General features: G+C 41.3%; 1 protein-coding gene across 1 annotated transcript; it reads left to right on the forward strand.

The window, feature by feature from the left end:
- Nucleotides 1-14,124: 14,124 nt before the first annotated feature.
- Nucleotides 14,125-58,651, forward strand: LOC118811474 (cAMP-dependent protein kinase catalytic subunit PRKX-like). The gene is made up of 8 exons (XM_036575706.1): nucleotides 14,125-14,465; nucleotides 17,221-17,389; nucleotides 24,926-25,189; nucleotides 29,903-30,022; nucleotides 41,951-42,046; nucleotides 44,997-45,054; nucleotides 57,165-57,242; nucleotides 58,131-58,651. The coding sequence occupies exons 1-8, from the start codon at nucleotides 14,225-14,227 to the stop codon at nucleotides 58,254-58,256; spliced, it is 1,152 nt and encodes a 383-aa protein (XP_036431599.1). The 5' UTR covers nucleotides 14,125-14,224; the 3' UTR covers nucleotides 58,257-58,651.
- The last annotated feature ends 13,438 nt before the right edge of the window (nucleotides 58,652-72,089 follow it).

Below are 72,089 nucleotides of genomic sequence, written 5' to 3' on the forward strand. Positions count from 1 at the left end.
GCCTGCAGAACTGGCAGATTTTGGTTGGATTTGGCGGGAAAAGAGCTTTGGCAGGTGAACAAAGTCTGGGCTGGTTTGTCTTTATTTTGGTGGGTTTTAAAAAAAACAGAAAATTAATAAACTGCATTACTTTATAATACAGCTGCAATGTGAGTAGCCCTAACTCCTCACCACCATCAGTCAGTTAACAAAACTTTGACTGACACACGTTTTAGTCACTCATGTTGTGAGGAGGCCGTTGCCCCGCCCATCTATATCACCGCAGTCGACATCAGCGTTACCACACCCAGTTTATTACTGATGTAATTGATGTGCGTATGCGACAAACATGGCACAGGTTATCCAATTCACATGGCACCACTGACTGTATAGAGCTCTGCTATAGCTGGAAATCTGTTCAGCAGAGTCTATAAAGGTGAATAAGTTTTTAAAAGTCTGTAATTAATAGGAAATATGCTTATAGTTTTGTGGCGTCAGGCTCTGTGTTTTGAGAGGAGCTCAAGCTGTGCCCGCTCGCGCCACCCCCTCCATTACCAAGGACATTTATTGTTGTTGTTGTTGTTTATTAGTTTAAAACATGTTTATGTGTTGGCTGTGTTTTATTGTGTTCTGCTGTGGGTTACTTATTGTGCGTTTAGTGTTCATTGGGTGTTGTATGGCTAGAGGTGACCTTCCCCGCATTTCGATAAGGTAGCACAGTTCGTCAGAGCACCGCCACAGCCCGCCTTAGTTTCATGTAGCTTAATGACATCAAATTGATGCGCAGTAGCTTTAGCTCCCATGTAGCAATATTAGCATTATAGCTGTTTAACTATCTCGTAATTCAGAGGATCCAGTGGTATTCGAGAGAAAAATGTACACAGGACAAACGTATCGGATTCTGAACATTTTTATTTAACACAGGGGGCGATAGAGGCGATTTTTCGAAAACCCTATTCATTCTGGCCATAGAGAAATGGAGCTCAGACCCAGAGTTCCTAATACGGGCATAACGAGGACTACAGAATGACGCATGACTACAGTGGTCTATGAGACACTGAAGGAAATGGCTGATTCTCTGGGCGGTACCAGAGGCTTGGCCAATCAAATCAGACCTAGTTAGTTGTAAGCCAATCATAACTGAGCTTAACATCAGCAAAGCTTTTACTAAACTGCTTTTCCACTGCATGGTACCAGCTTGGCTCGGCTCAACTCGGCTCGCTCTTTATGGTTTTCCACTAGGCAATTCTTGTACCAGGTACTATTTTTGGTACCACCTCCTTTGAGGTTCCAAGTGAGCTGAGTTGATTCCAGAAGGTGACATAAAACATTACAGACTACTGATTGGTCGGAGAGAACTGCTAAACACATTTGCTAACGTTATCTACCAGGATAGCGTAGCCTTATGCGTCGCCTTTGAGTAGCCAGAATCGCCTCGTCGTCTGAATTCTGATAGTTTTTCCCAAACTCTCCTGTTTTTTTCAGCAGTCAGCTATGACGACCAACTTCATGGAGGGGGAGCTATATCTGCAGTGGAAAAGCAGCTCAAGTGTTCTGTCAGTTCTCTTTAATGAAGGCAGCGCCGAGTCAAACTTTACAAAAGTCGCTGGTGTTATAATTCAGTCGTGGGCTGGACGTAAGGGAATCACCCTTGTGACCGGAAGGTTGCTGGTTCAATACCCTCAGCTGACAGTACATGACTGAAGTACCCTTGAGCAAGGCACCTAACCCCCAATTGCTTCCTGGGCGCTGTGGATAAGGCTGCACACCGCTCCCGGCAAGTGTGCTCACTGCCCCCTAGTGTGTGCATTCACTAGTGTGCATGTATGTGGGTGTATAGGTTAAATGCGGAGGTCTAATTCCTCTGTGTGCAAACACAGTAGGCTAATGGTTCTGAATTCTAATTCACTGAAATACTGAGGGTCATAAGCTACAGCCGTTTAGTTCAGCATATACTCGCACTGCAGAGGAGTGTTTGAACTGCTGCTGTAGCTAAACTTAACAGCGTTTGGAGCTGCCGTTAGAGACACTTTTCTGCGTTACTGCCTCTGATACTGCCTGCTACAAGCTGTGAACATGCCTTTTACTGTCTGAGGATTGTGAGATTAAAGTAAATTAACGGGAAAAGAGCACAGATTGGATGTTGCTGGCTTACCGGTTACTTAAATGTGTGCTATTTTGTCCTGCTTCAGCTCATCTTCTGGTGTAAAACGATAAGCTTGCTATCAGATTTGGCATGAATTAACCCACTTTGGCCAGCTAAGTTAAATCTTGGGGATTCATAATTTGACACTGAAGTATTTATGGTGGGCTAAAGTCTGAGAAACAACACAGAGCAAACCATTTCTGTTATTTTACCATTTAAAATAAGATCATACAGGTATGTACCACTCGTTTATCTCTCTTGGGGGTAAACCTGCAGGCCGTCTTTTACAGAAATAAGGGTCAATATTTTTCCAGTCAGCACTGACGCCTTGAAACAGTCGAAAAACACTGCCAAGCTAGTTTGTGTTTAATGTGAGACTAAATATTCTCTATAGGCCCAAATGGACAAAAATGAAATTCCAAACGTATTTATCAGACATATTTCTGCAGTGTCCAAATACATATTTGTTAAACGTCTTTTTAAAATGCATTTATTTGTATTTATTGTATTTGTTCAATCATATGCAGTTTTAATAAAGGTTACAGATATAACTAAATATACATGAGCTGAATGAACGGCACCGACTTTGCTCTGTACTTTACATTAACCTTGTACGTCTGCAGTCAGACTCTCACACACAATGTATTTCACATAAACAAGTTATCAGATCATAACTGCATTTTCACAGAGTATCAATACCCACAACACTCGCTTCTGTCCTGTTAAAGGATCATTTGATCAGATTTAAAATGAAGATACTGGAACACAAATTCATTTCTAAAGGTATCAGACAGTGAAGAGCATCAGACAGGATTCTGGATATTTTCAAATGGATTTGATAAACATTTACATACATTTACATTTGTGTGTAATATTTCCATATTCATTTTAAAGTAAATTTATTTTGATATATATTTAGTTAATATGGTAAAATATTCTGAAATCCATTTTAGTGGAATGTATTTCAGCACGAACTGCAATGTATTTGAAATGTATTTTAAATATATAATAATACATGTCCATATTTAATATTTTTGTCCATATGGGAGTTTTAAATCTAGATTCAGTTATGAGTTGCTCAGGTGAACTGTGGTTAGCCTGGTACTAGCAATGCTATCAGATATTAGCATTATGCTAGCTGTGTTAATTGACTGAGGAAAGGCTTAATTGCATTAAACATTGTTATATGTGACTGATAGGCGGTTGTATCTGGGCTTCTGTGTAAACATAATGGAAATGCTGATAATAAAACTAATATTCCATCCTGAAAACTAATCACAGTGGGTTCCCAGATAGCAGACCGTTTTGGGCCGATTCTAGCGTTTCTACGTGAGTGTTGGTTGACTAGCAGGCAGATGTTAGGCATGCAGGCCAGAATAGGGCCAGATGCCAGACAGCTTCATATGGTTTTGCTTTGTGTCTTGGTTTGTGGGGCAATTCTGGCATAAATGTTGTGGACCAGCAATGTGGTTGGGCCAGATTTGGGCCAAAGTTGGGCCACATACATTAGTTTGACTCACTTTACAGTGTGTTGGGCCAGATCTGGGCCGAGGACCCAGCCACTGGCCCAGAACAATCCCAAGGATGTGGCCCAGAAGTGGCCCAGCCAAATTTTGCTAACTGGGTGAGCTGCCCAGTTGATGTTGAGGACAAGGGTTGGTGACCACTGCTGTAGAGGAGGTGTTAACTTATCTTCACTTCCGAAATCAGCGATGCATGCAATTTGAGCAGGGGTGCCTAAACTTTTGCATGGGTCTGCATTAGTTTGCAGTGTCATATCACTTGACTATTGATATTTTAACTGATTGATTGGTTAATAGATGAGAGTCACCCTGTAACACGTACAGACACAAACCTAAGACGACATCTGATCTAATTATTATCAGACAAAAGAATATAGACAATAATACTGCGCTCTTCAGAATTATTGGCACCCCTGGTGAAGAAAAATGGCTATGAAATGATGTTTTATTGTTTATCAGGTTCTTAAACTAAAAATTACAAAGAAAAATCATGTAAAATTTCCTTTATTGAAGGTGCCAATAATTCTAGAGCAGGGCTGCCCAAAGTTTGGCCCGTGAGGACAGTAGACCCTAACCCCACCCCCTCACCCAATCAGAGAACAAACATGTATTTATATTATATTTAACTTCAACTCTTCTTTCCCTTTTAAAATTGTATTGTATTAAAATTGTATTTTTGAAGCATTTTAGTAACAATATGCATTGTAATGTTATAAAATACATTTTGATAAACTAGCTTTTGTCTTTTTGGCTGTCGGCCCACCACAAATACGGCACTGTAGCCCCCCAAGACAAAAAGTTACAGGTGCTGTAGAACCTGTTAATGGTAAGTACTGCAGTGTCCTGGAATAACAGACACATTTGTATCAGAGCAGATAAGAGGAAATGAAATGAGCTTAATTTGCAGCAAAGTGAATCAGGTTAGACTGAAGTCTGCTCTGTGAGGCATTTGCTGGAAGAACCACAGCGCCACCTACTGGCTCCACACTCTGCTGCAGTACATTCTCAGAACAGTGATCTGAGATAATCAGCATCTCATCAGATTTCTCTCTCTCTCTCTCTCTCTCTCCGTATATATCTACTCTCTCTCTTTTTCTCTCCCTCTACACATACATGCACTGACCAGGCATAACATTATGACCACCTCCTTGTTTCTACACTCATTGTCCATTTTATCAGCTCCACTTACTATATAGGAGCACTTTGTAGTTCTACAGTTACAGACTGTAGTCCATCTGTTTCTCTGATACTTTGTTAGCCCCCTTTTACCCTGTTCTTCAGTGGTCAGGACCCCCATGGACCCTCACAGAGCAGGTACTATTTGGGTGGTGGATCATTCTCAGCACTGCAGTAACACTGACGTGGTGGTGGTGTGTTAGTGTGTGTTGTGCTGGTCTGAGTGGATCAGACACAGCAGTGCTGCTGGAGTTTTTAAACACTGTGTCCACTCACTGTCCACTCTATTAGACACTCCTACCTTGTCAGTCCACCTTGTCGATGTAAAGTCAGAGACGATAGCTGCTCTGCTGCTGCACAGTTTGTGTTGGTCATCCTCTAGTCCTTCATCATCTCCTCTGTCTCCCTATCCATCTATCTATCCATATATACATATATAATGTCTCAACAATGTCTAAAACAATGTCTGAGCCACCAGGCAGTGAAATCATAACCATTTTATGTAATAACTTTGTGGGGGAGCTTTTAGAGGTGGAGGTCTGGTTCCTATCACCACCACTGTGAACATTTCTGACTCTCTAGAATGGAGTGTTTCATACCAAACCACTCTGAATGACTTTGCATACATCTTAACCATCTAATTATGCAGAAAATTGTGAAAAATTGATGGAATTTCTCTTTCATGCCAGTGACAGCTGTGCAGCAACTCATCAGTTCATCAGTTCTTGCATGATTATGAATGTGTAAGTTGAATAAAATTTAAATAACTTTAAAAAATGAACATTTATGTGATTCGGGCAGTGAATATAACTGGCAGTATTAGTGGCCTATTTTCACAAAGGCCCTTTTCTGCTCTCAGCTATTGAAGAGCAAATGTAAAAAGACATGGTCTCAGTGCTCAGGCAGCAAAATTGCACACTGCTGACTAACAGAGCTCTGGAGACGTTTATGTAAGCTAGAAATACTTATTTATTTATCTCTTTAGAACACAGTGAATATTATCACATAACTTTATTAAAGCTTTACAGGGTGACAGGATTGGTTCATTGGGTTTTATGTAATGATTTATCACATGTGCAGTATATATCTCAGCCCACAAGGGGCAGTAGTGAATTATGACAGCACTCAGCTCACAGCAGTTATTGATGTTTATGGATTTTACTCTCATTTTCACTGTCATAAGCTTCTAATCGTATTCATGGGTTTTTATAGATCTATTTGTCATTTGTTACTCTGACAGTCTAACAGTAGTCAGTAACAATAACCGAGACTGTGACACTAACACTGCTACTAGTCAGTGAGTGGTTTTATAGAGCTGTTTCTTAGTTGTTATCCTGATAGGCCTCTAACAGTAGTCAGGAACAGTGACTAACAGTAACACTATCATTCCTATTAGTCAGTAACAGTGTCTGTAACAGTAACATTGTAACACTCTTACTAGTCAGTAACAGTGTCTGTAACAGTAACATTGTAACACTCTTATTAGTCAGTAACAGTGTCTGTAACAGTAACATTGTAACACTCTTATTAGTCAGTAACAGTGTCTGTAACAGTAACACTGTAACACTCTTACTAGTCAGTAACAGTGTCTGTAACAGTAACACTGTAACACTCTTACTAGTCAGTAACTGACTAACAGTAACACTGTAACACTCTTACTAGTCAGTAACTGACTAACAGTAACACTGTAACACTCTTACTAGTCAGTAACTGTGACTGTAACAGTAACATTGTAACACTGTTACTAGTCAGTAACAGTGTCTGTAACAGTAACATTGTAACACTGTTACTAGTCAGTAACAGTGACTAACAGTAACACTCTTACTAGTCAGTAACAGTGTCTGTAACAGTAACACTGTAACACTCTTACTAGTCAGTAACAGTGGCTGTAACAGTAACACTGTAACCCTCTGACTAGTCAGTAACAGTGACTGTAACAGTAACATTGTAACACTGTTACTAGTCAGTAACAGTGACTGTAACAGTAACATTGTAACACTTACTAGTCAGTAACAGTGACTAACAGTAATACTGTAACACTTACTAGTCAGTAACAGTGGCTGTAACAGTAACATTGTAACACTGTTACTAGTCAGTAACAGTGTCTGTAACAGTAACATTGTAACACTTACTAGTCAGTAACAGTGACTAACAGTAATACTGTAACACTTACTAGTCAGTAACAGTGGCTGTAACAGTAACATTGTATCACTCTTATTAGTCAGTAACAGTGACTAACAGTAACACTAACACTCTTACTAGTCAGTAACTGTGACTGTAACAGTAACATTGTAACACTGTTACTAGTCAGTAACTGTGACTAACAGTAACACTAACACTCTTACTAATCAGTAACTGTGACTAACAGTAACACTAACACTCTTACTAGTCAGTAACTGTGTCTGTAACAGTAACATTGTAACACTTACTAGTCAGTAACAGTGACTAACAGTAACACTGTAACACTCTTACTAGTCAGTAACTGTGACTGTAACAGTAACACTGTAACAGTCTTACTAGTCAGTAACTGTGACTGTAACAGTAACATTGTATCACTCTTATTAGTCAGTAACAGTGACTAACAGTAACACTAACACTCTTACTAGTCAGTAACTGTGACTGTAACAGTAACATTGTAACACTGTTACTAGTCAGTAACAGTGACTGTAACAGTAACATTGTATCACTCTTATTAGTCAGTAACAGTGACTAACAGTAACACTAACACTCTTACTAGTCAGTAACTGTGACTGTAACAGTAACATTGTAACACTGTTACTAGTCAGTAACAGTGTCTGTAACAGTAACATTGTAACACTTACTAGTCAGTAACAGTGGCTGTAACAGTAACACTGTAACACTCTTACTAGTCAGTAACAGTGTCTGTAACAGTAACACTGTAACACTTACTAGTCAGTAACAGTGGCTGTAACAGTAACACTGTAACACTCTTACTAGTCAGTAACAGTGGCTGTAACAGTAACACTGTAACACTCTTACTAGTCAGTAACAGTGGCTGTAACAGTAACATTGTAACACTTACTAGTCAGTAACAGTGGCTGTAACAGTAACATTGTAACACTTACTAGTCAGTAACAGTGTCTGTAACGGTAACATTGTAACACTTACTAGTCAGTAACAGTGTCTGTAACGGTAACACTGTAACACTTACTAGTCAGTAACAGTGGCTGTAACAGTAACACTGTAACACTCTTACTAGTCAGTAACAGTGACTGTAACAGTAACATTGTAACACTTACTAGTCAGTAACTGTGACTGTAACAGTAACATTGTAACACTGTTACTAGTCAGTAACAGTGACTGTAACAGTAACATTGTAACACTCTTACTAGTCAGTAAGCGTGGCTGGTTTTCATCACCTATTTATCATGTGTTCCTTTGATAGGCCTCTTACAGTAGCGATTACTGGTGATTACTTTATATTCAGTGTTGTGTATGAATTGTGAAATCTTGTTCTTTATTCATATTGCTCTTGTTGTATTATTGTTTTGCTATCCAGTGTTGACCAGAGGAGGATGGATTCCCCTTTTGAGTCTTGGTTCTTCTCATGGTCTCTTCCTCTTGGGAGTTCTTCCTTGCCACTCTCACCCTTGCTTTGCTTATTGGGGGGGCTTGGACTTGGATTTGGATTCTCTGTAAAGCTGCACTGTGACAGTGTCCCTTTGTACAAAGCACTATATAAATAAATCTTGACTCCTTTCTTGCTCTAATTATCGAAAAATGTTGGTTTAGAGGGAAAATTAATTAAGTTCATTGGATTTCTCCGATTGTCTGACTGCTCACATGCGCTTCTGCTTTCTGTTTAAGATACTCAGCCGGCCACTTTATCAGAAACTCTTGCAGCTGCACCTTGCTGGTGTACAGTTACAGACAGTAGCTCATCTGTTGTGTTAGCCATATGCTAGTCCTACAATCTGCAACTGTACATCTATATAGTGGACTTATAGGTGTTTCTAATAAAGTGGCCGCTGAGTCTAATTCCTTTGACTTTTTCTTCAATGGCAAGTCATCTCACTGCTGGCCATTCTGAAGGCAGTGGGCAGTGAGTGCTGTCCAGTATCAAAGCATTGTAGGTCCAATTACATGGCCTGCAGCAAATATAACATTAATCAAGGTGCTAAGATGTGATCAACAATTGATTAACATAAGTTTTCTTTGGGGACTATTTTGCCTTAGAACACCCTGCATGTATCCCTCCACCAAGAATAAGGCAGCTTCACAGTGACGCTTTCAGTAGAGATATCTGGCATAGATCTGCCACTGCTGACTATGAAAATATGAACATACATCATCTACAAGATGAAGAATATTTAAATCCTTCATTTCGTCAAGCATTTAGTCGGTTTCAAAAGTGTTTTGCTGCATCTCGCGGTGACGCTGCTCGCTTATTTCTGGTACCACCATCTGTTTTGCACAAGCACAGACTGAGAAATCTGAAAGAAATCAGAGTAAGAGTTCACATGCACTGAGAAATCTGATTACTGAGCTAAAATCCAGCCTCTTTATCATTAATCTTCTTAATCAGATTTTTAGACCTTAATCTAAGAAATCAGTGTGCTGTTTACATGACCATTTGAATAATCAGATAACTGCAGAAATCTAATTATGATCGGATTATTAAGCATGTAAACGACTGACTGACATATCTAGACATTCGTGACTAGAGTGACTATTTTTCTCACCAAATTGGTTCCACCGATTGGAAATCATACCGTGATTGACAGATCCCTCTGTCACGAGTCAGAGCTCAGAATTGCGGCATTTTTGATCCCCCTCTATTCGAGCTACAAAGTAGGAAAAAACATGGAGGCCTCCATGATAGCGAGTGCTGTTAGCAACAAGCTAGCCAGCTAATGTTAGTGATATGAGTAATAACTTTAATGTTCATGATGTATTTACCTTCTTAAAATAGTAAACATCATGGTCAGTGTTACAGATGTAAACGACTACTCTGTCTGTATGTTGACTAAAGCAAATCTCATTCTGAAGTAGAGCAGTGCTTCTCTATTACTAGTGACCGAATGAGCCGCCATGTTGATTTGATCCCATACGCTGAGCTCGGAGTTGAGAACACCATCCCGACCTTTCAAGCAGGAACTCTCAGCTGACGTTTTCTTAGATTATTCCAAATAAAAGGAAATTCAGCTTCAGTTGAACTCAGCATTGATCTGACACGTTAGGTCTTCTCTTCAGTTCCTGAAGTTCTAACCAATGGAAGAGCTCGCTTAGCACTCCCATTGGCTAGTTTATGTACTGAGATTTCACAGAGAAAAACAATTTCTGATTGGATAGTTTTCTGTTTTGGCATTTGAAGAATTTAACCTCTTAAAATCCCAGACTTATCATTCAGTAACTATAAGGACTTCAGTGCAAACTGGTTGAGCTAAATGGCCACTTAAGGGGTGAACTGTTTTGTTTCCAAGCAGAACTTAGTAATGAAACAAGAGTAGTACTGTAATGTAATGTAAATACAAGCATAATTCCACTGAATAAAAATTAACAAAAAAATACAGACATTTATTTTTTAGTTCTCAGAAATCATTGTCTTTTTTAAATACCTAGAATGCCCTGAGGGTCCCCTCTGCTATAAACATGAGCTAAATACGGACAAAATCTGGGCATCATGATGGACACTGGTGTTTTTAGCTAGGTCAACTCAGTGATGTCTACTTTTTTGCAGTACTCAGAGGTGGAAAGTAATGAATTACATTAACTCTGTCCGTTTTTTCCTATAATGGTATTTTTTTAATAGAATTCAATCATAGTACTTTTACTTGAGTTATTTCTGAGTACTTTTACTTTACTACTTTCATTTCAAACAGTTGTAGAGTAAAAATAAGTCTGTATTTCAGCTCATAAACCAGTTAGAAAAAAGCCGGTTAAATGCAAAAGATTCTGAAGGCCAATCAAAACAGAGCAGCTCCCTTTAGCTGACTGGCTAAAGATACTGTGTCCTTTTACTATTTTCTTCTCAATATGTTTTGTATGATAAAATAGTAGCTATTAATTAAACTTAAAATCTCTTGTGTATGTTTAATTGCAAGTGCCTGTTAGCCAGCTACTTCGGTTTACTCGTTTACCTGTTCTGACGCCGTTTTCGGGTGTATTTGTAATATATTTGTAATAGATTTGTAATATGAGAAATCTAGTCTAATACAGGTTCCCCAGAACCTGCGTAAGACGGATACATGTGTACCAGCAGGCCATACTGTGATCAGAACTCAAAACCTTTTCTTGTGTAATATTTTAAAAAAAGTAACTCAATTACTTGAGTAGTTTTCCAATACTTCCAAAACTACTTCTTCACTCTGACTTGAGTAATTTCCTTTATTAATACTTTGGTAACACTTTATTTAGATTAACACTGTAGATGTTTTGTAGATGCTCAGTATACTGTTAACTAACATTCGACTAAATATCCACAAAATACAACTGAACTTGATGTTGTGTGTGAAAGATTCTATTAAACCTAACCCTAACCTTAATGTCGTTGAGTATCACCAGAAAGTTTGTTAACAATATCTGTAAATCATCTATAGGGGACCATCCAAATAAAGTGTGACCAATACTTTTACCTGTACTCAAGTAAATCATCATTACGGTAACAGTACTCTTACTTAAGTAGGAATTAGCACCCTTTCCACCGGCAGTATGTCACACAGTGCCCTAGCTGAGTGGTAACGTGAGGTAAAGAGGAAATTAGATAAATTTGATTTTCGCTTTAGGGCAGGCTGCTTATTGACGTGACCATTTTAAATATTAATCGCCCATAATTATAACTTATTTCAAGGCTGGAGTGGACGTTAAATCAGATAAATTATTTAGAGCTTGGACAAAAGGCAGCGGGCAGTAAATCCAATATCCGCTAAGCCCATCACAGTGACCTTCCTAACTGCCCATTTAAGGCTGCAGCTTCCAAAGGAACTACAATCAACAGTCCATCCAGATTTATCATAGCAATACAAACTTTCATCCTTAAGAACTTTGCATCACATTTTTAATAAATAAAAGGAATATTCATGTCAAAAAGCCCAAACAGAAAACGATTCCACACATTGATTTATTTATGAGCCGTAAATGAGGATGCGAAGCTCATGCATCATTCAGGAATTTCAGTAACTGCTGTATGGATAAACTCTGGCATATGCCGGGTTAAACAGCGATTTGAAATATTTAGCTGACGCTGGACTTCCGGAAGTCAGCTGCGGCGGGTTTTAGAGAATAAAAGATGAGGGGGCTCTCTCGGCATGGGCCATTAGTAATGCTTCAGCAGACTAAAAGTCTATAGCAAACCATGCATGCTCCGCGGTCCTGAGGCTGGACCAAGCCGGCCTGGCTCACAATAGGCGTCCCTTACAGGCCTGTGCTGTGACGTTATTGTAGTCTACCCTAAGTTTTGTTAAAAGGAAGTCAAATGTGCACTCCAGTGGCTTTTAAAGTGCAAAACAGGCCAATTACATCACTCAAGGAACAAAGTAAATGGTATTGTGTCAATTGCAATTTTGCTGAGTCAACTTGGTTGCCTCAGTCAAGCAATTAGAAAGTCTCCTTCCTGCTTTTGCAGGTGAATGGGGCATCAGTTAATGCATGAGAGCCTGCGCTCGCTAGCTAAGTTGAACAGACTTCCTCTGTGCAGTGCAGCACAGCCCAATTTAATTCAATAGACTCCTATGAAATAAACTTTTCCTGCAAAATGCAGGACGCTGTAATGTAGCAGACGCACATGTGAGTCAATAGACTCTTGTGCAATGCAGTAAAACTCCCATAGTCTCATGCGATGCAATACACTCCTCTTATATAATAAAACAGACTCCCATGCAACCAATGTTTCCTGTGCGATGCAATTAATTAATGTCTACAGTGCAATGCAACAGACTCCAATCAAATGCAATAAACCCCTCTTGTTCAATTTAAACGGCTCTTGTTCATTGAAGTGCTCTCATTTTCTGCAATGCAATAGACTCCTTGTATAATGCAATAGACCATATTCAGTCCTTTTCAATTAAATAGTTTTATCCTGTGCAATGTAACAGACTCAAATTCATGTGCAATGGAAGTGATTCCCATGCAATGCAACAGACACGTGCTCAATGCAATAGCCTCATCCTGTACAGTGCAACAGACTTTCGTAAAATGCAACAGACTCCACTTATGCAATGCCATAGACTTGTATTTCGTGTGCAGTCCTTTTTAATGAAATAGTTTCGCCTTGTGCAATAAAACCCCTGTACAGTGCGATAAATTCATGTGCAATGCAACTGACAAAAATGCAGTGCAGTAGACTCCCATGCAATGCAATAGACTCCTCTTGTGCAATGCAACAGATTTGTGCTCAATGCAGTAGTCTTATCCTATGCAGTGCCATAGACTTGTCTTTCTTGTGCAGTCCTTTGCAATGAACTAGTTTTTCCCTTTGCAATGTAGCAGCCTCCAGTACAGTGCAGTAAACAGAAAAACATGCAATGCAATAGACTTATGGTCAATAAATGAATGTCATCCTGTGCAGTGCAGTAGACTTCCCTTGTAAAATGCAACAGACTCCACTTATGCAGTGCCATATATCTGTCTTTGTGCAGTCCTTTTCAATGAAATAGTTTTGCCTTGCGCAATGTAACAGACTCTTGTACAGTGCAATAAATGCATGTGCAATGCAACTGGCAAAAATGCAATGCAACAGACTCATGCTCAATGCAATAGTCTCATCCTGTACAGTGCAACAGACTTTTGTAAAATGCAACAGACTCCGCTCATGCAGTGCCACAGACTAGTCCTGTGCAATGCAACAGAATCTTTTTCAGTGAAATAAACTCATGCACAAAGCGAGTTCCATGCAATGCAATAGACTCTACTCATGCAGTGCCACAGTCTTGTCCTTTGGAATGTAACAGACTCCTGTGCAGTGCAATTAACTCATGTGCAACGCGACAGAGTCATGCTCAGTGAAATAGTCTCATCCTGTGCAGTGCAATAGACTCCTCTCGTGCAAAACAACAGACTCAGTCTCGTCCTCCTCAATGCCTCTGACTCCTCCCGTGCAGTGCACCAGACTCCTCCCGTGCTCCCATCCCAGAGGTCCCGAATCCAGACCGGTCCAACGAGAGGAGCGCGCAGACGACGCCTATCACTAAGCACGAGCCATGTCGTTAGAGGTGCTATGTCCGCAGTGCTTAAAGCGTAGCCTAAGCCACGCGTGCATCGGTGTCCTGATGGGCTGCTGAACACCCCCTACTCCTCCCCCTCCCCCTCCCCTTTCCCTTTTGTCCAGCGGACTCGTTTCTTTCTTTCTTTTTTTTTCTTCCGGGAGCTCGTGCGCGAAGAATGCCCGGCGCGGAAGACCTAAAATGAGGTGCAGTGCACGCGAGGTGAGCGGAATTAGAGGATGACGGCAGCCAAAACGTCGCCCGCGCGAGGCACGGCAGCGGCAGGAGCGGCAGGAGCGGCAGCAGCGGCAGCAGGAGGAGGGAGTGGAGGAGGAGGCAGCGGAGGAGGAGGAGAAGCGTCCCGGGACGGAGGCAGCACGAGGAGGGGCGCGCGCTCGCCGGCCGGCGCGCCATGCATGCAGCCCCAGCCCGGCTGCACGGACTTCTCCCCGGGCATCCTGGACTCCGTCGCCACCGTGGGTGCGTGCACAATCATACAAATGCAAGTTTACGCTCGCACACTCAGAGTGGCACGCACGTGCGTGCTCCAGGACAAGGCATCTCGCCTAATGCGTCGCGCTCGATGTTTGCAATCGCAGCATTCATCGGAATAATAATTGCAGCCTGGTTCGCGCGCGCGCGCGCCCTGAGGGGAATATGCATCTTGCTTAAAGTTTGCAGTTGCAGCATTGAGCAGAATCGGTGTTGCTGACGCGTGCACGCTCTGAAATATGATGTGCATTAACGTTAATGCGTCCAGCCTGTATGGTCTTTGATGTCCGAGTATAATCAGGACTGCAGGCACGTGCATGCTCTGAAATGATGCATCTTGCTTAACGTTTGCAATCGCAGTATTGATCAGAAGCACAGCGGGCCTGAAATGGATATGCGTCTTGGTTGATGTTTCCCATTGCAGCAGTGGTCAGAACCAGAGCTCTGAAATAGGATATGCATTCCTGCTTAATGCATCTTGCCTGACGTTTGCATTTGCACTTTCGCTCAGAACTAGAGTTGCAGGCTGGCTTGTGCATGCTCTGAAACGGACAAGCCTCTTGATTACAGTGTGCAGTTGCAGCAGTTGGAGCGTGCATGCTCTGAAATGCAGTTGCAGCACGGGTCACAAACAGAAATGCATGCACATGCATGCTCTTGAATATGGATCTTAATTTTATCTTGATTGCAGTTACTTATTGAATCAGTGCAGTCGTGCTTAAGAATTTGCATTTGCACTATTGCATAGAATTAATGTTGCAGGCTGGCTGGTGCATGTGCTGAAATTATAAGCATGTTGCTTAAACTGCAGTTACTCTAATGATTAGAACCAAAGATGCAGGGAGGAGCGTGCATGCTTTGAAATGCAGTTACAACACGGGTCACAAACAGAAATGCATGCTCTTGAATATGGATCTTAATTTTTATCTTGATTGCAGTTGCTTTATTGACCAGAAACAGTGCATGACGTCAAATATAACATGCAACACGCTTAAGGATTTGCATTTGCACTATTGCTCAGAATTAGAGTTGCAGGCTGGCTGGTGCATGCCTTGAAATTCTATGCATGTCGCTTAAACTGTGCAATTGCACTAATGTTTACAACCAACGTGAAGAAACGTGCATGCTCTTGAATATGGATCTTAATTTGATCTTGATTGCAGTTGCTTATCAATAAGAATCAGTGCAGTCCTGCATGACTTCAAACATAATATGCAACATGCTTAAGGATTTGCACTATTGCTTAGAATTAGTGTTGCAGGCTGGCTGGTGCATGTTCTGAAATTATAAGCATGTTGCTTAAACTGTGCAATTGCTCTAATGATTAGAACCACAGATGCAGGGAGGAGCGTGCTCTGAAATGCAGTTGCAGCCCAGGTCATAAACAGAGATGCATGTGGATCTTTATCTTATATCTTGACTGTAGTTGCTTTATTCCTGAACAAGATTTCAAACATGATATACATTCTGCTTAAAGTGTGCTATTTCAGCATCAATCAGAGTCAGAGTCGCAGTCACGTGCATGCTCCGAAAAGACAATTTTGCCTAAAGTGTGCAGCTGCAGTAGAGGTCAGAATCATAGTGACAGGCTGGTGTGCATGCTCTGAAAGGATATACATCATGCTGCATGCGCGCCTGCAGCGTCCGTGGACCCAGATGCACACTGGAAGCATTGATTCAAGCTTGCAGGTGTTAATCCAGAAATTGCTGTGGTTGCAACTGAGGTGCAGGCTGCAGGTGGAGCCTCATAGTGTGACCCATTTCTATGAAGTACCAGCACTGCTGACTCGAAATGTATATACACCACATTTTCAGCAGCAGACTCGCTCTGCCCACTGCTGCAAAGGAATTAGGACCAACACCAGGCTAAAGAAAAGATCCGTTTGGCATTATGATGACACAGGGAATCTAAGGTGAATTCCCTATTTGCTTGCAAATTAACTTTATAGATTGAAGAGGCGCTCAATTGCAGCATCCAGCTGCGCAAGTGTTGGCTTGATTGCTTGCGTAGCACAAAATACAACAACGATCAAGAAAAATATTTGCACTGATGTGTTGAATTAAGCTGGAAAACTGTAAAAAAATGTTTTAGTTAACGAGTGAGAAATAAATGTGTATATATACACCCATCAGCCATAACATTATGACCTCCTTGTTTCTACGCTCATTGTCCATTTTATCAGCTCCACTTACTATATAGGTGCACTTTGTAGTTCTACAGTTACAGACTGTAGTCCATCTGTTTCTCTGCATACTTTGTTAGCCCCCTTTTACCCTGTTCTTCAGTGGTCAGGACCCCCATGGACCCCCACAGAGCAGGTACTATTTGGGTGGTGGATCATTCTCAGCACTGCAGTAACACTGACGTGGTGGTGGTGTGTTAGTGTGTGTTGTGCTGGTCTGAGTAGATCAGACACAGCAGTGCTGCTTTTACTGCTGGGAAACACTTCTGAAAAAAACTGCTGTTCTAGTCTGATTACACATGTAATTACATTTGTGTTATTACCCTTGTGAGAGAATACGCTGTTACAACTCTTAAGGTACACTCGTGTAATTACATGAGGTGTACTTCTGTAATACATCTGTAACAGCGAGTAAATCATTAGTAGTTACATTGTTGTTGCATATGTTGTTCAGGTGACCACACAGTTATTAGACACTTGATATAAAGTGGGATACATGACAAGAACGAAATCAGTATTGCTGCTTGAAGAGGTGCGGTGGTGGCCTCTTTCCTCTGCAGGCACGGGGACGTTTGGCCGAGTGGTGCTAGTCCAGGACAGGAGGACCAAGGGCTACTTTGCGTTGAAGTCGATGAGAATAGTGGACCTGATCCGGCTGAAGCAGCAGCAGCACGTTCACAATGAGAAGGAGGTGCTCATGGAGGTCAACCATCCTTTCATCGTCAAGCTGTGAGTTAAGCTGGGTTTATTTAATCTATTCTTAAAGAGCAGCGCCAACCAGTTTTAGGGAAACTCAACAAAGACGCATTTTTCTGATCATATAAAAAGGCACCCGTGATCAACGTTCACGGTTTTCATGTTGTTCAGAAGCTAATCTATAAAAACATTTAGGGGTGGTGCTACAATTAAAGCCCCTGTGAACATGGTCTTAAATGTTCAAATCGTTAAACAGAAGATATGCCACTAAATATGCATTTATTAGTGTAATATTCAAGAAATATATATAAATTATTGTAATTTTATAGTGGATAAATCTCTCAAAAAGTCCGAACTGCTGCCTGGTCAGACATATGTGGGCGTGTTAAACATAACCAACCTGACACTAGTAGAGTGACCCTGCTAATCAGTGTGTTCAGCACTACCTGTTTGAGCCCCACTGCAGGAAAATAGACCACTTATCTCAGCTCTCACTGACCTGAGTAGTGAGTTACACATGCAAAACATGGACTCTGTGTCCAGTATTTGAGTGTTTATCACAAATATTAAGTATGTAACCTGTAGCTGGTTACCCTGCTAGAAAAAACAGGATATACCAGCATGGCCATCAGTAAAAACCAACATATGTTGTGTTTTGATGCTGGTATGCTGGCCAACAAGCATGACCATGCTGGGGTGACCAGCTAAACCAGCACCAGACCAGCATAAACCAGCATAGATTGGCTGCAGCATGGGCTGGTTTCTTCAGCAGGGCAGCTGACTGAAGCTGAGGTCACACAAGCTCCCATTAGGAGTCATGTTTGGACACTGAGGAGAAATTTTTTTGTGTGCGTTTACATGCTCTCCATAGTCTGAGGATAATCAGATTTCTGCAGTTATCTGATTATTCATGCAAACAGCACACATAGCATGCAAATATTAGTCATGCAAACAGCACACTCCGATTTCTTAAATCAGAGTCAGGTCTAGAAATCTGATTAATAAATCTGATAAAGAGGCTGGATTTCAGCCCAGTAATCAGATTTCTCAGTGCATGTGAACTCTTACTCTGATTTCTTTCGGATTTCTCAGTCTGAGCCTGTGCGAAAACAGACGGCGGTACCGGAAATAAGCGAGCAGCATCTGATTACTGTCTGACTCATGTAGACCTGGAGTTTCCCCATTATCTGATTACTCAAGTACATGTAAGCTTGTTGATTGTATTACTGACACAGTCTGATTTTCTGCAGTTATCGGATTATTAAGTGCGTGTAAATGCACTCATTATGCGGCAGGCCTGAAAAGTACAATTGCAGGGAAACACTGTGAGCCTTGATGCTGGGTGGGGGGCAGCTAACATAGCCCTAAGCTAATGTATCCTATTTTAAACCTGCAGTTAAGGTGGACTGCTGTCTATCTTGCTTAATAAATGAAGTTAATCGCTTATTACTCTACAAACAACGGTGATATAAACCTTCATAACAAGCACCCTTAAGATGTTTAAAAATGCTTAAATAACTGGGATAGCTGATGTATACATGCTGCTAACTCACTTTAGCAACACCTACACCAAATTTGATCTCAGCTAACTCAAATCAAACAGAAGAAAAAGGCATTTCAGAATCTCTCAACATCATTCTTTCTCTGCCAGTTCTTTGTAAAAACACTGAAATTCTATTTTAGACTTATGTAGCTACCATGTTTTTATCAGGTGATCTTAGCTAGCTTGCTAATGCTGCTTAAAAGCTTTGTTGTTCTAGCAAATAATGAGCTAGCCATCTAACTACCTGTTATTTCTCTTGGTAACACAGCTACTGTAAGTGACACATTTCCAGCTAGTTAATATTCTTTGTCGTAGATGTTGGCAGATTAGCCTGGTTCAGAAACGTCCAGTCGTGCTGCTCTACCTCACTAGCCTAGATAATGTTATGTTGCTTGGACACGGCCTTTGACCTGAGCAGGGGTCGCCAACATGGGGCTCTTTTACTGCCCTGTTGTGGCTCCACAGCTGAATTAGATTAGTAGGTAAAAATAAAATAATCCTCCTTTACAGTAAAATAAAGCTCTGCTGATCGTTCAACACAGTTTAACAATAAATGGTCTTAAACTCTGGAGTTAATGTAGAACTGCTAATTCACCCTTTAACCCTGAAGATCAGCGCAGACTGCTGGTCACCATAGCAACACAGACAACAATCTCACCTAGCTAGTAGCTAACGAAACGGCAAAGAGAGAGATTTAAGACGAACATTGATAATTTGGAGACGAATCGACTTATTTACATTTATAATCACTCCAGCTGGTTTCCTGATACGTTTAATCTGCAACGAGAAACTGACAAACACTAAAAAGTCACAAAGCTGAAGTCAGTTTTTTGTTCACCAGCTTCTTTTTTGAATTTTCCCGTTCCACCTTAAATGGCGCTGCAGTTCTATTCTGGCGCCTCAGGCACCATTTAATTTGGAACGTGAAAATTCAAACAAGAAGCTGGCGAACGAGAAACTGACTTTAGCCTCGTAAGAGCATTTTACAAGAAACTGCTCCACTTTTGCGGAAAAGTTTCCTGCTGGAGATGCGAGAAAAGCGGCTATAGCTGAGTTAAAGCTTAAAGCAGAGCAAAGTAAGTCTGTGTTTTTGTTTATATTGTATTTTTTTATCCTATACTAGCACATCAACACATACTGAGACATATTTACAGCCAAGATGGTAAAATGGACATAAAGTGTTGAGGCTCCCAAAATGGTTTGATTTTTGTTGAAAGGACAAAATGGCTCTTGTTAACATTTGGGTTGCGACCGCTGGACCAGAGACGCTATAAAGGAAGACGTTGCTTTGGCTGACCAAGCTCATTGTTTTTCTCTGCTCTTTATCCAGACAGAGAAACATCAATATTCTTGACCCAGAATGTTCATGCAGACTCTGATGGCGTCGGACAACTGGTTATTCTTTGTTTTTGTGTCTGGGTACAGTTTTGGGTTGAAAATAGCCCAGCGCCCAAAGTGCAGGTTCTCTTCTAAAAGTATCTTTACCCATATCAGGTGAAGCGTATAGAAACCTCTGTAAGGCCGACTCATCTTCCCTGCTGAAGGGGAATTCTACCAATTTGCATATATATGTATATACATTTTTTCCCAACATTTTCAGCATAATTCAGTGTGTGAGATGTAAACAGAGTGATTCAGAGTGGTTTGGTGTGAAATGGCTCAGATGTCTTTACAGTGGTGGTGATAGGAACCAGGGGTCTCCATGACTACAACACAAATATAGACATTTTAACATTTTATTTACTATCAAAACCCACATGTTTAATAAATAAATAAATAAATAACACATCTTATTTAGTTCCACTTTGAATTACAGGCTTTTAACTTCTGATCTCCTCTTCAACATGTAAAACGCATTTAAGTGTCGGGTTTAAATGCTTGACACATCTACCTTATAGCTCTTCTGCGTCAGTGTACAGTTACAGATGGTTCACACACACCAGTATCACTGCTAAGTTGAGAGTGGACCACCACCTAAAAATATCCAGACAGGCTCTGTGGTTACAAACTGACCACTGATGAAGGGCTAGAGGTCAGTCGTATCAACAGGGCTACAGTTTCTAAATGTACACCAGCAAGGTGGAGCTACAAGAGAGGAAGAGAGGGGTTTCTGAGTTCAGTACCAGAAGACCTGAGAGTACAGCTGAATAGTTCAGTGCTGGGCCATGTAGAGCTTTATGTGTTAGTCTAGCAACAGAAATCTGAATATAATATAGAAAAATTTTCTACACTCTACACTTGTTTCTACACTCTGACCATTTTATCAGCTCCACTGACCGTATAGTTTCACTCCATAGTTCTACAGTTACAGACTGTAGTCCATCTGTTTCTCTGCATACTTTGTTATCCTATTCTTCAGTGGTCAGGACCCCCATGGACCCTCACAGAGCAGGTACTATCTGGGTGGTGGATCATGCTCAGCACTGCAGTAACACTGACGTGGTGGTGGTGTGTTAGTGTGTGTTGCGCTGGTCTGAGTGGATCAGACACAGCAGTGCTGCTGGAGTTTTTAAACACCTCAGTGTCACTGCTGGACTGAGAATAGTCCACCAACCAAAAACATCCAGCCAACAGCGTCCTGTGGGCAGCGTCCTGTGACCACTGATGAAGGACTAGAGGATGACCAACACAAACTGTGCAGCAGCAGATGAGCTATCGTCTCTGACTTTACATCTACAAGGTGGACTGACAAGGTAGGAGTGTCTAATAGAGTGGACAGTGAGTGGACACAGTGTTTAAAACTCCAGCAGCACTGCTGTGTCTGATCCACACACTGATACACCACCACCACGTCAGTGTCGTTCACATGGCTGGTCAGTGTATAGGTTTTTTATAAGATAGGAGGAGTTTCTGTATCTGTTGGGACCAGTTTGGGCTGAAGGCTGTGGTCACTGTAAGCGAAAGACTTTAAAGTGTAAATAGTTGAGGTGTGTGGACGTTGGTGGGCAGCTGTCGTTGTTGGAGTGATTGTATTCATTGAGGTTGGGTGTTATGTGTGGGCTGTCCACCCTCCATGTGTGTTGTGTTGGGGTGGGCGCTGGCGGTGGGTCTTCCCTGCTGCATGTTCAACAAAAGAGCACTCATTTGAAGCTCTGGTCCCCACGTCGTCTTCTTCTACGCTGACTCCACAGTATCTTGGAAAGCTGCACATGTCAGACTTTAACAGACGAAACATCGCGTTGCGGATAATATTATGCTAAATGAGCCATTTAGCTCATTAGCTGAAGTGAATAAAAGCTTTACTGGGTAATTAATTGGTGACAGACTGTGACCACAGCAGGCCAGAAGTTCTCCAGCTCCACTCTTAAGAGCTTCCTTAAGCCAGACGTACACTGTGCAATTTTAGCCCGAATTTTTCAGGCTGAATTTCAGCTTCATCGGCAGTCGTTTGCCATGCAGTGTGAGAGAAGAAACGATGCCCGATTAACTGCCCAAACGAGCTCCGATTGAGCAGTCGGACAATCGGATGGTTTTCTGACATGTCCGAAATTTTGGTCGCTTGTCTCACAGTGTGAGCTGCCTCACGAACCGATTCCTCAAAGTCGCACCCAAAACCTCACACAGTCACCACCACCGCTCCGACACGGAGGAAAAAAGTCCAGATTTGCGACACCAGCGCCCGTATATGACGACTTTGCTCCGTGTGACTGAGTTGAATTGTGAGGTATAAACAAATACAGTGATGTTTTGTTGTAGAGCGCTCTGCCTGTGGACCGCCTGCTCTTCAGCTTCAGTGCACAGTGTGGCACAAGTTAGCAAAGCTGCTGTAGCAGTTTGTCAATGGCTGAATCTCAAACAGCCCCCTACTTCCTATGTAGTGCACTAAGTTGTGGCTTCTACACCAAAATAGTGCCCTGTTAGTCCAGTATGGAACGGTGCACACACGGCTGAATCTCAGAAGGCCACTTATTAGACATGTGATGCACTTCATGGGCGCAGGAGCCACTATTTTAGTACAGGGAGATTCACTCAAAAGAGGCCCGGAATATTCTGCTGTAACTCCCGTTAGGATGAAGTATCTGAACCAAAAAAACACGCCACACACCTTGACATGTGTAATCTATTGCATTACATGCGATGCTGGAGGTGAATCTGTTTTCTGCCAGACACATGAAGGGGTATGGGGGTCTGCACCCGGAAACTGCAAGCGGAGGTTAAACGCCGCAACGGCTGTCCGGCACCTACTTCATCGCTGCACGTTATTTCGTTCAGATCGCTTCATCCTAGAGAGAGTTATTACAGAATATTCGGGGCCTCTTTCGAGTGAATCTCCCTGTATGTGGTGCACTATGTAGGGAGCAGGGAGCCATTTGAGATTCAGCCAGTGTTGTGATCAGGACATCGGAGGCGCAGCGTGTTGTTCTGAATTGATCAGCTTTATTGTAGACAGAGCGTCCGTAGGGGCTGCGTTTCACGTGCAGTGTGAGCACCCGTCTCGCGTCAGGTCAGTTGGACCTGAGTCAGTATGAGTCACCAAAGAACAAGATTTGTAAAATTGCAGTGTCTGCCTGGCTTTAGGTACTCTTAACGTCTCCGAATGGAATTCCGTTTCATTGCAGGTTTAAACACTGGATCCTTTGACCTAGAACTGACCGACATGTTCACGACACCATCTTTAAACATGAATAGCTTTCTAATCGTTTGAGATAAACATGCGTCTAACGTTACGGGGAGCTTCCAAACCATTACTCTGCATTAATGTGTGTGGGGTTTCCCTGTGTAATCCCAGTAGAGCCAGTCTGCACTACATTGGCAGGATCTTCTGGACGGCCTACACACATCCACACTTAGCACACTGATTGTGTGTGTGCACAGTCCTGTGCAAAAGTCAGTGACCACCCACCCAGTGAAAATGACCATTAAGTAAAGGTTATTCATTTTCAGGAAATATTTCTTAGGAGATTAGATTAGAAAGCAATCCACTTGGATAAGTAGGGAGAACTTAAAAAAAATAAGTGAAAAAAGTTCAAGAAATACTTAAAAGACAGAGATCACTGAATGTGTTTGACTACTTCAGAAAATGCTAAACCAACTTCTAAGACTGAACTTTGGAGGTGTGGAAAAATATCCCTGCAGATTTCTTTGAAAAACTGAAAGCAAGTCTCCTAAAAAAGAATGGAAGCTTCAATGAAAGCGAAGAGTAGACGCAGTAAACACTGAAAAATGTGATGTTACATTTGGTTGAATTTATTATTTATGTATTTATTTTGTTAGGTATGTTTTCTGCTCTTTTTCTGACACGAAATAATAAATAATAATAAATAGGTTGTACTAAAAGTCCATTTTAAATTAATAAATAAATAAATAAGCCCACTGCTGTATGACTTTTTTATTAAATGCAAAATGTCTCATGGACCTGGCTTGTAACTCACTCACCCATATTTAGCAGGCTCAAGGTTCTCCACAAGGGGGTGCTGTTAGTGTTAAAATAACTTTTGATGGTTTGCTTGATTTTTTTTGGGCTGTAAAAATAATCATTTCCCTTTCTTATTTTTAATTTTTTGTCCGCACAATTTCCATAGTTTACATTGAAAAGTGGCCTTTGTGTTGAATTAGAGGACACAAGTCACTTGATGACAGTGCAATACATGACCAACTTACTGACACTAATATAAATATATGCCCTGGAGGCCATTTATAGGCTTAAGGCTGTGGTTTAAAGGGAAATTCCATTCGTGAATTTATGATGCATGTGTTGCAGTTTGTTATGGTGCATCACAATTTAATAATACATCACGATGATTAACATTTAAAACTAATTCTGCAATAATGGTGCCTATATTTTTGATAAAAACACATATTTACTGAAATGTGAACTGAGCCAGTAACTTAGATACAGAACTGTAAGTAAGCTGAGTATAGAAGCTGCGTAAGTAGCCTTATGAGTTTTACCTGCACTTTGTCACTACTGCCATCTGTAGGTGTTAAACAGGTACTTCATCCACGTTGAACTAAAGCAGTGGGTACCTCGTTTCTTTCAGTCAGTGTAGTTCCTGCTCACTGTATGTGTTCATGCTGACCTGCAGGTTCTGGACGTGGCACGACGAGCGCTGCCTGTTCATGCTGATGGAGTTCGTGCCGGGCGGAGAGCTGTTCACTTACCTGCGGAGCCGTGGCAAGTTCGGAAACGACACGGCCCTGTTCTTCTCAGCCGAAATCATCTGCGCCCTGGAGTACCTCCACGCTAAGGACATCGTCTACAGGGACCTGAAGCCTGAGAACATCCTGCTGGACCGTGAAGGACACATCAAACTCACCGACTTCGGCTTCGCCAAGAAGGTCGTCGACAGGTAGGAGCGGATCTTCCCGTTTTCCATCGGAAGAAAGATGTTTTGCAATATTTTGAGGAAGAGATCAACCAAACTAAAACGTACCCTCCTCACTCCAAATGTAGTCGGTCAGCCAAGACATGTTTAGCAGTAGGAAACCCTCAGGGTTCTTTGAAGGCCTTGATCACTAGTCTCCAGCCCTGGTCCTGGAGAGCTACCTTCCTGCAGAGCATAGTTCCAACCACAGTTTGCCACTCCTGCTCCAGCTACTGAACCTCTTCCCTGATTGGCTGGATCAGATACATTAGGGTTCAGACAGAGCAGCTTATTGGATACAGGTTGGAACTAAACTCTGCAGGAAGGCGTCTCTCCAGGACCAGGGCTGGAGACCACTGGCCTAGATGAATTCTGTGAATGAAAAAGAAACATGTATGTCATTTTTAGTTCATTTTTACTTGACAGAATCATTGTGCTTGTTGGATTTAAGCTCTGCAAATATTGATAAGTTTTGGTTGGAAACAAAAGGGTTAAATTCTTGAAACACCCAATGGAAAATGATCTAATCAGGATTGTTTTCTCTATGGTATCTAGGTAGATACAGCCAAATGAGCTCTACCATTGATTAGGACTTCAGCAGCTGGACTGAAGGTCTTACTTGTTAGATTAACTACCAGCATAACCAATCAGGCTTTGATTTACGATGTCACCAATTTCATGACAGAAATGTCATTGTGGAAGTTCTAGATACGTCACTGACTGTGAATACGGGTCTAATCAGGTCTCAGTCAGTTGTTAGGAATGTAAAACAGTGGCGGCAGCTCTATGTCAGGACTCTTTACTGAAAGACTCACTGTAAAACTGATACATACAAACTCATTAATGTCTTTTACAAGCTTCAAATGTCTGTGTTTAATCTAGAACAGCCATGATAACGTTCATATGAATCATTGCTAGCTTTGTGCTAACATACTACTAAAATCCCATAGGGGCGCTAAATTAACATCACTGTAGAGCAAAGCAATAAGCCACTTGAGGCCGTACGTTACTGTGATTTTATCATGGAGAAGGGGGTTCTTAGTCCCTTCCCTGGGATAAAATCAGAGTAACACACATCCTCAAGTGGCTTATTAATTTTGTAAAACAGCGGCCAATGTAAAATATGATAAAACACACCATTTGTCAGAAAATAATTTAAGCAATTATTAGTAATAATTAACATAAACAAGTATTCCTCCAAGAAATGTAGTTCCTTTAGAGTACGGTATTGTTGCCAAGGAACTATGAACCACTAAATAAGGAAAAGAATGTTCACTTGCCCATCACTGTACACTGTGATCGTTTCATTAACTTTTATTGTATAATAATAATAATAAACATGTCATAATGCAGCACTGTTTAATGCAAAAACCTTCACTTTATAAGTACTTTCAGTCACCAAATTATCACCGTGAGTTTTATTTAGCACCAATCCAACTGCACCTCTCTTCACACGCTGGGGCTGAATCTCAAATAACTGCCTGCTCCCTACAAAGTGCACTACACTGGAGTTTAAATACTGGATCCTGCAGCCCAACAGAGCAAAATACATTTTTAGACATTTTTAGACTTTTGTATTGCAGTTTTACAGTGAATCGTATCATAAGCACTTTAATTCAAGCCTGTTATATTAATGATGGAGTTATTTAGGCTATCTTTCATCCTGTCAGCTAGATGACCAGCCTAGTTCTAGTTAAGAACATAAGTTGTCAGCCCCTCAGTTGAAACAGAACCAGGTTCTTACTTCATCAATACACTCTGAGCTCCATGCGAGTAGCATAAGAGTCAAAGATTATTCATTAACAGCAGAAGGATTTTTCGTGGCGCAGTGATACAGAGTTCAGATGTAGTGAGGCGGTTAGTGTAGTGTATATTGTGTATTTTACAATGGCTTCTAACGCAGCTCAGCCAATCAGATTTTAGGACCGGAACTATCCATTTTATAAGTCTTATTTCCCCATTTTTGACTGAGTTTTTGAAATTTATGGCCCGAACTGAAGGTTTGCATCTAATTCTCACAGTTCCGTAGTGTGATTTACAATTTATAACACTAATAAGAACGTTGTTACATGACCTTAATTGATGCAAAATAGGTGAAAAAGCAAAACATTCAAGTTCAATCTAGTACATCCATCAATCATCTAAACCGCTTATCCGTCGCGGTCGGGTGCTGGAGCCTATCCCAGCTGTCATTGGGCGGAAGGCAGGATACACCCTGGACAGGTCGCCAGTCCATCGCAGGGCAGACAGACATACACATTCACACCTAGGGGCAATTCAGCATGTCCAATTGGCCTGACTGCATGTTTTTGGACTGTGGGAGGAAACCGGAGTACCTGGAGGAAACCCACACAGACTCCACATAGAAATGACCCTGGTCACCTGGCCGGGAATCGAACCCAGGCCATTCTTGCTGTGAGGCGACAGCGCTACCCGCTGCACCACTGTGCCGCCCCTAATCTAGTACAAATCAATCAAAATAGGCCCAGTCGTTTGGTGAGCCCTTCCAGGTTCCACACCAAATTGTAAAACAGCTTTAGAAGAACATGGAAAATATTTAGCTCAGTTCAGTTCAATTCTGTTTTATTTGCATGATGGTTTATACAACAACCATTATCCCAAAACAGCTTTAATCCAGAAATGTGGCTGCGGCCTCCTGATGAGGCAGTATCAGAAAAAAACCTCCTTTAGTGCCACTGAGAGGAACCAAGACTCAAAGGAGAACCATCCTCCTCTGAGCAGCACGGAATAGTGCAGTTAGGATTTTTAGGGAGGAAACAGCAGATTTGAGCACTGCAAAGTGGTGAAATGATGCACCCTGGTGGTCATGATGCGTAGTTCCACTCTGAAGGATGCACCAGTGGTGCATGGGTGGTCGGACTGAATACAGATTAGAGCTTTAGGGAAGCTTCAGTATAGCATCTCAATAGTGTTAGCAGGTCGAGAAAGTGTGTATTACTTGTTGAATTGTGTTACATATTTTGTAATATTTCTATTAATTGGTTTAACCCCAGTAACCAGTACAAGTTTAGTCATTGTTATGGCAAAATAACTCCTAATGACATTTGATTTGACGTAGTGTAACATCAGGAATGTAATAGCTAATATAAAAGGCTTAATCAGATTCGAAACCCAGCTATATGTATCTGTGACTGGGGGGAAATTGACCCCATCTCTGGTTGGTATTTCATCACTGTGATACTGGGAAATGGAGATAAGAATAGCTGTGTATATTTTTATGTATTTTAGTGTTTGGTGTGCCTTTTTTAATGACACAATGTATCTGCAAAGTATTTCCCATTTATAAAAATACATATCCGTGTATGTTTTTGTCTGGATGGGATAGTGCAGAGCCGGCTAGTGGCTAACAGCAAAGTGCTGCGCTATTGTCAATGGGCTTTTGGCTGTGCACAGCGTGTGCCTGCATTTAATGATCTCTCCCGAGGCTTGTGAGAGGACTGTCTGTGAGGCGATCGTTCAGAAGCAGTGGACCCACTCCAGCCTCAAGTTGCTCTCCCACTGGAGAACGAGCTGTTTTTATAATGTGGCCAGAGCCGCTGTGGCACTTCAGAGCGAGAGAGAGGCACTTGTTGTGATATTTGGATTCTCTGTGTGTCACAGCAGAAGAAGCTAATGCTTCAAAGAAACAACACAGATCACATACAGATCAGGCATAACATTCTGACCACCTCCTTGTTTCTACGCTCATTGTCCATTTTATCAGCTCCACTTACTATATAGGTGCACTTTGTAGTTCTACAGTTACAGACTGTAGTCCATCTGTTTCTCTGATACTTTGTTACCCTGTTCTTCAGTGGTCAGGACCCCCATGGACCCTCACAGAGCAGGTACTATTTGGGTGGTGGGTCATTCTCAGCACTGCAGTAACACTGACGTGGTGGTGGTGTGTTAGTGTGTGTTGTGCTGGTCTGAGTGGATCAGACACAGCAGTGCTGCTGGAGTTTTTAAACACCTCAGTGTCACTGCTGGACTGAGAAAAGTCCACCAACCAAAAATATCCAGGCAACAGCGTCCTGTGGGCAGCGTCCTGTGACCACTGATGAAGGACTAGAGGATGACCAACACAAACTGTGCAGCAGCAGATGAGCTATCGTCTCTGACTTTACATCTACAAGGTGGACTGACAAGGTGGGAGTGTCTAATAGAGTGGACAGTGAGTGGACACAGTGTTTAAAAACTCCAGCAGCACTGCTGTGTCTGATCCACTCAGACCAGCACAACACACACTAACACACCACCACCACGTCAGTGTTACTGCAGTGCTGAGAATGACCCACCACCCAAATAGTACCTGCTCTGTGAGGGTCCATGGGGGTCCTGACCACTGAAGAACAGGGTAAAAGGGGGCTAACAAAGTATCAGAGAAACAGATGGACACGAGATGCAGCAAAACGTTTTTGGAGCGACGCTGAAACCGATCACATGCTTGAAAATCTGATTTTCTGCAGTTATCGGATTATTAAGTGTATGTAAACACACTCAGTGTGCTATTGTGTTTAGTTCTGCTTCAGTGCTGTAGCAGGATGGAAGTGTTAGAATGAAGCATGTCAGTCAAGCATGCTCATTAGAATATTAGGCCACACCCAGATACTTCTCAGATAGGCTTTCAAATCGTTTGTTATTACATTTTTATCTTGTTTTTCCTTTTAAAGTGATTTTGAGTGTGTTTTTGTGCAGGACATGTACGTTGTGCGGAACTCCAGAGTACCTGGCCCCCGAGGTCATCCAGGGCAAAGGTCATGGTCTGGCAGTGGACTGGTGGGCCTTGGGCGTGCTCATCTTTGAGATGCTGTCTGGGTGAGTGCAAGTCTTGTATTTACCCTACACTTCCGAGACCAAGAGCTAATTTAGTGCGGTACAAACGTGGCTGTAATGTGGATAAAATCCATTAGCACATCTGATAGTGCTTTGATCTCAACTCCACACTTTTCTTTAGTCTCACTAAACATCCCTAAAAGTGAAAACGCTGATCAATACGCTCCATTTGTACTTGTAGTTAAGCCATTCGGAGCTTTTGTGCCTGAGGCTTGCATTTTATTAGCAGAGGTTATTGTTTTACAGCTTCATTCTTTTTTTATAGCACTTTCTCACTGTAGACGATGCAGCTAGTATGGGTAGTGCATTTAATCTGCTCTCAGAATGTTATTTAAGCAACAGAACACAGAGGGAGTGTATTTTCGCGAAATAACATCACGGCTGTGATTTGGTCGCCGTAGATCATCACAGCCGTGATGTTATTGGCGATAACACACTCCTCGAGTGTTCTATTGCTTTTATACAACAGTTAAATAAATAAAGTAATAAATTAATAAACTGGGCCGTGAACGCGGCGTTTAATATGTTTTAATGTTCGCAGTTCCTTCACCAAATTATAGTTCCTTAACGAGCAACTTGTTGCTACGTCAGAGTAACGAGCTCCGCCCACTCGCTGCACAGCCGGCAGTTCGTTCTCCAGCTCCTTGCACTAAATTCCCAAACTGTCATCACCACTGAGCAGCTTTTCAGTCGCCAGCTGTGACAGAAGAACAGCTAAACAACCTGGAATTAGCCAGAAATGAACCCAACACCATTCGCCAAACGTGTAGTCTGATCTTCAGAGTCTGACCAAATCAGACTGAGCCATAAAACTGCCGCAATACCAAGTTCAGCTCAGTTTTGTCAGTTTTTGCCAGATCAGTATTAATGTTGTTTTGTTCCAGCCAGTCTGTAAAGCATCTTACAGCCCATTTAGTTTGGCGAATGGTGTTGGGTTCATTTCTGGCTGATTCCAGGTTGTTCACCTGTTCTTCTGTCTCAGCTGCCGACTGAAAAGCTGCTCAGTGGTGATGACAGTTTGGGAATTTAGTGTCGTCTCATCTTCAGAGTTTGACCAAATCGGCTGTCAGTCAAATGTGATCTCAAAAGTGTCCATTTTCTGTTTGTGGCAAAGTAAGAAGTAAAAACGTTCAAATGGCCTGAGTGATAGCTCATCTGCTGCTGCACAGTTTGTGTTGGTCATCCTCTAGTCCTTCATCAGTGGTCACAGGACGCTGCCCACAGGACGCTGTTGCCTGGATATTTTTGGTTGGTGGACTTTTCTCAGTCCAGCAGTGACACTGAGGTGTTTAAAAACTCCAGCAGCACTGCTGTGTCTGATCCACTCAGACCAGCACAACACACACTAACACACCACCACCATGTCAGTGTTACTGCAGTGCTGAGAAAGATCCACCACCCAAATAGTACCTGCTCTGTGAGGGTCCATGGGGGTCCTGACCACTGAAGAACAGGGTAAAAGGGGGCTAACAAAGTATCAGAGAAACAGATGGACTACAGTCTGTAACTGTAGAACTACAAAGTGCTCCTATATAGTAAGTGGAGCTGATAAAATGGACAATGAGTGTAGAAACAAGGAGGTGGTCAGAATGTTATGCCTGATCTGTGTATTACAAACGTGACATATTTTGAAAACTATATGTAAGTATATTTTCATTATGTAAGGCTGGGGCAGCTCTAACCATCATATTTAATTACAACAGTTGCAATTTTAAGTACCACCATCTTTTATCAGTTTTAGCTAACAGCTAACTGAACAGTCCAGACACCTCAAATAAGTTGGCCACGTTTGTGTACGTATGTTTTGAAGCTACGTTTCCTATCATTAGCATAGTTTACCATTTGTCAGTGGAAAAACGTGGAACTTTGGTGGTAGATTTCTCACAAACCCAATGAATATGATCACAACAAGTCATCCAAGAGGATTAACCCTTTAAAATCCCAGGCTTATCAAATACTAAGGCTTATTATTCAGTAACTTCAGGGACTTCAATGCAAACTGGCTGAGCTATTCTTAAGATATAGAAGTGTATAATAAAACTTTGGGCCTGCTGGTGGGCCCTGGACATTTGAGGGGTTAAATCACATTTAGAAACCATGTTTTTGAGCGCGGGGGGTCTCTAAATTACATTGTGTCTATATTTTCATGCAATAGAATGTGTAAAATAATAAATTTATATCGAGAATTTGTCGGTGTCAGTTGTGGGCTGGTGAACGATCTTTGTCCAAATTATTACTCCACCACATTGCATTGTTCACAGTGACGGGCATCATTAATCCAAGCTAACTGTCCACACTCAGCGTCCAAAGCAAAGAGCCTGGTGATGTAACCGCCACAACAGTATTGCCTCATTGATATCAGACTTCCAGGCAACAGAGGCTGTCACTCGATACAGCGCCAGTCAGCGCAATGCTATTTACTGGGTCCCACTCGTCTGCAGCTGAACAATACTGACTCCAGACTGCATGTGGGGGACGGTTTTCTAGGTCAGCGTATTATTACAACAGGCGTTTTGAAGGGTTTCCATGAAGTTTTAGTGAAAAAACTGTGCCATTCGCCTGTGAGGGTGGGTGCAGTAGCATGGGCATCCACTAGGGGTCAGCATAGGTCTTAAAAACCTTGAGCATCCTCACTGTTTATTCAGGTACCATCAATAGGATCATTTTTACTGCCTCCAACTTTTTTTTTCAAGGAATGTTCTTATAATGATGCAGTAAGATCAGAAATAGAAGTGAACGCTGCCTAGAGGTGCAGACTGAGTTAGAACACTATGTCCAGTTTTAACCACATCCTGGAACTCCAGGCAGTCAAATTTGATGATGTCTGTGCTGATTAGACTATGACTGAGTCTCTTGTTTAGAAAAGGCTAGTAGAAGTTCAGGTGTTACGCTATTCCCCTTTTATTGGAGGGTGTTTCTGCAACCACAGGTCAACTTTTAGGTCCCGACAGTGGAATTTTACATATTGGGTTCACATTTATATCATGAAGCACAGAAAACAGTTTATTAGTGTCATAACACATTTTTACGCAAAGACTTTGTTAATTGTATTGAGCTAATCGAATTTAATAAGCATGTTGTTGATCAAAACACCAGTTAATTCATGCCCCACACCTTGAACTACATGAAAAGAAGTTAATAAATTACAAAATTCCATATTTAATTTGTCTCGTTTTTTCCATTTTCTTCTTATTCTTCTTATTTTTATTCAACATTTTTGGTACGACTTTCATGGGTCACAAAGGATGTCTCTCACACTGCCACTCATAGAGACAATACATACAGATTCACATACATACAGCACACATATATCGACACATCTGAGCAACCTCATCAGACACCATAGCAAAAGCCTACCAACCGAGGATAACTAGGAACAGCCTAGTAACACCTTAGCAACCACCTGGAACACCATAGCAATGGCCTAGTAACACCTTAGCAGTCGCCTGGGATACCATGGCAATGGCCTAGCAACACGTTAGCAACTACGTAGGATACCATAGCAACGGCATAGCAACACCTTAGCAACCACTTGGAATTCCATATCAGCTGTCAAGACAACTTGGTTCATTCATGAACTTTCACTTTGTAGTTTTAGTAATAGTTTTATTATGTTCAGTGTACCTTAATCAAATCAATAATAACAATGTTGTTAAATATATATATTTATTCAACAACATTGTTATTGTTATTATATATATATATATATATATATATAGTATAAAAACATTTATACAGCCAAATGCAAAATTTTCAACACCCAAATTATGTTTTGTAGAATTTGGAAGTAAAATTAAGAACACATCCTCTACAGAGAACACACTTCTGCACATTTCAGTGCACAGTTTCTGTTTATTATTGGACATATTGGAAAAAAAATTAAACATTAAATGTGGCCTGTAAAAAACTTACGGCACGTTTTACATTTAATGTTTTATTTTTTTCCAATATGTTAAAGTCAGCAGATAAACAGAGGAAGTGCACTGAGAAAATCAACAAAACATATAATTTGACTGGTGTTGTTCAAACGTCTGCTTAGGACTGTACCATGAGACCAAATTATCTCAAATAAAGTTTTTACAAAACCAAACAAAGCTACTTTCAGTGGAAGTGGAAGTTAACCAGAGAGCTCTTAAATATAAAAGTGGACATATTCAGCATTTTCTGCATGTCCTTATCTTACAGCTTATAACTAAAGCCTGTTTTGAATTAGACTTCTTAAAACAGCTTCATATTCATGTAAATTTCAGATATATCAGTGTATAAATAAGCTGCTGGTGCTCCTGTAAAAGGCGATAATACTGAAAAACAGTCAAAGTGTCTTTAAGGCTGTTCGATTCCAGACATCTTGGAGTCGACTCCGATTCCAAGTGACGTAAATCGATGGAGTTTACAGAAAAATCTTGATTCCACACAAATAAAACAGAGAAGGACTTAATAGGAAAATAAATAATACAATATTCATTACATTTGACCTCAACAATGACTTGAGTGCTAACACTAGGTAAACTAACCTGACTAATTGGCTGGTCAAGTTGTACCTGATTTTCCACTGTCAGCTCCTTCAGGTGGGCAGATGTTTTGGCACTGGTGGTGCTACTAGTGTCAGTTTTTCATCACTGATGCTACATTTTATGCTTTGGACCTAATTCCCAATTCCCAAATGGCTGGAATTGAAGAATCTATTCATTTTGCCATTGACCTCCAGCCCCACTTTACTGCAGTGGTGTGTGGTTTTGTGGGAAAGGCCTCAAGTCTTGTTTATCTCATTATTTATATAGACTCTGATACTTAAAATTCATTTTTTCTGAGATTCGTTTTCTAAATATTGGATGGCCAAAAGAGCCAATAGTAGCAGAAACACCCTGAAAGTGTTTGTAATATTTCTAGGCCAGTTTTATAACATCCACAGCTGGACCCACAGGGGGATCAATGGACCCACCTCCACAGTGTTTGTGAAACATTAGCAGAACTGCCTTTGTATGCATTTTTGACCATTGAAGAACATCACTGTAAGGTTCTGATCCTCCTGAGCTGGAGGAACCTTGCTAACTTTCGCTCCGGGTGTAAACTGGGTCCTCGTCCAACCTGCTCTGTCCTCGTGGCCTTCGACCTCCTGTTCCTCTCCACAGCCTGCCGTGTGTTCTTTTCACAGGCGGTGCCTGATCTCCCAGCCTCTCTGCTCCCAATTTGGTGTCAGCTTTGGGATGTGGAGTCCTGTTATGGTTGGCCCGTTCTCTTTCTCTTGGCCAGAGCGTGGAGAAGGAAGGAAGCTGGACTTTCTATCGTTTGCCGTTTCCTAAGAGCAAATAAGATGGCCGTCGGGTCAGCCTGGGAACCGTCTACTTCTCTCCATCCAGGGTTTTCATTTATCACTGTCAGACCCCCTCGTTCAGCCGAAGCATGCTGTGCCGGTAGGCTCCTGAAACCGACGCCACCGGATGATGGATCCTCCTTCAGGAATCACGACTTGCTTTACTGCCTTCTGCTGCGAGACGGCAGGCACCATTCCTGACCTGATTCCGCTTAGCGAAATGCAGTTAACCTCTTTTCCATAGTGGAGAAATTACAGCCCGCCGCGTCTCCAGCGCTATAAATCACAGCAGGCTTTGAAGTCACAGCCCCCTCGAGCGAGAGTCCTTTACCCCCGTCCATTCAGGAGATCCCTGAACCTGTCTGGAGGCCCTTAAAAACGCCTGTTTGCTTGTTTTTAATCCCAGGAGTCATTGATATATTCAAACCCTGCAAGCCAGTCGCAGCAGTAGCCATAATGGCTTTTCAGATCTGCCACATTACATAACTGACTAACATCTGGCCCACCTGTATCCCCTCGATTCACCGTGATATCTTACCCTGTTCCTGTCGAGACTGCAGAAAAGCGAGAGCCTTGAAAAGCAGTTTGTCGCTTAAGCTGATGAATTCAGGGCTCGAGTTTCGAAACCCCTCTCCTGTCAGAATGCGATATTTATTTGTTGATGTTGGAAGGACAGCAGCTCCCGCAGTCTTTTATGAGTTATAATGGACGCACACCTCCTAAAGATCTAACCCTGCGCAGCATTTGGAGGTTAAAGGCAGCAGTACACTCCACATGAAAACACTGGGCCTAAATGTGTTCTTGATAAAGGTCCTAAGAAAAAGTCTACGTCAGATTCATGTACAGTTCTCAAGCGCAGAACTGTTCTCTCCTTTGTGCTCTTGAGTGTGTAGAAGATTCTGTTCTTACCTAAGAACAAATCCCAGATAAGAGAACACTGGTGAATGTCAGAATCTTCGTCAAAACTGCGTAAGTGGGTCTTAAGAATGGTTGGAGAATCAGGCCTGATGTTTTGAAGCCAAAAAAAGGCTTTCTGAAACCTCCCCCTGACTGTGATTGGTCCTAATTGCTGTATTGTTCATCTTGAGACCTCCCCCTGACTGTGATTGGTCCTAATCCTAATTTTGTTTAGGTCAGCGCAGAAAAGAAGCTGTTAATCACGTGTGGCTTTGAAGTCACAGCCCCCTCAGTGCACTAGTTTCAGTTCATACAGTGCAGAGCTTAGTAAACCAAACTCCTTGTTTGTTCTGAGACCGCCTCCTGACTGTGATTGGTCCTAATCACTGTATCGTTCATCTTGAGACCTCCCCCTGACTGTGATTGGTCCTAATCACTGTATCGTTCATCTTGAGACCTCCCCCTGACTGTGATTGGTCCTAATCGCTGTATCATTCATTTTGTGACCTCCCCCTGACTGTGATTGGTCCTAATCACTGTATTGTTCATCTTGAGACCTCCCCCTGACTGTGATTGGTCCTAATCGCTGTATCATTCATTTTATGACCTCCCCCTGACTGTGATTGGTCCTAATCGCTGTATCGTTGAATTTGAGACCTCCCCCTGACTGTGATTGGTCCTAATCGCTGTATCGTTCATCTTGAGACCTCCCCCTGACTGTGATTGGTCCTAATCGCTGTATCGTTCAATTTGAGACCTCCCCCTGACTGTGATTGGTCCTAATCGCTGTATTGTTCATCTTGAGACCTCCCCCTGACTGTGATTGGTCCTAATCGCTGTATCGTTCAATTTGAGACCTCCCCCTGACTGTGATTGGTCCTAATCGCTGTATCGTTCATCTTGAGACCTCCCCCTGACTGTGATTGGTCCTAATCGCTGTATCGTTCATCTTGAGACCTCCCCCTGACTGTGATTGGTCCTAATCGCTGTATCGTTCATCTTGAGACCTCCCCCTGACTGTGATTGGTCCTAATCGCTGTATCGTTCATCTTGAGACCTCCCCCTGACTGTGATTGGTCCTAATCACTGTATTGTTCATCTTGAGACCTCCCCCTGACTGTGATTGGTCCTAATCACTTTATTGTTCATCTTGAGACCTCCCCCTGACTGTGATTGGTCCTAATCGCTGTATCGTTCAATTTGAGACCTCCCCCTGACTGTGATTGGTCCTAATCACTGTATCGTTCATCTTGAGACCTCCCCCTGACTGTGATTGGTCCTAATCGCTGTATCGTTCATCTTGAGACCTCCCCCTGACTGTGATTGGTCCTAATCGCTGTATCGTTCATCTTGAGACTTCCCCCTGACAACGATTGGTCCTAATCGCTGTATCGTTCATCTTGAGACCTCCCCCTGACTGTGATTGGTCCTAATCGCTGTATCGTTCATCTTGAGACCTCCCCCTGACTGTGATTGGTCCTAATCACTTTATCGTTCATTTTGAGACCTCCCCCTGACTGTGATTGGTCCTAATCACTGTATCGTTCATCTTGAGACCTCCCCCTGACTGTGATTGGTCCTAATCGCTGTATCGTTCATTTTGAGACCTCCCCCTGACTGTGATTGGTCCTAATTAGTGCTTCGTTTATTCTGAGATGTCCCTGTTTGTCCTGAGTCTTCCTTTCAATCTGATCGATCAGCACAGAAAACCATTAATGACGTTGGCTACTCGAACACTCCAAGTTAACACTTTCTCCACTTAGAAAGAAAGAAAAAAAGCACTACAGAGAGGCGAGCGCTCAAAAACACGTCTCTCCCATTGAAACAACAATAGAGAAAAGACAAAAACACATACACTGTACCCCCCCCACCCCCCACAAATCAAGCCAGGACGTCACATTATCTGGAGTGAGAAAAACCGACACCAGCCAGTGGTGACCCCTCCCCTAGCCTCCTTGACACATCCTGTGCTCAAGTCCATTTGAGGTCATTAAGGCCATTTGTCACTCACTCAGGTCACTCAGGTCACTTGCTGGCTGTGAGTGCTCTAACAGACTTGTTAAACTCTTCAACGTCTACTGTGTTAGATATGCTAATTATTTATGCTAATTCACTGACTAATCTTAGCAGGCCTCTGTTTTGAAGGAGGATGACATGATTTAGCAGTATGCATATGTTTATACATGCTTTATAGAAAGTATAATGACTGTTCAAATTGCTTCAGTTTGGATGTGAACTGACAAAATAACCATTGATGTAAAACTTGATTCTGCTGGGTTGTTTGGAAAAGATCGTTTCCACTGAACCCTTTTGAAATTTAGCACAAACTGTATTAAAATTTAAGTGTTTGCATAATTAAATGGTTAAGATGTAAACAGAGTCGTTCAGAGTGGTTTGGTGTGAAACGCTCTGTTCTAGAGAAACTTAGAGTCAGAACTGTTCACAGTGGTGGTGATAGGAACCAGACATCCACCTCTAAAAGCTCCCTCATTATTACATGAAACAGTTATGAATTCACTGCCTGATGACTGAGACATCACGATAGTTTGAGAAGGTTTTGACCTAAAATATATATTTTTAAAAACACATTTATGATGAAGAGGCACATGCAGGGTGGACTATTTCCCATCATCAACATTCCATATAAACTCAGAAGACTCGTGTAGGTTCACTGGTGGTTCTGGATAGTAAATAAAATGTCTATATCTGTGTTGTAGTCATGGCGACCCCTGGTTCCTATCACCACCACTGTAAAGACATCTGAGTCTCTACAATCAACAGTTTCATACCAGTCTCAAACCACACTATCAAACCACACTGAATGACTTTACATCTCAACCCCTGAATTATGCAGGAAATTCTGAATGATGGGTGTTGTTCCCCTCAAACTGCTTTTTCTAGCTAACCTAAAATGAATACCAAGTTGGCATAACTACAAACTTTTCAAGTTCTTAGAACAAAAGGCAGTACAGTGGGCCTCATTCACCAACCGTTCTTAAGAAGAAATTTACTCTTAAATTCCACTTACACGGTTTTCGCAAAGGTTCTGACATTCTCCAATGTTCTCTTATGTGGGATTTGTTCTGAGGTAAGAACAGGATCTACACACACTCAAGAGCACAAAGGTGAGAACAGTTCTGCGCTTTAAGAACGCGACATGAATCTGACGTCTTTTTCTTAGGATCTTTCTCAAGAACACATTTAAGAACTTAGGAAATACTGGAGAACGAGGACCAAAAGTCTTATGAGGGTAAAACCAAACGTGTGGGACAGTATCATGGTAACGGTGATGGGCCATCCAGGTGCCTTGGCTGTCGTCTCTGACAGATCACTCAGCTTTATTAGGCCTGTCTCATCTGGATTACTGCACATGATCTCACGTCTCACAGCAGTGGGACAAGGCGAGCGGGTGCAGGCGCCATATGTGGCCTGGTTGAGTTGGGTCAAAGCTGAATACACTCATTTAAGACCTTGTGGGAACTTGGGGCCCTGTCCCAAATCCACAGTTTGTGGTGTTGCTTAGGTGCACACTCACATGACGTATTTGTACATTTAGCAAACATGCGCAAAACCACATCTGAACTTTGGGAGAGGTCGTCAGAGTTGACTGCAATCCCCCTTTTGCTCTCATTAACATACAGTCTCCTCTGAAAGTGCTGGAAGGGCAAAGCCGGTTCTTTTGTTTTTGCTGTACCCTAAAGACATTTGAGCTTGAGATCAGAAGATGAATGAGATGATAGATCAGACTCTTAGATTTTATCTCCTGATCTTTACATCTAACTGCATTAAAAAACTTAGCTTTTGCTTGGATCCATCCAGTTTTCAAGTGAGCAAACATACTGGTACATGTGACTGACAGCTGTTTCTTTGTTGCCCAGGTGTGTCCTGTTAGATCAGTAGCTCTGAATGAACTCTTGGTTTAAGCTCTTTGTTTCACCTTTAAAGACTTTGTTTGTTGTTAAAGAGAATAAATCAACACGAAGACCAGAAGAAGAAAAGGGAAAAAGGCAAGCTGAGAAAAGAGGGAAATTTGATCAGGGCTATTGCACAAGTATTGCGTATAGCCTATACAACAATTTGGAATTTCCCAAAAGAAATAGTGAAGTAGCAACAACTAGACATAGAACAGGTCAGCCAAGGAAGACAACAGCAGTTGATGACAGAAACATTGTGAGGGATGTGAAGAAAAACCCAAAAACAGTAGTCAGTGACATCACAGACAACTTCCACAGGGCTGGAAGTTGGATGGCCAGATTGGAATTTGCAACGAAATACAGAGATGAGCCACAAAAGTTCTGGAACAGAGTTTTATGGACTGATGAGACCAAAATTAACCTCTACCAACGTGAGGGAAAGGCCGAAGAGTGGAGAAAGAAAGGATCTGCTCATGATCATAGCTCAGAGGTTAAGCATGGTGGAGGTAGTGTCATGGCTTGGGCTTGGATGGCTGCTTCTGGACAGGGTTCTCTATTCTTTATTGAAGATGTAACTCATGACGATAGTCGAACACTGGCAGTAGAATGTACTGAAGAGCTCAGTGACTTTAAACACGGCACTGTCATAGGATGCCACCTTTGTCACAAGGCGGCTTGTGAGATTTTTTCTCTGCTAGATCTGCCCTGGTCAACTGTAAGTGCTATTATTGTGAAATGGAAACACGAAGCAACAATAGCTCAGCCACAAAGCGGCAGACAGGCAAACTCACAGAGCAAGACTGCTGTAAATAACGCCTATCCTCTGCTACTCACTACAGAGTTCCAAACCACCTCTGGAAGCTACATAAGCACAAGAACTGTGTGTTGGGAGCTTCGTGAAATGGGTTTGCAGGGCTGAGCAGCTGCACACAATCCTAGGATAACTATGTGCAGTACCAGGCGTCGGCTGGAGTGGTGTAAAGCGCCGCCACTGGACTCTGGAGCAGTGGAAACGTGTTCTCTGGAGTGATGAATCAGCTTCTCTATCTGTCAGTCTGATGATGAATCTGGGTTTGGTGGATGTCAGGAAAACGTTACCTACTGGAACGCAGAGCCAACAGTACAGTTTGGTGGAGGAGGGATGATGGGCTGGGCTGTTTTTCAGGGTTTGGGCTCTCAGTTCCAGTGAAGGGTGATGTTGATGCTGCAGCACAAAGACATTTTACACAGTTATCTGCTTCCAGCTTTGTGTCAGCAGTTTGGGGAAGAGCCTTTCCTGTTCCAGCATGACTGAGCCCCTGTGTACAAAGCAGCTCCATAAAGACATGGTTTGGCCAGTTTGGTGTGGAGGAACTCTAGTGGCCTGCACAGCCTGACCTCAACTCCACTGAACACCTTTGGGATGAACTGGAACATCGATTGCGAGCCAGGCCCTCTCGTCCAACATCAGTTCACTTAACCACCCCCCCACACACTCAAACACACACTCTGCTGCTCCCAGACTGGGCATAGTTAGGCAGGACAATGACATTTCCTGTGGAGCAGTGAAGCTCATATCAAATAAGCCTTGTTGTCCATTTGATCAGATTGCGTGAGACAGATAATACCAGGTCTAAACTCTTAATCTACACTAATTCGCTTATTCACTGTAGCAGGGCTTAAGTTGATGGACTGTGGCAGTTCTAATAATGTTTTCTTTATCGTATGTTTTCCTAACCTAAACACATGCTGTGAGCTAATCCGCAGAAGAGAGAGTAAATTTGTGTTTTTGCTCTTTTGATTAAGGTATCCACCGTTCTTTGATGACAATCCCTTTGGTATCTACCAGAAGGTTCTCGCTGCCAAGCTGAACTTCCCTCGCCATCTGGATTTCTATGTAAAGTAAGTAGACATTAACGACATCAACATCCGTTAAAGGGCCAGTATCCTACTTTTTGCTTGCGTTTTACATGTATTCCTGAGGTCCGCTTATATGTGGCTTTGTGTACAGAAGAAATAAAAATAATAATTACATTTTCTGACCTTTCTTTATCCCTTTGAATCAAACAGGCTGTTTTCGTGACTGTGAAGAAAACTGGGCTGAAACACTACTTACAACTTTAGCATGAATGGACAGAGCTAAACTGCTACAGGCCAAAACAGGCCAATCTGTGTAAATGCAAAGCTTTTAGCAAAATTACAGAAACGGTGAACTTAACTGTTTTCGCAGCTTAGTTTCCATATGTGGACTGGGGAGAGAATGGTCTGTTTTATACACCATAACATTGTTTAGATACCACAGCAAATTCTTTCTTCAGAAACAAAAATAAGAGAAATTAGATTTTCTGCACTGCAAAAAATGGTTTATTGGCAAGTGGAGTGGCAACTTAAATCTAGTTGATATAGCTAATATTCTTCATTTTAACAATGTTGTAAGCTCATAATAAGATTATTTATCTTATTTCCTGACATTTTTAACTTATTTTGAATAATTTGGTTAAGCAAAATCATCTCACTGAATTGGCAGAAATATTATTAAGAAATATGCCAGGAGCCAGCAAACTTATCTGCCAACATAGTGAGAGAATTTAACTTAATAATATTACTTAAAACAAGTAAAAACTGTCTAAAAATGTTTTAGAATCATATAATATTTGTACAAGCATCTCAAAATGAGAAATATTATATATTTAGACTGGATTTAGGCTGATTTCTCTTGTAAAGATCATTTTTGCAGTGTGTGATAATCAGAGTTTTGAGATGTAGCTGCAGCAACTATAAGCTTGGTTTATTGTCATTTTTATTAGCATTAGATTTTTAAAGTGACTAAATAATAATGATCAAACTTATTTGTTCAGTATATTTGAAATTCCCTTGACCGTGAGCAAATTCATGCTGGTGAAAGTCTCTCCCTGGCTGCAGCTTAATTAGCCCAGGTTTGGACCACAGGAGGCCGGCCGTGTATTCAGCTGCTCGAAAGGCTGTTCAGCATTTACACTACGACAAACAACAGGTGGTGAAACGACAGATTATTGACTGGCACATGTAGAAGCATTTTCCAAAGCTGGCCAAAGTTCATGGTCTCATCTACCACGTCATATTTAAATTTTAAAATATTGCCTTAATAGTGACCCTAAATAGGTGAGGATGAAGCTGAGTACATACTGGCTGACTCTCCTGTGAACTTAGGAAAGATAACCTCTTCAAAATATCAAGCAATATTTCAGTAATTCAGTAGGTTTAGTAAATCACTTTTGGACTGATTAGGATGCTCAACGATATCGGAACAAATTTTAATTCAGCAGATAACAGGATAACTGTTAAACCAGAATTCCTGCCTCTGTTAAATTGAATATATTATAACATGATATTTAATGTTTTAGCATTTGAAACGTTCCAAAAGTTTCCACTGTGTTGTATCACATTTCCTTTTAACAGCACTTGGTAAAAGATTGGGGACTGAAGACACCAATCGGTCCAGTTTTGTAAGCAGATATTTTTTTTCCGTTCTTCAGTTATACAAGTCTTCAGCCGCACAACCGTTCATAATCCACCACACGGTTTCAATAGGAGACAGACCCTCTGATTATGCCGCCATGCTATTGTAACAAATGCTGAATGTTTCTTGCCATCATCATGTTGAAATAAACATGGACGTCCCTCAAAAGGTAGGCGTCTAAAAGGCAGCATATGTTGCTTCAAAATGTGTATATATCTCTTAGTGTTAACGGTGCTTTTACAGATGTGCAAGTTACCCACTAATACACTGCTATACCACGTCAGACGCTGGCTTTTGAACTTTACTCTGGTAACAGTCTGCATGGTCCTTTGGCCCAGAGAACACGGCATCTATTATTTCTATAAATAATCTGAAAAGTTGACCGGTTAGACCACAACACGTATTTACACTGTGCACGAGTCCATTTCAAATGAGCTTGAGCCCAGAGAACTCGGCGGCGTTTCTGGACGTTGTTGACATACGACTTTCGCTGTGCATACTACAGTCTTAACCTGCATTTGTGGACGCAATGACGAACAGTGTTTATTGACCTCAGTTTATCAAAGTATTTCTGTGCCAGTGTAGTGATCTTCATGTCCGAAACATGCTGGTTTTTAATGCACTGCCATCTAAAGGGGTCAGAGTTCATGGGCATTTAGTTGTGGTTTTTGGCCTTGCTTTTTACACACCGATTTTTCCAGATTTCCTGGATTTTTTTAAAATATTATGCACTGTAGAAGGAGAGATACTTAAAATCCAAATGCCTATTGGACTATTTGTTGATGTTTTTTTTTTACTGAGCCTCAATTCCTTCTTGCTCATAAAGGGCTACACCTTTTCTGGATGCTCCTCATATACTCAAGCATGATTACGTCACCTCTTTGAAATGTTTTCTGAATGTTCATCATGGTTTTTAGTCTCAAATCACACCTGTCCCAAATTTGTTTAGAATCTGTTGCAGGCATCAATTTCAGAATGAGCGTATGAAGTTGAAGATAAAACATTAAATGTCTTGTCTTTGTACTGCTTTCGTTTCAATACAGGTCAGAGTGGATTTAAAACCGCTTTCTGTTTTTATTTACATTTCATATACTGTCCCAACTTTTTTGGAATTGGGTTTCCATCTGTCCACAGGTTTGTGTCTTGGAGTTTTTGACACTTAGAAACACAGATGACTGTAAAACTGCTTTTATATAACAGATGAAGATCTGGAAGTAGATGTGGAGACTGTTAAGGTTCTCATTAACTGGAGTCACCATATAGTCCCTCATTTTTATAGTCGATTTCTGTTTCTGTTTAAATGTCAAGTGAGAGATTAAATTTTTCATGACTTTCTGCATTTGTTCCTTCCAGAGACCTCATCAAGAAGCTCCTTGTTGTGGACAAAACAAAGAGACTTGGAAACCTGAGGGTAAGCAGATTAAACGTCCACTCCAAAGTCCTTTACACACTGAGTGCAGTTTATTTGTGTGTTTTATTCGGACGTCAGTAAATTAACTTGAACATGCACATAACTGATCATGTCACAAACGTGATGGCGAAAACACATTTTATTCGCTCTCTGCTATGAACTTTCATAGGTGCCATGAACTCACTCCACGATTCACTGTTGTCTTTGCCATTGCCCTAGAAGTGGCCAAGCTGGCGAGTCGTCCGTCACCTCATCTGCAACTTTTTGACAAACGTCAAGAATTAGTTTGTTGCTGCCTCGTCTTTAGTCGAGCTGCATCTCCAAAGTCAGCTCAAACTGATTTACTGAGATCTGAGCTCAGAAAAAGCTTGTCAGAAAATTTTTCATTTTTGTGTTGTGTATTTGTATTTTGTTTGAAGTGTTCAAACAGCCTTAACTTCCACATTAGCTGACAGTAGTTAAGTCACCCTCTGTCAGTATTTATCTGATATTATCATTCTTACCATAATAGCATTCAGCCAGAAGTGGAGCGTGTCTTCTGACAGCTCATTACTCTGAGTGGGTATAGCGTAACCATGGAAATGGGTTTAGAGTACATACATAAATGAGTGTAGCGTAACCATGGAAATTGGTGTAGCGTAACCACAGAAATGAGAGTAGCGTAACCATGGACATGAGTGCAGCGTAACCATGGACATGAGTGTAGCGTAACCATGGACATGAGTGCAGCGTAACCATGGACATGAGTGCAGCGTAACCATGGACATGAGTGCAGCGTAACCATGGACATGAGTGCAGCGTAACCATGGACATGAGTGCAGCGTAACCATGGACATGAGTGTAGCGTAACCATGGACATGAGTGCAGCGTAACCATGGACATGAGTGTAGCGTAACCATGGACATGAGTGTGGCATAACCATGGACATGAGTGTGGTGTAACCATGGAAATGGGTGTTGCGTAACCATGGAAATGGGTGTTGCGTAACCATGGAAATGGATGAAACGGAACTACTGAAATCAGTGTAGCGTAATCACAGAAATGAGTGTAGTGTAACAATGGAAATAGGTGTAGCGTAACCATGGAAATGGATTTAGCGTAACCATGGAAATGAGTGTGTCATAACTCTGGAAATGGGTGTAATGTTACCATGGAAATGGGCGTAACCCACTGATCCACATAATGGTGTAGTTGTACTTCAGATACATTTTTATGATCAGCCTGTGTTATTGTTAATAATAATTCTATCATGTGGATTGTGACCGCTGGGCAGTAAGTGTAGACCTGCACTATTTAGGCAAAAACTGGACCCCCCACCTCCCCTTCCCCCAGTGGAAACTACGCCTATGGACAGCACACTCGGTTGCCAAGGGTAACGTTTGGTTCTCCACTACTGGGGGCTTTAAAACGAGAGGTTTTTACTTCGTAACTGACCTGCAGTCCGTGTTAAATGTATGACCTCTGACCTCTGAGCCGCCTCTGATGTCCCTCTTCGTGCGTTTTAATGAGCCCCACCGTCCCGCAGGCCAGCGCCACTTAACCCTTTACGGCTCTGCGGGCGGCGGCATGGAATGTTACAAGGTGTCCAGAACGAAAGGTTTCCTTTCGAGTCGTCGCCAAGTTCGGCTCCATGAGGGGCTTCATAAAGCTCAGCTTGGAACCACCCTGAGTGAATAGTAGCCACAGACGGGGTCAAAGGTTACGAGACACAGCCTTGAAGAACCTGGACTGCAGGCTGTTTATTGGTACTCTTTCAATTTCCAGCACTTGCAGAGTGAATAACTAACTTTGGCTGTTGTCTGATATACAACCCCAGTTGGGACGCTGTGCAAAATGTAAATAAAAACAAAATATAATGATGTGCAAATCATTTAAACCCATGGCGCTGGTGACGTGCACATCTGTGAAGGCTCCGTTAATGCTGATTGATATATACATGTTTTGGCAACATACGCTGCCATCCAGACGACGTCTTTTTCAGGGAAGGCTTTGCTTATTTTAGCAAGACAATGTAAAACCACATTCTGTATGTATTACAGCAGCATTGCTCTGTATTAAAAGAGTCTGGGTGCTGAACTGACCTGCCTGCAGTCCAGACCTGTCACCACTGATAACATTTGGCGCATTATGAAGCGAAAACTATGACAAATGAGACCCTGAACTGACGAGCAGCTGAAATCCTGACTCTTCAGTTCCCAAACGCTTACAGTGTGCTGTTAAAATAAGAGGTGATGAAACACAGTGGTAAACAGGCCCCCGTCCCAACTTTTATGGGACGAGTCGTTGGCGTCAAATTCAAAATGAGCAAATATTTTTTAAAAAACAATACACTTTTTCAGTTTCAACATTTGATGTGTTGTCTTTGTAGCATTTCCCTTTAAAAATATGGTTCACATGATTTGCACATCATATTTTTATTTACATTTTGCACAGCGTCTCAACTTTTTTGGAAATGGGGTTGTAAATAAACCAAACTCATGTGGCTTTATTTTTACTGTCAGTCATTGGATTCATTTCCTTCACTTTAAGAGCTGCTGTAATCTCAAATTAAACAACTGTGGTGCTTCATGATTGGGATTATTTCTTTAAAGAGCTGTTTGTAAACGGTTCACGTCCTCCCTTGAGTCGCCTTATATGAGAAAAAGAGGGATACTTCTGCTACTTCTGTCAAAGACTGTAAAGCAAAGTGGTTTGGTTCACTCAAGTGCTTTGTCATTTATATTAATGCTGTTCAAATATTAAGCTTAGCAGAAAGCACTGAAAATGGATTACTGAAAAATACCCAGGCGATTATGTTGACGTCAGACTCCTCAGCTGCATAAATCTCTTTCTGTTGCTTGTCCAGAGATGCATATCTGTGATTATAGGCCAAATGTGGCTCACGAATTCTAATATTTACTGAGTATTACAGTCTTAATGGGGCCTACTACTCAGATTCCTAAGTACAAGGCCTGCAGTTTTGACTAGCCTCTTAAAAAATAAGGATTTAATGTCTAAACGAGTTAGCGCTCAGACATGACGGCATTCCGAAGTGCTTCCGGAAAGTCTCCGTAGACGAAATTCACACTAATAATCAGGCATGACCTGTGAAATAAGGACTTCTCTCTCAGAAGAAACGACCACAGCTCTGAAGAATGGAGCGTTTTAAAGCCTGCAGTCCAGACAGGACTGTATTAGCTTGCATTCTTCAGAGAGTATAAATGTCACCAAAACTTTAAACATGAAGGAACAAAGTTAATGCGGAACAGCTGAAAATTAGCGGCGGCCGCTCTCCTCAGCAGTTGCAGGTTGTTGCGGCTGGTTGAAGGGCTGGAGGACAGGAGGCTGTTGCTAGCATTTGGTTCCAGTTAGCGATGGCACATGGCTGGCTCTATGCAGTGTACGCTAGCGCTCTGGAGAAGCTTCTGTTTGTTTTCATGATTCCCAGAATTAGTGACCCTTTCCAGAACTCTTTTGGACACACTGAGTTTCCCAAAAGGTCACATGGAACCAGCTCAGGTGGAAAAAATCATTTTAACTAGTGAGGCACCAAAATGAAAATTCTTAGCCAAAGCAGAAACCAAAATTCAGGAGATAAAGGCCAAAAACTGAAACTGAAAAATGAAAAAATGACAGTAAATAAAACATCCAACAGAACGTTTGGTCATCTAAGGCCATGAATTCCATTATTTTTTAGATATTCTTTGCACTTTGGCTGCGTTTGTGAAATTAAACTGATTCAAAACGTGGTGTCAGCGTTGAACTTTCTGTATTTACATATATATCTTATATATAATATATATATATATATATATATATATATAAATGCTGTCGGAAGAAAACCTCTTTATCTCCATTTTTGTCGTTTTTTTGTTTTTTGAGTTTCCTTTACGTTGTGTGTAAATTTCATAATGAATATTATGTGTGTGTGTGTGTGTATATATATATATTATATATATATATATATATATATATAAAAAACAACAGTGTTGCTCAACTAACTGTTTGAACATGTCTGTGCTGACCGGCGCAGGACAGCCAAAGAAAAACCTAAAATCTAGAAATTAATCTAATTTAATCACTGTTTCTCTTTTTCATAACCATTAATATCAATTGCAAATTGTTTGATTTTCACACTTTGTTGTGGGCCTATTTAATCTTTGTTTTTATTGATCAAACTTTTCAGACATTTTCTAATATTTAGACAATAATATTGTGTTTCACCCTCCCACAATTCTAACAATTTAAATGTTATTAACAAACTACTATATTGTTGGTATTAATCAAAATTGAGAATATAAAGCTGAAATATTACAATATCAACATTATAATCTTATTAATTATTTGCTTAATTGCAAAAGAATGCCCCATGTTTTAGTTGGTTATAGCTAAGTTGCTCGTGGCTTGTTTCTTCTGGCCGCTCTAATTTTGGCGTATCAAACTCAGGTTCTAAACTGAATATCCAATATTACGTTTTTGTAAGGAAATTTCAATATTCGCATCAGAGAGCAACAGTTAAGACCTCCGTTCAGCTCCAGCACAGTTCTGATTCATCTGTTCTGATTGAAGCCCTATTGAGAGACATTCCTGATAGAAAGATGTAGAAATACTGTTAAAGGATGAACATTTTCCATGGTGACCGCTGACTGACCAGCAGAGGCAGAAATGGAGCCATGTGTGCTGATTTCCGAGGTTTGCTAGCGTTAATGGACGTGTAATAGGCCTAAATTCTTGGCTCAGTTCGCTTCCATTGGAAAGTCAGCATGTTGAAATTCTTTAGACAAATGCCAGTAATGAACCCAGCCTGTGTCGGTCATATATGGGACACTTGGGATTAATTATTTGTTGGTAAACTTTTCCTTTAATGTCCTAAAAGCTCTAAGGCACTTCGCTATACATATGTAGTGATTACCCACCATACAATGACAGTTCGGCCTTATCTTCCATGTAATTTTAGTTAATTTATCCCTTTTTTATTGTTGTTTTATGTCAACTGTGAGCTAAACAGACTAGCTGAACTTACTCATCTCATATTATGAGCTCGTAAGTGTGTAAAAGTCACAGTGCCCGTCTTAATGACCTTATTAAGTGGGCATCTGAAGTAGATTGGTTTTGATGGGCGGCTAATTTCTGTAGGAAGATGCGGCCCGATTTGCTGGCCAACAGCTGAAGCTGCTTCACGTTTTTTTCCTTTTTTGACCAGCGTAATTTTCACATTCTTGGGCGCGTGGTTGTTTTCCGTTGTGCCAAGACCTTCTTATTCCTGCCAAATAAAAGCCTGGAATGGAGTGAAGCACTGCGACTCTTTCATTTGAGTTTGAAATACGGCATTTATTGGTGCAGAGGATTTACAGATAGTTCCGGAGAGAGGTGGTCCTGCAGTTCAGGGGCCGCTACAGTGGGACGTGAACTCGAGAGGCAAAGCAACGGAGCTAAAACAGAGGACAGCTCTCCTTTCTCAACATCTGTGTTTGTGTCTGGTCTCTGCTGGTTTTATCTCGAGGAAGCGGCCGTCCTCACACTGCTAGCATTTCAGTGTGTGAGCAGTAGCAGCTGTGCTAACACAGATTGCTATGAGAGCTCTGCTGTTAAGAGCCCTACTAAAGCATTAGTTTGGCTAAACCTCAGATTTGCTCGTTTTCCCTCTTGTCCTGCATGTAGTTGATCAGCCAAGACAGGTTTGGTGTCTGAAGTTTGCCTCTGTAGTTTTAGCACTGGAGCTAATGTAGCTACCAAGTAATGGAAGCTTAAGTGTTAGCAGATATTTAGCATGCTAAACTGGCTAAATCATCATACGGCTGCCACAAACCATGTCCAAGAGAGCACAGTGTAAAATGGTAGGAATGCAGCAATACATCTTTTTCCCCTCTGATACCAAAATGTAATCCTTAAGTATCGGCTGATATCGGTACTAACTCTGTCTAACTGGCATACAAGTCCTATTATTTCAAAAAATTCCATTTTTTAAATATTTAATATATATAAATATATAACACTCAGGCATAACATTATGACCACCTCCTTCTTTCTACACTCATTGTCCATTTTATCAGCTCCACTTGTGTGTATATATATATATACAAGTGGAGCTGATAGAGTTTTTGTCAGTGGGCGGAGCCTTATTTTAGCCACGCCCCTGCAGGTAGAGCAGGTAGTGAGGCTGCATCCCTGTCCTTCATGGCCACAAGGTGAGCAGTTAGATCCCATTGTTTCGAAGTAAATATGTCCAAAAATCAGTAAGTCAGGGTGTAACATTAAGAATCATCAGTATAGAAACAGATTTTTCAGTGAAAAATATGATGATTTTATGTTTGTACAGCTGTTCAAAGCTGTGTTTGCTAGTCATGTACTGGCAAGCATTTCTGAGTTGTGGTCAAACCTTAGATTTTCAGTACAGGAGTAGTTACTACATTTGGTTTAGTTTCCTCCCATTAACAAACTGGACTGACATTAACTCAAACTGCAACTTACTACACAGCAGCAGATGAGGGAGTACTGAAAAAAGCGGCTCAGGATTCAGGTAAAGAGATACCGTTAGCTTGTTTTGCGCTGTTTCTGTCTGGCTTATTTCTGGCATATCAGAGAAACCAATACCTTCAGAAGAATTCCAGCGGGTATATCACCCATTACCACTGTCTTCCCATCAAATACTGAAGTTTGAGATGTTGCCATGAGATTTTTTTTCTGTTGTTTGTAAACCCACATCACCAATATGTTAAGCTTCTTCTACTTGTTGTTCTGGTGTCCCTTTTGCTGATACTGATATTGCTTTTAACAGTAAAAATAATAAAACAGCTTCAAAATTGCTAATCAGACCTATCTGAGAACTGTCTGGGCGTGGCCTAATATTCTAATATTCTAATTCTAATGCAGCGCTTTACTGCTGGATGTGCATCCAAGAAATGCTGGTGTTGGAACAGCTAAACAAACAAAGAAACTAATGGATGGACAGATAAACGACAGGCAGGGAGATGAACTAGCTTGATAGCTCAGTTCTGCTTGCTAGGTTAGCTTTCGCTTGGTTGTTAGCTTTCTCGCCAAGTGTTTCGGACTTGGACACAGAGGTACGCAGTTTTGCTTAAGCTGTGTGGGTGGGACAACACATCAGCCTCGTGATTGGTGAGAATATTGCTTACATAAGCACTAGCCAAGATTAACACCACCCAGGTTAAAGTGAAAGAGGAACATTTTGGTGAAACACATTGACCGTTTCGCACACATTCGATTGTTGTTCAGAGGACAACTTTGGTAGTTCGACGATCTCAAATAGACTTGCTTATCTGACACTGTATGACTCACTGTTATCTATTAACATGGACTAAACTGCAGACAGATTCAGGCTGCAATATTGATGGTGCTACTCTTTTTAGCTTATGCTATCGCTTTAACACAGTCTTTGAATGTTAGAACATCTGGGGTTAAATCAGAGTCAACAAGCCCTCACTTGCTCCATCCTTTTCTTTCCTGTCAGTGGGTTCATCCTTTCTAGAACGTCTACACCCAGTAGATATTGTCTCTGCTTGATGTTTGGCCGCAGCTTTCAAAGTCTGTTTTTTTAATATATCATCCCAAAGACAAGTCCAGGCAAACTTTCACGTTGTGTTCATTCACTCCAAACTTGTGTTTGTTTTGTGTCATGGACAATAAGCTCAAGCATGAGTGAACAGAGGTTCACTGCAGCCAATGGAAACTCCAACAGAGTCCTGAACAATGCAGACATAAAGGCACCCCAGCGTCCTGCCCAGTGACCGACTTACTGTCATGCCGTCTTTAGACTTCACTGTCTGTGTTTACATGCAAAGATTTTTGACAATCAAGTTGAATACAGTCCGATTATAGAGTAAGACTGAGGTGTTTGTTCTCACTCTACTCAACAATCTGATGGAAAATGCGTAGAGAACCACTTAATGTAGACGTTACCATGACAACCAGCATCACGTGAGTCCAGTCAGAGTGAGATGAGCAGCAGTGAGCAGTGCTTGTGTTTTTAACTGCTTTAAAATGATGTCAGACTCAGGAAAACGTCCTTCACATGTCCTTATTAAAGAAGGCCGAGAGGAAGACGTCGTGTTCTGAGACACATAAGCTGGACGTCCGTCCCACCGCCGTCTTTTAAAGATCAGAGCATAAACTTCGTCTCCTCTGCAGACCAGTTTCTGCTTCGCCATGTTGAACGGTATAAACTTTCACTATGACGCGACGAACATGATCAGAACGGACTTAAACTTTCCGATAGGGAATGTAATCAGATACAGGTGTTTACACGGATATTATTTTTCTATTTAACGGATTATTTACAGGATTACCCACCTCGATCAGTCGGATAGAAACTGTATCCAAATGGCCTCAATCAGACTAGACTATTCTGATTGAGGTGTTTACATGGACGTATTCTATTCCGATTGAGCTATTAGTCCGATTATTAACGGATTATTATGCTGCATGTAAACGTGGCTAGTGACTCCTCAGCTTTTGAGATATTGACACACTTTTCAGTGCAAATTAAACTAGAGAAGCTAAACTTTCAGACCGTGTGCGATGCAGTCTGCTTCATCTGAGTCGTCTTTTTCTGACATTTTTTAATGCAGTTTGTTTTTTTAGCATTTCTGAGCAAAATGTGAAAAATGTATGTGTTTTTTTTTACATTATATTCTTATTTGTGTTCAGTAACTGGCATAACTGCAAAGCTGAATTTGTGCTGAATTAGAGGACAGATCAACAGGCAGAAATCAAAATAACAAAAAATCACAGCAAAGGCTCGTAAATACCATCTAGCCAAGTAGACTTAAAGACCCTCTACAGCATTGATGAAACCCCTAAAAACTCATCTCTGTTCATCAAAATGACATATTTTGAAGTTATTTCCAAGAACAAAAATTTCCCAATGCTTTAAAAGTTGCTTAGGTGAACCTCTACACCTTCATTCAGTACTTTGCAGATCTATTTGCTATGAATATGCAAATAGAAGTTTGCTTTCAGATCTTTACTGCCGTTTCACTGAAAACGGCTTTCACCACGTTCCATATGTACTTGAATTAGCTAACCTTGCTTACGCCATACTAGCAGCTTATGAGGACGACCTTTATCATGACATGAACAGCCCCAAAGTCTAATTCAGCAAGCTTAGCTATCTGACAAACTTTTTGAGTAAAATGTGCAATAAATCTCTTCATCAGTATCCAAAAGCCGTAAAAACTGTCCTGTCAGCATTTGACACGAATCATCATGTACTTTGTAAAGGTAATTTCACACCATGCCGCACGCAGTACGCTCCTATATTATCCTATACTGTCATATATCATGGACAGGAGGAGCATGTTTAGTGTGGATTTGAGTGGATTTGTACGGAGCCCCGCTGGTGACATCCCATATAAATAAAAATAATGCGTGGCCACGTCTTAGTAACGCGTGGGAACGAGATAATTAAGTCATGGCCATGACTTAGTAAGGCATGGAAAGAAGATCATGCCATACTAAGTTGTGGCCACACATTAGGATCTCGTTCCCACGCCTTACCAAGTTGTGGTCTTGACTTAATTATCTTGTTCCCATGCCTTACTAAGTCGTGGCCACACATTATTTTTATTGATACAGGATGTCACCAATGGGGCTCCATAGATGTGTTTGGTTGTGTTGGTTGCTGTATGTGTTGCACTTAATAAACTAATATTAAAATGTTCTTCTTGACTGGGTTCCAGAAAATAAACAAGAAAGCTCCACCCAGCCAGTGGACCGGACTGGTTTCTTAGGTTTGTGACGTATGAAACCCTGTCTGAATCCTCCGTTTTGAGACTGTCACTGGTGCAGTGAGATATCAACACACTCTAAACAGCACGTTAAACTAGAGAAACTGAACTTTCAGACTGTGTGCCAGGGAATCTACTACATATGAGTCTTTTCTGACATTTTTGATGCTTTCTTACTACATCGTATTGTTGTTTGTGTCAGTAACTGGTATAACTGCACAGCTGACTTTGCTGAATTAGAGGACAGATCACAGTGATGAAGCTGCTCCCACAACACAAACACGTGGCCACTTTTAGGCTAGAAGTCAAAAATAACTTAACGGAAGTGTCCACTGGACGTTCCTGCTCGTCTGATAAAGCATGCAGCCGTGATAAAGCACGTAGTAGTAGGCCGTTTCTGGAGGCCCAGTTATCCACAAAAGCTTCCCAGGCTATGAGGAACAAAGGAAATCTTAGGCAGATTAGCTTATCGTGACCCATACTAGGCCTTTCCTCCAGGAGTTTTCCCAGAAGAACAGAGCGACAGGCTTGGAGAAGAAGCCCGAGGGAAGGGCATCCTCTGACACCAGCCCACAGTTAGTGTGTTTGCTTTATCCGCTGTGAGATTATTCAGTTTTAGCTTTTGATCTCGACTGTTCGCGCTTCAAAGAGGGCTTTTCAAGTTGGGTTAGACCAGATACAACTTCTGTGTTTCCCATTAACCCTTTTGTTGCCATATGAAGGGTAAGGCAGAGAGCTAATAGCAGGTTTTACAGTGATCTGGCTGTGTGTTTGTGCTGTATTTCTGGGTTGTGGTTTCTCTCACTCTGGCTAGTGAGGTCAGGTTACTCTGAGTGCTCTGGTTGTGAATCATGTCTTTGTTTATAATATGAAGGCTAAAAGCAGAGATGTGATATAACAGTAGTGAGTGGGTTGTGGGTGATTTTGGAGCTGATCTCTGGCTGATGGACGGTCACAGGTTAATGAAATCACTCTGGATGGTGAGGCAGAGTCTGAGGAGTGAACTGATGTGTGAATCATGTCGCTGTTTTAACTCTTTGTTGGAATATGAAGGCCAAAAAAGCAGAGCAACAATATCAGGATTTGGGTGATTTTTCGAGCCAACTTACTCACTGATGCTGACATCACAGCTCGATGATGTTCTGTTAGCCAGGTTGGGCCGGGTCTGCTGAATGGTCTGATATGTGTGTCATGTCTGACACCTAAACAAATGAAACATTAATGCAGTACAACATAAATGTCTTTGTGTCTGTTGTACAATAGGCATAAATCTAAATAATAAAAAATCACAGCAAAGACTAAAAAGTGTTTAGCCAAGTAATGTTACTTAAACTGTACACCTAAAAAGATGGTTCTTCAAGGGTTCTTTAGTAAAGAAAATCGTTGTATATAGAACCATGAACACTCAAAAAACATTTTGCATGATTAAGGGTTCTTTTCATCATGAAACGGCTCTTCAGATTAATGGAGAATGTGCTATAGATGGTTCTATACAGAGCCTTTTTGAAAAGGGTTCTCTATAGCACCAAAAAGGGTTCTGATATTGTTACAATTTCAAGCTTATAACAATAGAAGAACCCTTTTTTGAAAAAATCTACAGCACCTTCCCCATCAATCTGAAGAACCCCTTCATGATGCAAAGAACCCTTCAATCATGCAAAGGGTTATTTGAGTGTTCATGGTTCTATATAGAACCATTTTCTTTACTAAAAAACCCTTGAAGAACCATCTTTAAGTGTGTACTTTAACAAAACAGTGTTTCTCCTGTTCGAGCTGGAGAAACTTAACAAGAGAAGCTAACAACCAAGCGAAAGCTACCCTATTATGTATAATTGAGCTAGCAAGCTAACTCGTCTGTCTGTCCGTTCCCACTCGTGCTGTTGTGTTTAGTCCTGTTTTAGTGGTGTAGCAGACTGAGAGTGATGGACTGATGGTTGCCAATCATGCATGCTCCTAAGAATATTAGGCCACGCCCAGATAGTTCTCAGATAAGACAGATCTGCAGTTTTTAGCTGTGTTTTATTATATTTATGTCTTGTTTTTTTTTCATACAAACTTTGCTGAACGTTTAATATAAAACTGTTTTATACAAACATTTAGAATATTTTAGACTGTGTTCTCTGGGACTTTAACTCATTGAATCATTGCTAGTTATAGTATATTATACAGTGCAGTTGCTCTGCTTGCGTCACTGTTCAGCTGCCCATGCATTGAACCCCACAGTCAGAGTCACTGACGAATGGCATTTCTTTCATGATTATCCATAATGTTCTAAAACTACATGAGAGAAATAAGAACTTTCACAGTGATCAGCATAAATGAAGAGAGTGGTACTCCTGATGATCGAGTGATACAGTATTTACCGTTTGACCCTTCGGCCTTTAGGGTGGAGCAGAGGATGTGAAGAAGCACAGATGGTTCAGGTCTATAGACTGGGACGTCGTTCCTCAAAGACGGCTCAAGGTAAACTTTTCCACTGTTTCTATGTATATTCTCTATTCACTCTATACATTACCTGGCCACTTTATCAGAAACCCCTCACTGGGGTTCAGTCAGACTGTAGTTCATCCGTTGTACAGTCTGTGTTAGTCATCCTCTAGCCCTTCGTCAGTGGTCAGTGTCTGAATATAGAGCCTCTTTTGCCTGGTCCATTCTCAACCACCCAAGTAATATCTGGACAACAGAGGTCCTGTGATGAATGGGGTAGTTGTGTTTCTAATAAAGGTAGGTGTTTCTAATAAAGTGGCCAATGAGTGGAAGTACTAGGTGGGTGTTTCTAATAAAGTGGCTGGTGAGTGGACATTCAAGGTAGGTGTTTCTGATAAAGTGGCCAGTGAGTGGAAGCACAAAGGTAAGCGTTTCTAATAAATTGGCCAGTTAGTGCATCAACTCTTCATCCACGGAGGGACCCATTCATTGATGGAGCTCCCTCACTCCAGAGAACACAGTTCCACTGCTCCACAGCCCAATGCTGGGGGGCTTTACACCCCTCTAGCCCACGCTTGGCACTGGGCATGTTGACCTTAGGCTCATGTGCAGCTGCTCTAGATTGTCCCATTCTACTGGTCAGTTCTTTTATATGGAAAATATACAGGCTGTGATATGTGAACACCTGTGTCAGCAATGGGGGCTTTTAGAGAATAATGAGTAGTGAAACTTTTTCTGGGAAGTAATGAATAAAATAATTCCATTAAAGTTTGTAATACATTTTTAATGGATTATCTTTTTTGTCTGCGCATCCGCCAGGTGGAAACGTTGTGATGGTGGGATTCTTCCCTGTTCTTAAAACTAGAACTTCTATTCGCTTATTGACACTTTCTGTCTTTCTCTCTCCTCCTCCGACCAACTCAGCCGGCCATCATCCCCAAAGTCACGCATGAGGGAGATTCCTCGAACTTTGACACGTATCCTGACGAGAAGCGGAAAAAGGAGCCCGCCGTGTCTCCGAAGGACTTGGAAATTTTTAAGAACTTTTGAATATGAATATGAATATTTCTTGAATATTTATTTTGCATCTTTTCACTCGACTCGGTCTTGTTCTATGTTGTCTGTAGGCCTTGTAACGTAGCATAATCTATGCACCGGTTGACTCTTTATGTTATGCAAGTGCACATGACCTTTACTGTACGCCGCTGCTCCCTCCATACGGCCACGCCTCTCCGTTCTCTGGGAATGAATATGCAAACCTCTACTTACGAGCTATGCAGATTATCGGTTTGACTTGACGGTAAGTTTCAACATCTGTCCAAACGTGACTGTACCTCTGAATCTGTAACCGTATGTGTATGATGCAGTTCTTTGTTCTTTGTTTGTTCTGATGTATTACATGCTTGGTTATGTGATAAAGGCAATATATGCCATTTTACAAAACACCTCGGACTGGAATGCTTTATCGATTGAACCTAAGGGTGTTGTTCTAGTTCTACCACGAGTTTTAGCCAGACATAAATGTTGAGCATAGTGTTTCATTAGCCTTTATACAACAGTTAGTTCCGGCCACGCGAGCTGATTGGTTGAGCAGCGTTCTAACTGTGCTGTTATTTCACCATAACATCACGTTTTTTTCACAAACACTGTATCACTCTACTGAGACGCCGTTGCTAAGGAACGACTGTGACAGCTGTAGGAGACGCTCAAGTCATTTGAACGTTTTTACTTCTTACTTTGCCACAAACAGAAAATGGACACTTTCAAGATCACATTTGACTGACAGCCGATTTGGTCAGACTCTGAAGATGAGATGACACTAAATTCCCAAACTGTCATCACCACTGAGCAGCTTTTCAGTCGGCAGCTGTGACAGAAGAACAGCTAAACAACCTGGAATCAGCCAGAAATGAACCCAACACCATTCGCCAAACTAAATGGGCTGTAAGATGCTTTACAGACTGGCTGGAACAAAACAACATTAATACTGATCTGGCAAAAACTGACAAAACTGAGCTGAACCTGATATTGTGGCAGTTTTATGGCTCAGTCTGATTTGGTCAGACTCTGAAGATCAGACTACTCGTTTGCCGAATGGTATTGGGTTCATTTCTGGCTGATTCCAGGTTGTTTAGCTGTTCTTCTGTCACAGCTGCCGACTGAAAAGCTGCTCAGTGGTGATGACAGTTTGGGAGTTTAGTGTGAGGAGCTGGAGAACGAACTGCCGGCTGTGCAGCGAGTGGGCGGAGCTCGTTACTCTGACGTAGCAACAAGCTGCTCGTTAAGGAACTATAATTTGGTGAAGGAACTGCGAACATTAAAACATATTAAACGCCGCGTTCACGGCCCAGTTTATTAATTTATTACTTTATTTATTTAACTGCTGTATTAAAGCAATAGAACACTCGAGGAGTGTGTTATCGCCAATAACATCACAGCTGTGATGATCTACGGCGACCAAATCACAGCCGTGATGTTATTTCACGATAACACTTCTGCTAGTGTTCTACTGCTTAAACAGTACTAATATTTATATCTGTTTTTATTTTTATCTGATACCTGTAATGTTATGGTGCAAAACAAGATGTCTCAGGGTGTCGCCAGCCTAATAATGTTGCTTTTATTTAGCTCTACTAGCTAGTTAGAGATATGTAGCTAACTAGGCTAACTTCGTGACTGTTTTCTAGCTAACGCTAAAGCTTCAGCCTTGAGGCTCTTAAAGGGGAACCCCACTGATTTTTCAACATTTCTGCATAATTCAGAGGTTGAGATGTAAACAGAGAGATTCAGAGTGGTTTGGTGTGAAATGGTTCAGATGTCTTTACAGTGGTGGTGATAGGAACCAGGGGTCGCCATGACTACAACACAAATATAGACATTTTATTTACTATCCAGAACCACCAGTGAACCTACACGAGTCTTCTGAGTTTATATGGAATGTTGATGATGGAAAATAGTGGAAAATCTGAAATAATAAGTTTTCTTTGGGGACTATTTTGCCTCACAACATTCTGCATATTATGTATCCCTCCACCTTAAATTGCCTTAAAATACATTTTAGGCCCAGTATCTTCTCAAAACTATTGTAAACAACGTATAAGGCATCAGGCAGTGAATTCATAACCATTTCATGTAGGAACTTTCTGTGACGGAGCTTTTAGAGGTGGACGTCTGGTTCCTATCACCACCACTGTGAACAATTCTTAGTTTCTCTAGAACAGAGTGTTTCACACCAAACCACTCTGAACGACTCTGTTTACATCTTAACCATTTAAATATGTGGAACTTTAGAAAAAATTGGTGGAGTTCCCCTTTAAGGACGCTGTACAGAAGGGGACATGTTAGCTTGTTGGCAGATCCAGCTAAATTTTAACTTAGGCCATTAGTTTTACTTTACGGTATTAACTGAGTATATGTTTAAAAATGTCATCTAAAATTATTTTTGACATGGCCATGAGGAGCCTATGCCATGTCTGAGTCACTGCTGTGCCAAGAATGGTCCACCACCCAAACAATATCTGGTCAACAGCTCTCCTCTGGTCACTGACAGATGATGAGTGTGGTAGAGGGGGGCTGATAACGTGTGCAGCAACCGATGGACTACAGGCTGTAATTGTACAGCTACATAGTGGACCTATGAGGTAGGTGGAGCTCATAAAGTGGTCAGTGAGAGATTTCAGTTATTCATCACTGTCCATGACTTTCAGAAGTTGTACATATGTTTAAACATGACCCCTCATTGATAACGTGCCTATTGATTGTTGGAAGCAGTTCTGGAAGTGACGAGTGCAGTTAATTTCGGGCCCCATGTGAGCGTTGCTGCATTGTTTTGGCCGGAGGGCCGTGTGAACGCCCCCCTCCAATTAACCACCCATTAAATACATACAGATTTCAGCTCAGAGCTTCACGCTTACACAGAACTGAACTCACACCAATACTATAATGTAATATCCAGCAAAAACCTCTATAGAATCACAATACAAACTGTTTAATCTCATTATAGAGGTTGAGCTTAAAGTAAAATAAATGGACTTAGTCCACTCGTACCAGCGCAACACACACTAACACACCACCACCACGTCAGTGTTACTGCAGTGCTGAGAATGATCCACCACCCAAATAGTACCTGCTCTGTGAGGGTCCATGGGGGTCCTGACCACTGAAGAACAGGGTAAAAGGGGGCTAACAAAGTATCAGAGAAACAGATGGACTACAGTCTGTAACTGTAGAACTACAAAATGCACCTATATAGTAAGTGGAGCTGATAAAATGGACAGTGAGTGTAGAAACAAGGAGGTGGTTGGACCTTTATTTGATGGGACAACGGAGAGAGAATTTTGATTATTAAAGGACGTCAGTGTGGTCCATGAGTGAGCTACTGTCTCTCTACAACCAACCACTTCACACCAAACCACTCTGAATGACCTTGTTTACATCTCAATCACTGAATTCTGCAGACGTTTTGAAATACCGGTGTAACGTATCCTTTTCACATAATCTCAACAGACTTGATTCTGTGGTTTCTGACACTGTATGACACACTGTCATCTATAAACATGGACTAAAGTACAGACAAATCAGGCTGCCACTGTTTTTAGCTATGCTAACGTATCTGTGGATAGCAGTAGGGGAGAGTTTTGGTTTTTGCAAAATAATTTAAAAAATGTTTAAGTTGGAATAATCATGTTTTATACAAGCGACATAAACATCTCAGCTACAAACGAACACTTGAAACTGTGTTTCCAGCTCCTACCGTTCAGTACAGTTCCACCCAAAATGAGGGAAGTGCAGTGTTCCAGTTTAGCCCATGGGTGGGTTCACTGTAACAGACAGAGGGTCAGTTTAACACCTGCTAGAAAACTCTGATCAATCAGTGCAAACAGAGTTAATTCAATTTAATTCTATGTTTGAGAAACATGTTTTCCAGCCGTGCTGCATTATATATTATCGTCTATCAGACAGACAGACAGACAGATGAACTGATACATCTAATTATATATGAACACTGACATGATTCTGTGGGTCAAACAGTGACAGATTTATTGTTTGTCCAGTGAAGGACAGCAAATAAAAACATCACACATCAGTAAAATATGAACACTGTTTCTGAGTAACTACAGCTTTACCAGCTGATACTGTCAGTTTCATTAATATACTCATTTAAAACCAAAACACTGAAAACGTCTGAAAGATCCTAATAAAGCAGAAGAAAATCAGTTTTAGATGTTTCTCTTTTTCATCTTAAAATCTGTGTAAACATATGAAACTGAATGTCCTTTATTAGTCTTTGTGTACTGAAGGTATCTGAGCTGTAACGCTGTGTAAGAACTAACCCCGCAGTACAGAGGCTGGACTTCAGCCCAGCTACACTTGCTGTGAGCTGGTCAGCTGCTTCTAAACGGTGCTGCGTTGTAGGAAACAAGATGGAGATTAAAGTCATATCAGGTTGGATTTTGTGATTTTACACAGCTCAGTACCCGAAAAAACGTATGTCGAAAAAAATGACTTACAAGCCCTAAAAACACTCTTTGGCTCAGATCTCTTTAAAAGGCTGACCAATCATTCTGAATTTTGGTGGGAGGCCGCGGCTAGGAAATGTGGTAATGTGGCCAGAAGTTCACGCTGCTTGACCTTCTATAACAACATAAAAAGTCCATGTTAAATTGTGCCTCTTATCAGGTTGTTCCCCGCACTCCCTACATCATACAGTGTCAGAAACCACATAATCAAGTCTGTTAGAGATACTGAACACCTCCACACAGTTTGAGGCCAGTGTAACGATTCAGACATGCAGTTAGCACCATGCCACATCAGCCTCATAGCTCCAGCACTACAACTAAAGAAACAAACTGCACTTGGGATAAGAGGCGGATTTGTGTAACTTTGACTTTTTTGCCAAACTTTTCCGTTGCCGTTTAAGCCAGTGGAATAAATTAGCCTGGATGGATTTGCTTGGTAGCAGACGAACCTCATCTTCACCTTCCTCCCTGAAATCAATAACGTCCAGCTGAACACGAGAAGGGCCTTTAGCTCCAACACAAACAAGCTGGCTCAGGAGAGTCCACAGCTAGCATGTGGCTACTTTAGAGTAACCAATGAGCCAACGGTGAACGAACACTCTGAAATGTTGATTGAATAAGACTATTTTGAATGTAAGAATGCTCGTGGCCCTTATCTAGCAATATTTTATTCATTCCAGAACAACCAGAGGCAGGTTGGAACAGGTTCTCCAATCGAGAAATAACAGATTGCTCTTTAGGTTGGAAACCTTCCTCAAGCACTTCTGCAGGTACTGTTGCATTTGGCCAGAGGAACCAGCGCTAGATAAGGCTTCATTAAAATTGATGAGGGCGTTTTTTTGGTCATGATTTATTGTAGCCGTATGATTTCGAGTCACAACTGAATGCAGAAAACATGCTCCGTGTCGACGCAGCCAGTGTTGGTGATGGACTGTTCGAATGCAGGCATGTGTCTGGGGGGTTTTATGGTCATTGCTCTAAAGTCTGCTTTTCGCCAAACTGGCCTGAGGGAAATTCTGAGACTCTACACTGCCATGTTCTGTGCTTGCACACAACCGATATAGGCTGCTTATTGTATTTGACGTGCTTTTCATTTCAGAAACTAACGAAAGTGTTGAATTCCATTCAGTTCTTTATTTCTGTTGAAGGGCACGATGCAGGAGCAGGTTAGTGTTACGTTTGTGCTGGCTAGCAGCTCGACGACGGCTATTTTCTTTAATCAGTGATGGATTAGGGACGGGAAAAGTGGTCATAGTATGACATTTCCAGCCCATACGGTGCTGTAGGTAACTGCCTGTGGGCTATAAATGAAGAACCTTTAGAAGCAGTAATTGAAAATTATGGAGCCCTGCTTACTTACTAAGGCGTGGGAATAAGATAATTAAGTCGTGGCCACGACTTAGTAAGGCCACACTTTAGAATCCCATTCCCATGCCTTACTAAGTTGTGGCCACAACTTAATTATCTCGTTCCCACACCTTACTAAGTCGTGGCCACGCATTATTTTTATTTATACAGGATGTCACCAGCGAAGCTCCATAGAATATAAAACTGTAATGCATTCACTTTTGACAGTGTCGACCGTTTTCGTTACAGCGGCTAAACTGAAGTGAGCTGAAATGGATTTTGAAGAACATAAAACACAATCTTTGGTAAAATAAAGGGCTCTTGTACCATCTGAGAGCAACAGGGCTCAAACACTGCTGGTCTGATCCACTCAGACCAGCACAACACACACTAACACACCACCACGTCAGTGTTACTGCAGTAACATGATTATTCCAACTTAAACATTTTTTAAATTATTTTGCAAAAACCAAAACGTGTTAGGTTGTGCCCCGCTCTCCCCTACTGCTATCCACAGATACGTTAGCATAGCTAAAAACAGTGGCAGCCTGAATTTGGTCTGTACTTTAGTCCATGTTTATAGATGACAGTGTGTCATACAGTGTCAGAAACCACAGAATCAAGTCTGTTGAGATTATGTGAAAAGGATACGTTACACCGGTATTTCAGAACGTCTGCATAATTCAGTGGTTGAGATGTAAACAGGGTCATTCAGAGTGGTTTGGTGTGAAGTGGTTGGTTGTATAGAGACAGTAGCTCACTCAAGGACCACACTGACGTCCTTTAATAATCAAAATTCTCTCTCCGTTGTCCCATCAAATAAAGGTCCAACCACCTCCTTGTTTCCACCACCCAAACAGTACCTGCTCTGTGAGGGTCCATGAGGGTCCTGACCACTGAAGAACAGGGTAAAAGGGGGCTAACAAAGTATCAGAGAAACAGATGGACTACAGTCTGTAACTGTAGAACTACAAAGTGCACCTATATAGTAAGTGGAGCTGATAAAATGGACAATGAGCGTAGAAACAAGGAGGTGGTCATAATGTTATGGCTGATCTGTGTATATATAACGGTTAAAGATAATGTTCTGGTGCAAAATAAAAAATTGTCTCAGTTGGCCTAACAACATCTTGCCTCATTCAGCTCTACTAGCTAGTTAAAGCTATGTAGCTGACTAGGCTAACTTTGTGAATGTTTTCTAGCTAACGCTAAAGCTTCGGCCTTGAGGCTCTTAAAGGGCAACTCCACCGATTTTTCAACATTTCTGCATAATTAAGTGGTTGAGAATACAGAGTGATTCAGAGTGGTTTGGTCTGAAATCTCTTTACAGTAGTGTTGATAGGAACCAGGGGTCAACATTTTATTTACTATTCAAAACCACCAGTGAACCTACACGTCTTCTGAGTTTTATATGGAATGTTGATGATGGAAAATAGTGGGAAATCTGAAATAATAAGTTTTCTTTGGGGACTATTTTGCCTCACAACACTCTGCATGTTATGTATCACTCCACCATGAATGGACTTTAAGGCCAAAACCTTCTCAAAACTATCATAAACAGTGTCTCAGTCATCAGGCAGTGAATTCATAACCATTTCATGTAGTAACTTTCTGTGAGGGAGCTTTTAGAGGTGGACGTCTGGTTCCTATCACCACCACTGTGAACAGTTCTGACTCTGTAAGTTTCTCTAGAACGGAGCGTTTCACACCAAACCACTCTGAATGACTTTGTTTACATCTCAACCATTTAATTATGCAGAAATTCTGAGAAAGGTCAGTGGAGTTCCCCTTCAACAGATGTTAAAGGTCTGATTAGTAAGTGTAATGATTTCAAGGCAGTACTGAAACCTGTGTGGCTGATACGATCCTCACTCTCTTCCAAGCATCTCTCATTTTCCATCTTTCGCGGAAATAAGTGGGGGCGGAGCTTATGCTGTTGACACACCCACTCTTAAATTATGTCTTTTTTCTGAAGAGAAGCGAATCTTGACCTCAGAATCAAAAATCAAGAGTTATTAAACCTGAAAATATGTGTATCGTTACACCCCTGCTGATCACCAAATACTGGAAGAAGGAATCTGGACCATGTCCGAAAGCCAAATTTAATAAATAGAAGTGGACAGTCCAAGTAATCTGCCCATCTGGAGACACTGTCTGCTTTCCACTTGGGTCAGCAGTCTCTTGTGCCTTCATCAGCAACCGTTAAGCACTTTAAAGTGTTTCCAGTTAAAGATACGAGGCAGGAAAACAATACAGTGACCGTTTTCTCTCAAAACAGTTGCAGGACAATTTCCCCTTTCAAGCTGAAACTCACCACATCCCTCTCTGATCTTTATCAGGGACACTTGTTGTTTGGCCTTCATGGGGCGTTTTTGGTGAAAGTAAAAGTGGGACATAACTGAGTGGATAATTACACTAACAGGAACAGTCCTTCAGTCCTTCAGCGGACAAAGACAGTCTTCCTGAGGGCACCTGTTTGTAATTTCTGTAAATTGAGACCGCTTTCTGTGCCCGCTGGTCCAAAAAAAAAGAACAACGGCCGATTCAGAAAAGGAATGGCTTACGTGTGAAAATTAGTGTTCGGCAGTGAGACACAAAACAGTTCCACAAAACGTCTCAGTTCTGTACCATAAAACAACGACTCGGGAGCTGAACTCACAAAGGGTTTTCACAGAACAAGCCTAAAAACAGGCCTTAAGAAGTTCTGAATGTTCTTAAATGCAGATCTCCCAAAAAATATATGGCCGCTGTCAGAACAAAACCTTGTATCTCCATTTTTGTCTTTTTTTCTTCATTTGAAAACACTAGTTGTCTTTTATATGTATTCAAAATTCAAAAGTCGTACTGTGTGATATTTTGAGAATAAAGTCATAGAATTACAGCATTAAAGTGGCATTAATAGCAGGAAAGGTCGCAGTATTGTGGTCAAAGGCTTTGCAGAGTGAAGGCAGCCCCTCCTCGTGTTAAATGAGGGGCAGTGAGTTGGTGGAGTTATACTTTCATATTGATTACACCCATAAAGAAACACTCAGTCTCCCTGTCTCTCCTGCACATTCAGCTTCACCATCGCCAGTACAGCGACCGAGACCCCAATGCGTTACGGCAGCCCCCCTACAGGTAGTCAAAGTTTATTTCTATAGCGCTTTTTACAACAGGTGTCGTCACAAAGCAGCTTTACAGAAAAATCCGGGTCTGAGCCCCCATGAGCGTCGCCAGTGATGACAGTGGGAAGGAAAAACTCCCTAAGAGCAACAGGAAGAAACCTTGAGAGGAACCAAGACTCAAAAGGGGAACCCATCCTCCTCTGGTCAACACCGGATAGCAAACAGCGTTAATATAAAATATTAGAATACAAAACGGGGAAAAACAGGTGGAGCACTGGTTAATTAGATAGTTTTGAGTTTATGCAGTAGCAGCAGGAGGGTCAGTTCATGCAGGTGAGGTTTGCACAGCTTTGTACAGCGTGAAGCTCCATGGTGGTTGAAACTCTGGTGGTGACTCCAGCAGCTCTGGTGGCTCCGATGTGGCAACTCAGGCCCACTTTATCCTCAAAAATATTGCGAGTTTATTCTTGTAAATTTATGACTTTATTATCGAAATATAATGATTTTATTCTCAAAGGTCTGTTATTTTTATTTTTTTAACAGTGGCCCTAAAACGCCATCATAGGCTCTTCATTAAGGTGGCACAGACTTTTAGGACACAGTGACTTACAACAACCAACACCACCGTGTGACTGAGCGCTGCAGGCTGCCACTTTAGACAGTAGCTCAACTAAAGAAGCAAACTTTGGACAGTCCTGGCTGATCTATACCAGCTTTGTGTAGATACTGAGTCACTGCTGGGGTCAGGTTAGATGACCTTTCTTCAGCTCAGCTTGACTTTTTGACCCTCAGACCAATAAAAGAGCTCAAACTCAAAAAGAGCAGGAGAAAATCAAGGCTCTACTCTTTCCTGACAGGCAGGTCAGCTATTTCAGACACGACCTTCACAGGAGTTCGTTTATCAGTAGGCCAGAAAAAGGTTGATTAACATACACTGGAACCGTGTCTGTGCACCGCCCCTAAAAACATGACTTAAATAGTTATTTTTTTGTGAAAAAGTCTGAGAAAATGATCTGTAAAGCTATTTATCTGGGCGGTAAGTGTAAAAATATATTCCAAATGTATTTAGCAAATATATTTTTGCAGTGTATGAAAATGGCCAAAAATGTATTTGTTAAATATTTTTAAAATATATTTTTTTGTGCTTGTTATCGTATTTTTTTCAGTCGTATGTAGTTTTAACAAAGTTTATAGATACGATTAAATATACATGAGCTGAATGAACATGGTTTTACATTAACCATGTACGTCTGCAGTCAGACTCTCACACACAATGTATTTCACTGTATTTCAATGTATTAACAAGATATCAGATCATAACTGCATTTTCACAGAGTATCAATACCCACAACACTCGCTTCTGTCCTGATAAAGGCTCATGTGATCATATTTAAAATAAAGATACTGGAACACAAATTCATTTCTAATTTCAAGGTATCAGACAGTAAAAAGATTTGATAAACACATTTACATACAGTTATTTTCGTCTGTGCGTAATATTTCTCCATATATTTTAAAATAAATGCATTTTAAAATATATTTGGTTAATATGGCAAAATATTCTGAAACACATTTTAGTGTTTGAACTGTATTTCAAAAATATTAAAATACACGTCCATATATTTTTTATGGAGTGAAACAAGAAGTCAGGAACCAAATCTGTTCCTCTAACTGTGTTCTTTTAATAAACATATCAATAATTTACTGACAAACAGCACATTCTGACTGTGTTTTACTGTATTTGTGTTTATTTGTGTTCATTCTAATGTTATATAGTAAAACACTTACTGTCCAGATCAGTTACACACTTAAAAATGATGGTTCTCCAAGGGTTCTTTACCAATGAAAATGGTTCTGTATACACACTTAAAATTATGGTTTCCAAGAGTTCTTTAGTAATGAGAATGGTTTTGTTTACACACTTTAAAAAGATGGTTCTTCAAGGGTTCTTTAGTAATGAAAATGGTTCTATATACACATTTAAAAATTATGGTTCTTCAAAGGTTCTTCAGTAAAGAAATGGTTCTATATACACGCTTAAAAATGATGGTTCTTCAAGGGTTCGTTAGTAAAGAAAATGGTTCTATATAGAGCCATGAACATTCAAAGAACCCTTTGCATGATTAAAGGGTTCTTTGCATCGTTAAAAAGTTCTCCGGACTGATGGAGAATGTGTTGCATATGGTTCTATATAGAATCTTTTTGAAAAGGGTTCTATATAGCGCCCAAAAGCATTCCTCTATTAATATGATGTCAAGCTTGTAACAATGTGCTATACAGAACCTTTTTCAAAAAGGTTCTGTAAGGAACCACATACAACACATGCTCCATCAATCTGAAGAACCCTTTCATGATGAAAAAAACCCTCACGCAAAGGGTTCTTTGAATGTTCCTAGTTCTACATAGCACCATTTTCTTTACTGAAGAACCCTTGGAGAACCAACTTTCTGAAGATATTATATTAGTATATAGTATATAGATAGTATACAGTATATAATTGGTTTGTTTTTAAAAAGTCTTGTGCTCTTTATAGCTTCACAGAAAGAGCACACAGTTTATCAGTAGGTCAGAAGGTCAGGACTGCCCACCAGGCCGGGCCGCTGCTGATTGCCTTACAGGCCTCAGTGGGGGCGACGCCTGCGTATGGTCATGTCAGCGATGTCTGCTGGAGTGTGATTTCCACAGCAGACGTTGTGTCATTGGGAAGTGATGCAGCTCTGTTTCCATTCCACCAAATCCCACCCGGACACCTGAGCACCTCCCACACATTCACCGTCCACGTTTATCGCCGCTTTCCTCAGCTGCTGGGTCAGCTAGCTGCTCCGCTGCCAGGTTACTTAGTCAAATGTTTTAGCATCTCCATCTCTCCTCTGAGAAACGGCAGCTGCTCATGAGGATGAAAACGGGTGGTTCATGTTGGTCACGTGTCCTGGCTTCCTGCTCCATTACAGAAACAGTTTGGAGAAAAATCAAATTTACAATTTTCTCCCTTAAGCTAAACGTACACTCTTTAAAATTAAGGTGCCAGAAAGGATTCTTGATGCCATAGTCCAGGGGTCGCAACCCAAATGTTAAGAAGAGCCATTTTGTCCTTTCAACAAAATTCAAACCATTTTGGGAGCCACAACACTTTTTGTCCATTTTACCATCTTGGCTGTAAATATGTCTCAGTATGTGTGAATGTGCTAGCACAGGCTAAAAATATAATATAAATGAAAACACAGACTTACTTTGCTCTGCTTTAGCTTTAGCTCAGCTGGAACAGTTTCATGTAAAACGTCACTCCATGTTCCATTTTTTTACAAGGCTGAAGTCGCTTCTTATTTGCCAGCTTCTTGTTCGATTTTTCCCATTCTGCCTTAAATGGTGCCTGAGGCGCCAGAACTGCTACACCATTTAAGGTGGAACAGGAGAATTAGAACGAGAAGCTGGTGAATGAGAAACTGACTTCAGCCTCACGACTTTTTAGTGTTTGTCAGTTTCTCGTTGCAGATTAAACGTATCAGAAACCAGCTGGAGTGATTATAAACACTAGATCAGTCGATTCATCTCCAAATTATCGATGTTCGTCTTAAATCTCTCTCTTTGTCGTTTCGTTAGCTACTAGGTAGGCGAGACTGTTGTCTGTGTTGCTATGGTGACCAGCAGTCTGCGCTGATCTTCAGGGTTAAAGGGTGAATCAGCAGTTCTACATTAACTCCAGAGTTTAAGACCATTTATTGTTAAACTGTGTTGAACGATCAGCAGAGCTTTATTTTACTGTAAAGGAGGATTATTTTATTTTTTACCTACAGATCTAATAAAATACGATATGTCATGTTCACATAGCTGCTAGACTGTTAACTACTAATTGCTAACACCTGTTAACATTAGCTAAGGTACTGCCAACATTCTGTCATGGAAGTTTCCAGTTATCACATTGTTATAATCTAATTACGATATCAGAACAAAACCTCGTATTTCCAAAATGGTAACTTTATAGGAGAAAGAAAAAACATACTTTTAATGTAAGTCAATGGCACCAGACTTTTTTCCAAGTAATTTTGGGCCGTTTCTTTTAGTCCATTCATCATGAAATTTACAAACAATGTAAAGAACAACAGGTATTTTCAAAATATGTCAAAAACTGAAAAACGATAAAAATGGAGACACGAGGTTTTCTTCCGAAAACAGCGATATATTACTGTATCGAATGGGTTCAAGCCTGTTTTGTGGCGTCAACATTGCAAAACAGACGAATCAATATTACATTTACATACTTAGCAGATGGTTTTATGTCTAAAGCAGGCAAAGGGGTATTCAAAACAGGCTTTACCCTTAAATATTTAGCCAATGCTTTTATCCAAAGCAGTTTACAATGACACTCTGAAGGTAACTGTAGAAGTCTTACTGGTATATCAATACTATTTGTCAGTGATATTATACTTTAGTTTTAAATTTTGCCAAATTATTCCTCCAAATACATTTGTTTATCTTGAAAACGGGCGAATGCTGAGGTCAACCAATGTAATGTGACAGAATAGCTCGTACTATGATTCAGAAAACAATGAGGCATTTTACTCTCAACCTGTGGTTTTCCTGCACAGTCGTATGACGTTCTACTACACTGCAAAGACATTTACCATTCCTAGTAGATTCAGCCTCCAAAGCCTCAGGGGTCGGCTTACTACACAGGCATTAAAAGAGGATTGTCAGAAAGATGACAGGACGTTGGATTCCGGTGGTGCATTTTATCGAAGCCTCTCGGGAGTCCGTCTGGGGCGAAGTTAATGGGAGGTTTGGTGGAAATGATGCCGCTATGAGGCGATCTGAAAAGCTCTTCTGGATTGTTCCAAAGGCCAGGGCTCTTGGCGGTGGTCCTCGAAAGCTCATTTCCAGGTGCTCGCCTTTCTCTGCGGTTCTCCCAGGGTATT

Source organism: Colossoma macropomum, unplaced genomic scaffold, assembly GCF_904425465.1.
Source record: "Colossoma macropomum unplaced genomic scaffold, Colossoma_macropomum, whole genome shotgun sequence".
NCBI lineage: Eukaryota > Metazoa > Chordata > Actinopteri > Characiformes > Serrasalmidae > Colossoma > Colossoma macropomum.

Excerpts from the sequence above, each read along its gene's own strand:
- LOC118811474 (XM_036575706.1), top strand. The coding sequence starts at position 14,225 with ATGACGGCAGCCAAAACGTCGCCCGCGCGAGGCACGGCAGCGGCAGGA. Across the intron at positions 17,390-24,925 it reads CATCCTTTCATCGTCAAGCT|GTTCTGGACGTGGCACGACG; the intron begins GTGAGTTAAGCT and ends GCTGACCTGCAG. Across the intron at positions 45,055-57,164 it reads AGAGACTTGGAAACCTGAGG|GGTGGAGCAGAGGATGTGAA; the intron begins GTAAGCAGATTA and ends TTCGGCCTTTAG.